Raw genomic sequence first — 72,089 nt, forward strand, 5'->3', positions numbered from 1 at the left:
CTCTCCTATTCACGCAATACACCAAGTCACTTGGCTCTGTCATAACCTCACATGGTCTCTCCTATCATTGCTATGCAGACGACACACAATTAATCTTCTCCTTTCCCCCTTCTGATGACCAGGTGGCGAATCGCATCTCTGCATGTCTGGCAGACATATCAGTGTGGATGACGGATCACCACCTCAAGCTGAACCTCAGCAAGACGGAGCTCCTCTTCCTCCCGGGGAAGGACTGCCCGTTCCATGATCTCGCCATCACGGTTGACATTGTGTCCTCCTCCCAGAGCGCTAAGAACCTTGGCGTGATCCTGGACAACACCCTGTCGTTCTCAACTAACATCAAGGCGGTGGCTCGTTCCTGTAGGTTCATGCTCTACAACATCCTCAGAGTACGACCCTGCCTCACACAGGAAGCGGCGCAGGTCCTAATCCAGGCACTTGTCATCTCCCGTCTGGATTACTGCAACTCGCTGTTGGCTGGGCTCCCTGCCTGTGCCATTAAACCCCTACAACTCATCCAGAACGCCGCAGCCCGTCTGGTGTTCAACCTTCCCAAGTTCTCTCACGTCACCCCGCTCCTCCGCTCTCTCCACTGGCTTCCAGTTGAAGCTTGCATCCGCTACAAGACCATGGTGCTTGCCTACGGAGCTGTGAGGGGAATGGCACCTCAGTACCTCCAGGCTCTGATCAGGCCCTACACCCAAACAAGGGCACTGCGTTCATCCACCTCTGGCCTGCTCGCCTCCCTACCACTGAGGAAGTACAGTTCCCGCTCAGCCCAGTCAAAACTGTTCGCTGCTCTGGCCCCCCAATGGTGGAACAAACTCCCTCACGACGTCAGGACAGCGGAGTCAATCACCACCTTCCGGAGACACCTGAAACCCCACCTCTTTAAGGAATACCTAGGATAGGATAAAGTAATCCTTCTCACCCCCCTTAAAAGATTTAGATGCACTATTGTAAAGTGGCTGTTCCACTGGATGTCATAAGGTGAATGCACCAATTTGTAAGTCGCTCTGGATAAGAGCGTCTGCTAAATGACTTAAATGTAAATGTAAATGAGTAATGTTTTGGACAATTGGGTACTTCCTCCACCACTGGTCAGACAGTTTTCCACAATGTACTGTCTATTTAGATTAAAATATTTTACTTCAAATTTTTAGTGCCTTTCCAATAGGTTCTATATTTTGGTTGGGCCGGATTTTCTGAGTGATGTCTTGAGGCTCTATCGGGTTGTTTTGGGTTAGTGAACTGAGCCTCAGAACCAGCTGGCTGAGGGGACTCTTCTCTTGTTTCATCTCTTGACGTTGTAGAGCTGTGTGATGGAATGTTCTGGGGTCGCTTGTTTTTAGATGGTTGTAAAATTTGATGGCTCTTTTTTTTCTATTCCAATAAGGAGATGGTATTGGACCAATTCTGCACAACATGCATTATTTATAGTTTTTCTTCGCACTTGCAATGCAGTATTGCTAAACTCTGCATGCAGTATTTTGATTAGATGTTTGTCCCATTTGGTAAATTCATTATTAGAGAGCGGCCCCATACTTCGCTGCTATAGAGAGAAATTGGTTCTATAACTGATTGGAATATTTTGAGCCAGATTCTAATTGGAATTTCCATTTTAATGTTTCTTTAAATGGCATAGAATTCTCTTCTTGCTTTGTCTCTCAGCTCATTTACAGCCATGGAAAGCTACCTGTGTTGCTGATATTTATTCCTAGATATGTGTAGTTTTTGGTGTGTTCTAATAGAACTGTGTCCAAATAGAATTTATATTTGTCATCCTGATTTCCGGACCTTTTTTGGAATATCATTATATACATTTTTTTAGAAGTTAACTGTCAGAGCCCAGGTCTGACAGAACCTGTGCAGATGATCTAGATGCTGCTGTAACCCCTCCTTAGTGGGAGACAGTAGCACCAGGTCATCTGCGTACAGCAGACACTTGATTTCAGTGTTGTGTAGGGTGAGACCAGGTGCTGCAAATTCTTCTAATGTTTTTGTCAATTCATTAAGGGAGGGAGAGGTTGTTGTCCTTGCACCACACGGCCAGGTCTCTGACCTCCTCCCTGTAGGCTATCTCATCATGGTCGGTGATCAGGCCTACCACTGTTGTGTCATCAGCAAACTCAATGATGGTGTTGGAGTCGTACCTGGCCGTGCAGTCATGAGTGAACAGGGAGTACAGGAGGGGACTGAACACGCACCCCTGAGGAGCCCCCGTGTTGTGGATTAGCGTGGCCGCCCCATCGTTGTTGGTGATCAGGCCTTGCCACTGTTGTGTCATCAGCAAACTCAATGATGGTGTTGGAGTCGTGCCTGGCCACGCAGTCATGGGTGAACAGGGAGTACAGGAGAGGGCTGAGAACGCACCCTTGTGGGGCCCCAGTGTTGCGGATCAGCGGGGTGGAGATGCTGTTTCCTACCCTCGCCACCTGGGGGCGGCCCGTCAGAAAGTCCAGGACCCAGTTGCATCACTGTTACATCCTCAGAAAGTATGAGCTCCTGAGTTGGAAGAATCTTGTGCAATACACTGACACATGTCTTGTATTCAAGATCCTAAATGGCCTGGCTCCCCCGCCACTAAGTTTTTTTGTTAAGGGAAAGCACCTTTAGTAATCTGCTTTCTCTGTGAGAGCTTCCCATGTTTGGAATATACTGTCATCAGACACACATAACTGCACCACCTATCACACTTTCACAAAAAACATGAAGACATGGCTAAAAGCCATTCAGATTTGTGAACATAATCTTTAGTTGTGTATTGCCGCTTTCCATGCTGTCTGTAGCTTGTGAGGTGTGGAAACACTTTGTTGCTTTTATGGATTATGTATTGTTGCTTTTTGTGCTATGTTGTTCTGTCTGCATGCTATGTCTTGCTTGTCCTATGTTGCTCTGCATGTACTCACTGCTCAATGATTGTCTGTATTGTTATTGTAATTGTTTTTAATAACCTGCCCAGGGACTGCGGTTGAAAATTAGCCGGCTGGCTAAAACCAGCACTTTTACTGAAACGTTGATTAATGTACACTGGCCCTGCAAAAATAAAAATAAACTCAAACTCAAACTCAAATTCCTCGGCAAACCTGTGCCCCCGCACATTGACTCTGTACCGGTACCCCATAGATATAGCCTCGCTACTGTTATTTTACTGCTGCTATTAATTATTTTTATTTTTTATTTTTTACTTATCTGTTTTTTACTTAACACTTATTTTTCTGAAAACTGCATAGATGGTTAAGGGCTTGTAAGGAAGCATTTCACTGGAAGGTCTACACCTTTTGCATTCGGCGCATGTGACAAATACAATTGGATTTGTTTTGGAATCATCCCAAAGGTGTTCGATGGGGTTGATATAGGGGCTCTGTGCAGGCAAGTCAAGTTCTTCCACACCAATCTCGACAAACCAAATCTCGACGTCGCTTTGTGCACGCATTGTCATACAGGAAATGGCCTTCCCCAAACTGTTGCCAGAAAGTTGGAAGCACAGATTCCTCCTCCACCAAACTTTCCAGTTGTCACTATGTATTGGGGCAGGTAGCATTGTCCTGGCATCCGCCAAACACAGATTCATCTGTTGGACTGCCAAATTGTGAATCGTGGTTCATCACTCCAGAGAACGTGTTTCCACTGAGTCCAATGGCAGCGACATTTACTCCACTCCAGCCAACACTTGCCATTGCACATGGTGATCTTAGGCTTGTGTGCCGTGCAGCTGCTCGGCCTTGGAAACCCACTTCATGAATCGCCCGATCTAACAGTTCTTGTGCTCACGTTGCTTCCAAAGGCCGTTTGGAACTCGGTAGTGAGTGTTGCAACTGAGGGCAGATGACACTCAGTTTGTCCAGTTCTGTGAGCTTGTGCGGCCTACCACTTCATTGCTGAGCCGTTGTTGCTCCCAGATGTTTCCACTTCACAACAGCACTTACAGTTGACTGGGGGAGCTCTAGCAGGGCATAAATTAGACTAATTGACTTGTTGGAAAGGTGACATCCTATGACATTGTCACAATGAAAGTCACAGAGCTATTCAGTAAGACCATTTTACTGACAATGTTTGTGTATAGAGATCGCATGACTGTGTGCTCAATTTTATACACCTGGCAGCATCATACCAGGTGTGGCTGAAATAGCCGAATCCACTAATTGGAAGAGGTGTCCACATACTTTTGTATTTATAGTGTAAGTCAAGGGGAACACGAGAACGAAGGCAGCTTTTGTGTCCCCAATGTAAGTGTCAATCAACCAGTGGCGATTTTAGCATTTAAATCGTGGTGGGGGGAAAAAAAAGAAAAGTGGAATGCATTCCAGCAAAGCCACTACACAACACAACACTAAACAATACATTAATTACACTATAATGGTGACAAACGGTGACAAAAAATTGTTTGGGCCTGCATAAAGCTGTCCCAACAGCAGAGTCCCAACACCTGACCACTGCTATACCTGGTTATCAGCGGAGCCTTGTCTGGCAGCAAAACAGTTCATTCAGCCCCATTTACTGCCTTTAAAAAAAACATAGCTGATATGGCTGACTTGCTTAAACAAATGTGGTATCTACTGACAACTGAGATGTACAAACTATGGCATAAGGGGACGACAAGCGGATAAGAGGCAATCCGTCATTTCGATTAAGCCATTAAAGAGCGAGCTAGGACGGACATAACATTAGTCAATATAACTAGTTGTTTAGCACTTTTGAAATGTACAGCGACAGAATTCAGAACATGGGCCGTTCTTACAGAGTTCTTCCTGTACACCAAGTCAAATCAAATCTAATTTTATTTGTCACATACACATGGCAGATGTTAATGTGAGTGTAGAGAAATGCTTGTGCTTCTAGTTCCGACCAGGCAGTAATATCTAATATCTAACCTAACAATTTCACAACAACTACCTTATACACACAAGTGTAAAGGAATTAATAAGAATATGTACATAAATATATATGAATGAGTGATGGCCGAACGGCATAGGCAAGATGCAGTGGATGGTATAGAGTACAGTATATGCATATGAGATGAGATGTGCAGATATGCATATGAGATGAGTAATGTAGGGTATGTTATATAACGTGCCATTGTTTAAAGTGGCTAGTGATACATGTATTACATCAAGATGGCAAGATGCAGTAGATCAAATGTATTTATATAGCCCTTCTTACATCAGCTGATATCTCAAAGTGCTGTACAGAAACCCAGCCTAAAACCCCAAACAGCAAGCAATGCAGGTGTAGAAGCACGGAGGGAAGGAAAAACTCCCTAGAAAGGCCAAAACCTAGGAAGAAACCTAGAGAGGAACCAGGCTATGAGGGGTGGCCAGTCCTCTTCTGGCTGTGTCGGGTGGAGATTATTAACAGAATATGGCCAAGATGTTCAAATGTTCATAAATGACCAGCATGGTCAAATAATAATAATCCCAGTGGTTGTCGAGGATGCAGCAAGTCAGCACCTCAGGAGTAAATGTCAGTTGGCTTTTCATAGGCGATCATTAAGGCTATCTCTACCACTCCTGCTGTCTCTGGAGAGTTGAAAACAGCAGGTCTGGGACAGGTAGCACGTCCGGTGAACAGGTCAGGGTTCCATAGCCACAGGCAGAACAGTTGAAACTGGAGCAGCAGCACGGCTAGGTGGACTGGGGACAGCAAGGAGTCATCATGCCAGGTAGTCCTGAGGCATGGTCCTAGGGCTCTGGTCCTCCGAGAGAGAGAAAGAAAGAGAGAAAGAGAGAGAGAATTAGAGAGAGCATACTTAAATTCACACAGGACTCCGGATAAGACAGGAGAAGTACTCCAGATATAACAGACTGACCCTAGCCCCCTGACACATAAACTACTGCAGCATAAATACTGGAGGCTGAGACAGGAGGGGTCAGAATAGAATACAGTATATACATATGAGATGAGTAATGTAGGGCATGTAAACGTTAGTGCATTGTTTAAAGTGACTAGTGATACATTTATTACATCAATTTTTCCATTATTAAAGTGGCTAGAGTTGAGTCAGTATGTTTGCAGCAGCCACTCAATGTTAGTGATGGCTGTTCAACAGTCTGAGATAGAAGCTGTTTTTCAGTCTCTCGGTCCCCGCTTTGATGCACCTGTACTGACCTCGCCTTCTGGACGATAGCGGGGTGAACAGGCAGTGGCTCGGATGGTTGTTGTCCTTGATGATCTTTTTGGCCTTCTTGTGACATCGGTTGGTGTAGGTGTCCTGGAGGGCAGGTAGTTTGCCCCCGGTGATGCGTTGTGCAGACCTCACTACCTTCTGGAGAGCCTTACGGTTGTGGGCGGAGCAGTTGCTGTACCAGGCGGTGATACACCCCGACAGGATGCGCTCGATTGTGCATCTGTAAAAGTTTGTGAGTGATTTTGGTGACAAGACAAATTTCTTCAGCCTCCTGAAGAAGAGGCCTTCTTCACCACGCTGTCTGTGTGGGTGGACCATTTCAGTTTGTCTGTGATGTGTACGCAGAGGAACTTAAAACTTTCCACCCTCTCCAGTACTGTCCCGTCGATGTGGATAGGGGGGTGCTCCCTCTTCTGTTTCCTGAAGTCCATGATCATCTCCTTTGTTTTTTGACATTGAGTATGAGGTTATTTTCCTGACACCACACTCAGAGGGCATTCACCTCCTCCCTGTAGGCCGTCTCGTCATTGTTGGTAATCAAGCCTACCACTGTAGTGTCGTCTGCAAACTTGATGAACCATAGGATAAATAAAGGGGGCGTATAAGCAGACAATGAAAGCTCTTACAATATTTGATGATTACATTTCTCTAAAACAGGTTATAGGCTACAGTAGAACAGCCAGAACAGTAGGGGAAATTTAGAGGGGTAAATAGACCAAATTATTAGGGTAAGGCACATGGGCTACTAACATCTTACTACACAACATACACTTAGTATTACTTTCTTAGCTACGGTATACATGTCTCCCTGGCATATTACATAATTTATGAAGCAGCATACAATACATTTTTGGACTCACATTGTTCATGCTGTGTTCACTTGAACAAGAAGGTGGCGCTGCGGGCCTCCGAATTAACAGTTTCGAGCGTGGCACAGATCATGCTTATTTGACAGCATGGCCAATGTTGAATGTTTATCATTTTCAATTTAGAAAAAAGCTCCTTAATCCCAGATTTAGGACCACACAGCCACTGTCACTGATTCCTTCCAAACCACTCGCTGAATTTGCGATTTCCAACTTGTTGTGTAATGTTTATGTCCAATGGCCTATGAGCACTGATACGTTTTATCTATAATTTCTCTTCATTATTTCTCTTCATATGACAAGGATTAAAAATGATTTGCCAGTAGATTGTCAATTTGATTCATGATGATGAATGCTAGCTAAAATTGTGAAAGTATGATGTTGACATGATCAGTCCAATCAAAGCTTCTGTATAACGTGGTTTTCTGTCATTTTCTCTGTGGCCAATGAGCTTGAGCCTTCTTGGACGGGCACTTCTATGGTAGCCGAAGAGCTAAAATGTTCAAGGTCTCCTCTTACACTTGGCAGTGATGTAAAGTCTCCATTAGTGACAGAACACTGAGCCAATCACGGCGTAACGCTCCATATGTTCTGCTGGCTTGCCCCACCACCACAGAAAGCACTGAGCTAGGCTGAAACACCTGCCTTACTCAAGAAAACAAAACAAAAAATACAATAGCTGTGTTTGAATACTCATACTAACCACACAATTTGTGACATGAATTGAATATATAGTATGCTTATTGGTCATAGTATGGATATAGTTATTATGGCAAAAGTTTCCGGATGCCGTACTAAATTCACCAAAATACTAACTATACACGCAGAGAACACTATTTCCGTACTTTTAGGGCTGCAATTCTTAAGCAAATGGGTGTGGCTTCACAACGTTTTCAGATTTGAAGAAAATGGCGGAAAATATGCAGCCAAAGAGCGACGAGAGCAAATACAAATTCATTGAACTAACTAATGGCAAATGTTACTAAAATATTTAGCAATGTAATAAAGTCATGACTTTTTAAATAAGTTACGTTACATGTTATGTTGGCTGACAATTTGTTAGCTACGCTACTCTTACGAAACGCATAGCATTACAGTAGTATGTGCCTGTATGTTAGCTAGTTACCTAATGTTTTGAATTTACAATCTGACAACGCTCTGGATTTAGGAACGCGCAGAGTACACTCTGTTGCTGCAGATTGAATTTACGAACACACCCGAAATCGTACATTTTTTTTACTAGTCATTTGTTGTGCTAACAAGCTAGCAAGAGGTTGCATAGCAACAGCATCAACTTCCGGTAGACAGGCAAAGCTCTAGTATGCTCAACTGAAATGATACAGTTCATTTACAGTATACTAAAATGAACTAATAGTATATTGTATGTAGTGTATACTCATTAAGTATGTAGTATACAGTATGTTAGTATGGTTATTCGAAACACAGTCCATGTTGGTATGCAGCTTTATTAATTCAATAATATATATACTTTTTTATATAAATGTTTTCATCCAAGGGATCCTACAATATGATATCTTTGGTCAAAAAAATCTAAATGTAATGCTATAATGCCAGCTAGCGAGAGTATGAACTGTGGAATTAATTAAAATCATCATATGCAACGTAGGTAATTTGACATGCCCTGGAGTCGTCCAAGTGACGAGTTCACGTACTAATTTTACGTAATACTGGAGCTCCGCTTTCCTGGCGGAGAAGATGGCGGCTCCTGGACCGGGGGAGTATTTTAGCGTCGGCAGCCATATCTCTTGTCTTACCTGCTTGGGCCAGCGTCTGCAGGGAGACGTGGTGGCCTTCGACTACCAGTCCAAGATGTTGACTTTGAGTATCCTTTCTCCATTTTAGGGTGCCATTGAATCATTGGCCTGTTTGCCTTCGGCGAGGGCCTGTCTGTAACCAACAAATGTCAAATAGTTATCCGCGCAGGCGTAATTGTAGCTAGCCGAATTGCTTAGCTAGCTTTGTCCCACTTGAAATATTTTGATACAATTCATTACTTTTATATTACATTTTGCAAATATTGCTGGAGTTTTGCTCTGATCGTGTAGTTATTGCTTTCATGTGTTGTGAGCCAACGTATAATTGCTGGTCCTAGGATCACTATTTGGCAGATCCCATTATGGCATCATGGCAGTTTCATTAACAGTATACAGTAATTGTTATTGGCTAGCGTGACCGTCTTGCTTACTGACTGACCAGCGCAAATGATTTTGACATGCGATATATTATCATTCTTATTGCCACCTAACTGATTGCAATGTTAGGCAAATTACAAATAATTTATTTTCCTCAACGCTAACTAGCGACGTTCATTTACTGTTAGTTAGCAGCTAACATTAGCTTGCGTTTAGATGGCATAAATTATAATTTGCTGGCTACCATTTGACGCTGTTAAGAATATCAAGCATAAAGACAGTCTTAGTTATCAATCCGATTAACTAGCACGGCATGATTGACTTGTCAAAGTCAGTGGATGACCCAAGGGTACCTAGTTATCGTTAGCTAGCCTAGCTTGTTAGCTAGCTACGGTAGTATGATGAAACATGCCGGTTCTGTCACTGTACAGTAACGCTAGTTAGCCAAAAGCGAATCTCAATGGTCAACTATATGGCTCTTCAATAAACCTTGGGCCAAGTAACTAGCTAAAAAAAATATGGATTTATCTCGTCAATCCACACGTTTGAGGGTGGGCATAGGACCACCATACATGTGCTCCAATGACTGGTTGTTAGTTGCCCTTGATCATGACTCAGTTCCATTACATTACACTTAAGTGGTTGGATGAAAGCGTCTCCTGTTGTCGTGGGTTGGGGTTGTTAAGATCCAACGGTCGGTCTGATCATTAAGATGCATAGCTTGCAGTGCCGTTTTGTATTTCTACCCCGCATTTTCTGTACTTGAGGCACATGTGCTTCTCTTTTCAACTAGCTAAAAGCTTGGTAGTTGGAGTGTGTATATTTATATTTGTATGCATGGTAAAACAACACGAGTAGAAAATACTGAGCTCATGCGGTGCTGACCTGTTGCACCCTCTACAACCACTGTGGTTATTATTTGACCCTGCTGGTCAAATATGAATGTTTGAACATCTTGAATAACAATCTTGCCTTAATGCCATGTACTCTTATCTCCACCAGGCACAGCCAGATGAGGACTGGCCACCCCTCAGAGACTGGTTACTCTCTAGGTTTCTTCCTATGTTCCTGCCTTGCTAGGGTGTTTTTCCTAGCCACCGTGGTTCTATATCTACATTGTTTGGGGTTTTATGCTGGTTTTCTGTATAAGCAATGCGTGACATCTGCTGATGTGAAAATGGCTTTATAAATACATTTGATTTGGTATACAGAACACACTACTGCCTAGTGCTGCACCCCCAACGCACTCCGCCATTGACAATGAATGACTTCCGCTGGAACAGTTTGATGCAGCCGGTGGACATAAAGACCGTAACTTTAATATCAGAGAGAAATCATTTGATTAATACAGGGTAAATTGATTACTCACCTTGATCGTGCCGAACCGTAACTGGGGAAGTGTAACGGAAGTGTAGTTTAGTCTGATGGAGGCTCCATAGCTGTAACTGCTACATGAAGGATTCTTTCACGCTGATGAAAGACGAGGGCCATATGTTTAGAAAGCCATTTTGCAAGCAATGATTATTGATGTTTCTTAACGTTAAAGATGCACTATGCAGAAATCGTTCCACCATTTCCTGGTTGCGCAAATCGTAGAAGTGCCTCTAATTTCCGTTGGTGACAAAACAAGCAAGTATAGCGTAGAGTTGTACCATCTAAACCGCTGTGAAAAATATTTTCCACAACCAACATTTTGTATTTTCAGCCATTTGAAGCTGGTGTTCCAAACCAAAAGTAATAGACGTAAGAACAAAACTTAACGGGCAGTATAGAAAAGGAACACAGAACAGATCTACCACTTCTTAGACTTGCTTTCAATGAGTGACAGATCTTTAACTTACATTTCTATGTGAATTTGTTCTGGCTGCCAAAAAAGTTACGTATTGCAGCTTGAAAACACATCTCTGGGATTGGAGTTCACATAAGTTGTGGCCGACGCTAATGGCTGAGAACTGTAGGGAGAAGGCAGAATGCTGCCTACAATTTCAGCGCTAGGTTGTCACATGCATGCTGCTATTGCCTTTCCACTGTATTTTTTTTATTGTTATACTAGTCCACTGAGACTGAAGATGTAGTTTAGCATTCACAGGGCTTCTCGATTAAATTGTCACTGAATGGCAGTGGCAGACAGAGACCCCACCAAAAACAAAGAATGCAAACATGTAACCACAGTTGCAATTCTTTCTGTGTTGTGGTTAAAGCCATAACTGTAGTTGGATGTTTTGTAGATGAATAAATCACAATTTATTAGTCACATGCGCTGAATACAACAGGTGTAGATATTACAGTGAAATGCTTACTTACGAGCCCCTAAACAACAGTGCAGTTTCAAAAAATACAGATAAGAATAAGAGAAAAGTAACTAACAAGTCATTAAAGAGGAGCAATCAAAATATCGATCTATACAGGGGGGGTGCCGGTACTGAGTCAATGTGCGTGGGCACTGGTTAGTTGAGGTAGAATGTACATGTAGGTGGAGTTATTAAAGTGACTATACATAGATGACAACAGAGAGTGGTGGTGGGGGGGGCGGCAATGTGAATAGTGTGGGTAGCCATATGGGTTGATGTTCAGGAGTCTTATGGCTTGGGGGTAGAAGCTGTTTAGAAGCCTCTTGGACCTAGACTTGACCCTCCGGTACCGCTTACCGTGTGTTAGCAGAGAGAACAGTCTATGACTAGGGTGGCTGGAGTCTTTGACACTTTTTGGGCCTTCCTCTGACACTGCCTGGTAAATCAATCAATCAAATGTATTTATATAGCCCTTCGTACATCAGCTGATATCTCAAAGTGCTGTACAGAAACCCAGCCTAAAACCCCAAACAGCAAGCAATGCAGGTGTAGAAGCACGGTATAGAGATCCCGGATGGCAGATGGCTTGGCCCCAATGATGTACTGGGCCGTTCTGTAGTGCCTTGCGGTCAGAGGCCGAGCAGTTGCCATCCCAGTCAGGATGCTCTCGATGGTGCAGCTGTAGAACCGTTTGAGGATCTGAGGACCCATGCCAAATCTTTTCAGTCTCCTGAGGGGGAGTAGGTTTTGTCGTGCCCGCTTCACAGTGTGCTTGGACAAAGTTATTTTGTTGGTGATGTGGACACCAAGGAACTTGAATTTCTCAACCTTCTCCACTGCCGCCGGTCGATGAGAATGGGGGTGTGCTCGGGCCTCCTGTTCCTGTAGTTCACAATCATGTCCTTTGTCTTGAACACAGGGAGCGGTTGTTGTCCTGGCACCACACTGCCAGGTCTCTGACCTCCTCCCTGTAGGCTGTCTCGTTGTTGTCGGTGATCAGTTGTGTCATCGGTAAATTTAATGATGTTGTTGGAGTCGTGCCTGGCCGTGCAGTCATGAGTGAACAGGGAGTACAGGGGGCTGAGCACGCACCCCTGAGGGGCCCCTGTGTTGAGGATCAGCGTGGCGGATGTGTTGTTACCTACCCTTACCACCTGGGGTTGGCCTGTCAGGAAGTCCAGGATCCAGTTGCAGAGGGAGGTGTTTAGTCCCAGGGTCCTTAGCTTATTGATGAGCTTTGAGGGTGCTATGGTGTTGAATGCTGAGCTGTAGTCTATGTATAGCATTCTCACATAGGTGTGTGTTCCTTTTGTCCAGGTGGGAAAGGGCAGTGTGGAGTGAAATAGAGACTGCATCATCTGGAGATCTGTTGGGGTGGTATGCAAATTGGAGTGGGTCTAGGGTTTCTGGGATGATGGTGTTGATGTGAGCCATGACCAGCCTTTCAAAGCACTTCATGGCTACAGACGTGAGTGCTTCGGGTCGGTAGACATTTAGGCAGGTTACCTTAGTGTTCTTGGGCACAGAGACTATAGTGGTCTGCTTAAAACATGTTGGTATTACACACTCGGACAGGGAGAGGTTGACAATATCAGTTTAGGCCCTTGTTAGGTGGTTAGCGCATGCTCGCAGTACACGTCCTGGTAATCCGTCTGGCCCTGCGGCCTTGTGACTGTTGACCTGTTTAAAGGTCTTACTCACATGGGCTGCGGAGAGCGTGATCACACAGTCTTCCGGTACAGCTGGTGCTCTCATGCATGTTTCTGTGTTATTTGCATAGAAGTAGTTTAGCTCATCTGCTTGGCTCGTGTCACTGTGCAGCCCTCGGCTGTGCTTCCCCTTTGTAGTCTGTAATGATTTGCAGGCCCTGCCACATTCGACTAACGTGAATAACATGCATGTTTTGTTCAGATGGCATGATTGAAGTGGGATGTCCACCTTACCAGTTTTCCTGGTAGTTTTTGACAAGCTATCCCAGAGGTGATAGATGTACCTCCAGGTGAATGTGTATTTTCAGTATATAGGCCTAGATGTTAAACACTGTTGTGGAGAGACACACCACCTCTACTGTTGCTGCTACTATGCATTGGGTGATACTGCTGCTGCTACTATGCATTGGGTGATACTGCTGCTGCTACTATGCATTGTGTGATGCTGCGGCTACTACTATGCATTGTGTGATACTGCTGCTACTACTATGCATTGTGTGATGCTGCGGCTACTACTATGCATTGTGTGATGCTGCTGCTACTACTATGCATTGTGTGATGCTGCGGCTACTACTATGCCTTGTGTGATACTGCTGTTGCTACTATGCATTGTGTGATACTGCTGCTGTTGCTACTATGCATTGTGTGATACTGCTGCTGCTACTAATATGCATTGTGTGATACAGCTGCTGCTACTAATATGCATTGTGTGATACTGCTGCTGTTGCTACTATGCATTGTGTGATACTGCTGCTGCTACTAATATGCATTGTGTGATACTGCTGCTGCTACTACTATGCATTGTGTGATACTGCTGCTGCTACTACTATGCATTGTGTGATACTGCTGCTGTTGCTAATATGCATTGTGTGATACTGCTGTTGCTGCTACTACTATGCATTGTGTGATACTGCTGCTGCTACTAATATGCATTGTGTGATGCTGCTGCTGCTACTAATATGCATTGTGTGATACTGCTGCTACTACTAATATGCATTGTGTGATACTGCTGCTGCTACTATGCATTGTGTGATACTGCTGCTGCTACTATGCATTGTGTGATACTGCTGCTGCTACTAATATGCATTGTGTGATACTGCTGCTGCTACTATGCATTGTGTGATACTGCTGCTGCTACTATGCATTGTGTGATACTGCTGCTGCTACTAATATGCATTGTGTGATACTGCTGCTACTATGCATTGTGTGATACTGCTGCTACTATGCATTGTGTGATACTGCTGCTGCTACTAATATGCATTGTGTGATACTGCTGCTGCTAATATGCATTGTGTGATACTGCTGCTGCTAATATGCATTGTGTGATACTGCTGCTGCTAATATGCATTGTGTGATGCTGCTGCTACTAATATGCATTGTGTGCTGCTGCTGCTACTATGCATTGTGTGATACTGCTGCTGTTGCTACTATGCATTGTGTGATACTGCTGCTGTTGCTACTATGCATTGTGTGATACTGCTGCTGCTGCTAATATGCATTGTGTGATACTGCTGCTGTTGCTACTATGCATTGTGTGATGCTGCTGCTGCTACTAATATGCATTGTGTGATGCTGCTGCTGCTGCTACTATGCATTGTGTGATGCTACTACTATGCATTGTGTGATGCTACTACTATGCATTGTGTGATACTGATACTGCTGCTGTTGCTACTATGCATTGTGTGATACTGCTGCTGCTGCTACTATGCATTGTGTGATGCTACTACTATGCATTGTGTGATACTGCTGCTGCTACTATGCATTGTGTGATACTGCTGCTGCTACTATGCATTGTGTGATACTGCTGCTACTACTATGCATTGTGTGATGCTGCTGCTACTAATATGCATTGTGTGATGCTGCTGCTACTAATATGCATTGTGTGATACTGCTGCTGCTACTATGCATTGTGTGATACTGCTGCTGCTACTATGCATTGTGTGATACTGCTGCTGCTACTATGCATTGTGTGATACTGCTGCTGCTACTATGCATTGTGTGATACTGCTGCTGCTACTAATATGCATTGTGTGATGCTGCTGCTGCTACTAATATGCATTGTGTGATGCTGCTGCTGCTACTAATATGCATTGTGTGATGCTGCTGCTGCTACTAATATGCATTGTGTGATACTGCTGCTGCTACTAATATGCATTGTGTGATACTGCTGCTGCTACTAATATGCATTGTGTGATACTGCTGCTGCTACTAATATGCATTGTGTGATACTGCTGCTGCTACTACTATGCATTGTGTGATACTGCTGCTGCTACTAATATGCATTGTGTGATACTGCTGCTACTATGCATTGTGTGATACTGCTGCTGCTACTAATATGCATTGTGTGATACTGCTGCTGTTGCTACTATGCATTGTGTGATGCTGCTGCTGCTACTAATATGCATTGTGTGATACTGCTGCTGCTGCTACTATGCATTGTGTGATGCTGCTGCTGCTACTAATATGCATTGTGTGATACTGCTGTTGCTACTATGCATTGTGTGATGCTGCTGCTGCTACTAATATGCATTGTGTGATACTGCTGCTGCTACTAATATGCATTGTGTGATACTGCTGCTGTTGCTACTATGCATTGTGTGATGCTGCTACTAATATGCATTGTGTGTTACTGCTGCTGTTGCTACTATGCATTGTGTGATGCTGCTGCTGCTACTATGCATTGTGTGATGCTGCTGCTGCTACTATGCATTGTGTGATACTGCTGCTGCTACTACTATGCATTGTGTGATACTGCTGCTGCTGCTACTATGCATTGTGTGATACTGCTGCTACTATGCATTGTGTGATACTGCTGCTGCTACTACTATGCATTGTGTGATACTGCTGCTGCTACTACTATGCATTGTGTGATACTGCTGCTGTTGCTACTATGCATTGTGTGATACTGCTGTTGCTAATATGCACTGTGTGATACTGCTGCTGCTACTACTATGCATTGTGTGATACTGCTGCTGTTGCTACTATGCATTGTGTGGTACTGCTGTTGCTACTACTATGCATTGTGTGATACTGCTGTTGCTACTAATATGCATTGTGTGATACTGCTGTTGTTGCTGCTGTTGCTACTACTATGCATTGTGTGATACTGCTGCTGCTGCTACTATGCATTGTGTGATACTGCTGTTGCTACTAATATGCATTGTGTGATACTGCTGTTGTTGCTACTATGCATTGTGTGATACTGCTGTTGCTACTATGCATTGTGTGATACTGCTGCTGCTACTACTATGCATTGTGTGATACTGCTGCTGCTACTACTATGCATTGTGTGATACTGCTGTTGCTACAATGCATTGTGTGATACTGCTGCTGCTGCTACTAATATGCATTGTGTGATACTGCTGTTGCTACTACTATGCATTGTGTGATACTGCTGTTGCTACTATGCATTGTGTGATACTGCTGTTGCTACTATGCATTGTGTGATACTGCTGTTGCTACTATGCATTGTGTGATACTGCTGCTGCTACTATGCATTGTGTGATACTGCTGCTGCTACTACTATGCATTGTGTGATACTGCTGTTGCTACTATGCATTGTGTGATACTGCTGCTGCTACTACTATGCATTGTGTGATACTGCTGTTGCTACTACTATGCATTGTGTGATACTGCTGTTGCTACTATGCATTGTGTGATACTGCTGCTGCTACTACTATGCATTGTGTGATACTGCTGCTGCTACTACTATGCATTGTGTGATACTGCTGCTGCTGCTACTATGCATTGTGTGATACTGCTGCTGCTACTACTATGCATTGTGTGATACTGCTGTTGCTACTATGCATTGTGTGATACTGCTGTTGCTACTATGCATTGTGTGATACTGCTGTTGCTACTACTATGCATTGTGTGATACTGCTGTTGCTACTACTATGCATTGTGTGATACTGCTGTTGCTACTATGCATTGTGTGATACTGCTGTTGCTACTATGCATTGTGTGATGCTGCTGCTGCTGCTGCTGCTGCTGCTACTACTACTATGCATTGTGTGATACTGCTGCTGCTGCTACTATGCATTGTGTGATACTGCTGCTGTTGCTACTATGCATTGTGTGATACTGCTGCTGCTACTACTATGCATTGTGTGATACTGCTGCTGCTGCTACTATGCATTGTGTGATACTGCTGCTGCTACTAATATGCATTGTGTGATACTGCTGCTGCTACTAATATGCATTGTGTGATACTGCTGCTGCTACTATGCATTGTGTGATGCTGCTGCTGCTACTACTATGCATTGTGTGATACTGCTGCTGCTGCTACTATGCATTGTGTGATACTGCTGCTGCTACTAATATGCATTGTGTGATACTGCTGCTGTTGCTACTATGCATTGTGTGATACTGCTGCTGCTACTAATATGCATTGTGTGATACTGCTGCTGCTACTAATATGCATTGTGTGATACTGCTGCTGCTACTAATATGCATTGTGTGATACTGCTGCTACTAATATGCATTGTGTGATACTGCTGCTGCTACTAATATGCATTGTGTGATACTGCTGCTGCTGCTACTACTATGCATTGTGTGATACTGCTGCTGCTACTACTACTATGCATTGTGTGATACTGCTGCTGCTACTAATATGCATTGTGTGAAACTGCTGCTGCTACTAATATGCATTGTGTGATACTGCTGCTGCTACTAATATGCATTGTGTGATACTGCTGCTACTATGCATTGTGTGCTGCTGCTACTAATATGCATTGTGTGATACTGCTGCTGCTACTAATATGCATTGTGTGATGCTGCTGCTACTAATATGCATTGTGTGATGCTGCTGCTACTAATATGCATTGTGTGATGCTGCTGCTACTAATATGCATTGTGTGATACTGCTGCTGCTACTACTACTATGCATTGTGTGATACTGCTGCTGCTACTAATATGCATTGTGTGATACTGCTGCTGTTGCTACTATGCATTGTGTGATGCTGCTACTAATATGCATTGTGTGATACTGCTGCTGCTACTAATATGCATTGTGTGATGCTGCTACTAATATGCATTGTGTGATACTGCTGCTGCTACTACTATGCATTGTGTGATACTGCTGCTGCTACTACTATGCATTGTGTGATACTGCTGCTGCTACTACTATGCATTGTGTGATACTGCTGCTGTTGCTACTATGCATTGTGTGATGCTGCTGCTGCTACTAATATGCATTGTGTGATACTGCTGCTGCTACTAATATGCATTGTGTGATACTGCTGCTGTTGCTACTATGCATTGTGTGATGCTGCTACTAATATGCATTGTGTGATACTGCTGCTGCTACTAATATGCATTGTGTGATGCTGCTGCTGCTGCTACTATGCATTGTGTGATACTGCTGCTGCTACTAATATGCATTGTGTGATACTGCTGCTGCTACTACTATGCATTGTGTGATACTGCTGCTAATATGCATTGTGTGATGCTGCTGCTACTACTATGCATTGTGTGATACTGCTGCTGCTACTACTATGCATTGGGTGATACTGCTGCTGCTACTACTATGCATTGGGTGATACTGCTGCTGCTACTATGCATTGTGTGATGCTGCTGCTGCTACTATGCATTGTGTGATACTGCTGCTGTTGCTACTATGCATTGTGTGATGCTGCTACTAATATGCATTGTGTGATACTGGTGCTGCTACTAATATGCATTGTGTGATGCTGCTGCTGCTACTAATAAGCATTGTGTGATACTGCTGCTGTTGCTACTATGCATTGTGTGATGCTGCTACTACTATGCATTGTGTGATACTGCTGCTTGCTAATATGCATTGTGTGATGCTGCTGCTAATATGCATTGTGTGCTGCTGCTGCTACTATGCATTGTGTGATGCTGCTGCTAATATGCTACTAATATGCATTGTGTGATACTGCTGCTGCTGCTAATATGCATTGTGTGATACTGCTGCTGCTACTAATATGCATTGTGTGATACTGCTGCTGCTACTAATATGCATTGTGTGATACTGCTGCTGCTACTACTATGCATTGTGTGATACTGCTGCTGCTGCTACTACTATGCATTGTGTGATACTGCTGCTGCTACTAATATGCATTGTGTGATACTGCTGTTGCTGCTACTAATATGCATTGTGTGATACTGCTGTTGCTGCTACTAATATGCATTGTGTGATACTGCTGTTGCTACTATGCATTGTGTGATACTGCTGCTGCTGCTACTATGCATTGTGTGATACTGCTGCTGCTACTACTATGCATTGTGTGATGCTGCTGCTGCTACTAATATGCATTGTGATACTGCTGTTGCTACTATGCATTGTGTGATACTGCTGTTGCTACTACTATGCATTGTGTGATGCTGCTGATGCTGCTGCTGCTGCTGCTACTACTACTATGCATTGTGTGATACTGCTGCTGCTACTAATATGCATTGTGTGATACTGCTGTTGCTGCTAGTACTATGCATTGTGTGATACTGCTGCTGCTGCTACTAATATGCATTGTGTGATACTGCTGCTGCTACTAATATGCATTGTGTGATACTGCTGCTGCTACTAATATGCATTGTGTGATACTGCTGCTGCTACTAATATGCATTGTGTGCTGCTGCTACTAATATGCATTGTGTGCTGCTGCTGCTACTATGCATTGTGTGATGCTGCTGCTGCTACTAATATGCATTGTGTGATACTGCTGCTGCTGCTACTAATATGCATTGTGTGATACTGCTGCTGCTACTAATATGCATTGTGTGATACTGCTGTTGCTGCTACTACTATGCATTGTGTGATACTGCTGCTGCTACTATGCATTGTGTGATACTGCTGTTGCTACTATGCATTGTGTGATACTGCTGCTGCTACTATGCATTGTGTGATACTGCTGTTGCTACTATGCATTGTGTGATACTGCTGTTGCTGCTACTAATATGCATTGTGTGATACTGCTGTTGCTACTATGCATTGTGTGATACTGCTGTTGCTGCTACTAATATGCATTGTGTGATACTGCTGCTACTAATATGCATTTTGTGCTGCTGCTACTAATATGCATTGTGTGATGCTGCTGCTACTAATATGCATTGTGTGCTGCTGCTACTAATATGCATTGTGTGCTGCTGCTACTAATATGCATTGTGTGCTGCTGCTGCTACTATGCATTGTGTGATACTGCTGCTGCTGCTACTACTATGCATTGTGTGATACTGCTGCTGCTACTACTACTATGCATTGTGTGATACTGCTGCTGCTACTAATATGCATTGTGTGATACTGCTGCTGCTGCTACTAATATGCATTGTGTGATACTGCTGCTGCTGCTACTAATATGCATTGTGTGATACTGCTGCTGCTACTAATATGCATTGTGTGATACTGCTGCTGCTACTAATATGCATTGTGTGATACTGCTGCTGCTGCTACTACTATGCATTGTGTGATACTGCTGCTGCTACTAATATGCATTGTGTGATACTGCTGTTGCTACTATGCATTGTGTGATACTGCTGTTGCTACTATGCATTGTGTGATACTGCTGTTGCTACTATGCATTGTGTGATACTGCTGCTGCTACTATGCATTGTGTGATACTGCTGCTGCTACTACTATGCATTGTGTGATACTGCTGCTGCTACTACTATGCATTGTGTGATACTGCTGTTGCTACTATGCATTGTGTGATACTGCTGCTGCTACTATGCATTGTGTGATACTGCTGCTGCTACTATGCATTGTGTGATACTGCTGTTGCTACTATGCATTGTGTGATACTGCTGTTGCTACTATGCATTGTGATACTGCTGCTGTTGCTACTATGCATTGTGATACTGCTGCTGCTGCTACTATGCATTGTGTGATACTGCTGCTGCTACTACTATGCATTGTGTGATACTGCTTCTGCTGCTACTAATATGCATTGTGTGATACTGCTGTTGCTACTATGCATTGTGTGATACTGCTGCTGCTACTACTATGCATTGTGTGATACTGCTGCTGCTACTATGCATTGTGTGATACTGCTGTTGCTACTATGCCTTGTGTGATACTGCTGCTGCTACTATGTATTGTGTGATACTGCTGCTGCTACTACTATGCATTGTGTGATACTGCTGCTGCTACTATGCATTGTGTGATACTGCTGTTGCTACTATGCATTGTGTGATACTGCTGTTGCTACTATGCATTGTGTGATACTGCTGCTGCTACTACTATGCATTGTGTGATACTGCTGCTGCTACTAATATGCATTGTGTGATACTGCTGTTGCTACTATGCATTGTGTGATACTGCTGTTGCTACTATGCATTGTGTGATACTGCTGTTGCTACTATGCATTGTGTGATACTGCTGCTGCTACTACTATGCATTGTGTGATACTGCTGCTGCTACTACTATGCATTGTGTGATACTGCTTCTGCTGCTACTAATATGCATTGTGTGATACTGCTGTTGCTACTATGCATTGTGTGATACTGCTGCTGCTACTACTATGCATTGTGTGATACTGCTGTTGCTACTATGCATTGTGATACTGCTGCTGCTACTACTATGCATTGTGTGATACTGCTGCTGCTACTATGCATTGTGTGATACTGCTTCTGCTGCTACTATGCATTGTGTGATACTGCTTCTGCTGCTACTAATATGCATTGTGTGATACTGCTGTTGCTACTATGCATTGTGTGATACTGCTGCTGCTACTATGCATTGTGTGATACTGCTGCTGCTACTATGCATTGTGTGATACTGCTGCTGCTACTATGCATTGTGTGATACTGCTGCTGCTACTATGCATTGTGTGATACTGCTGCTGCTACTATGCATTGTGTGATACTGCTGCTGCTACTATGCATTGTGTGATACTGCTGCTGCTACTATGCATTGTGTGATACTGCTGCTGCTACTACTATGCATTGTGTGATACTGCTGCTGCTACTACTATGCATTGTGTGATACTGCTTCTGCTACTACTATGCATTGTGTGATACTGCTGCTGCTGCTACTAATATGCATTGTGTGATACTGCTGCTGCTACTACTAATATGCATTGTGTGATACTGCTGCTGCTACTACTATGCATTGTGTGATACTGCTGCTGCTACTACTATGCATTGTGTGATACTGCTTCTGCTGCTACTAATATGCATTGTGTGATACTGCTGCTGCTACTATGCATTGTGTGATACTGCTTCTGCTGCTACTAATATGCATTGTGTGATACTGCTGCTGCTGCTACTAATATGCATTGTGTGATACTGCTGCTGCTGCTACTATGCATTGTGTGATACTGCTGCTGCTACTAATATGCATTGTGTGATACTGCTGCTGCTACTAATATGCATTGTGTGATACTGCTACTACTATGCATTGTGTGCTACTGCTACTACTATGTATTGTGTGCTGCTGCTACTACTATGCATTGTGTGCTACTGCTACTACTATGCATTGTGTGCTGCTGCTACTACTATGCATTGTGTGCTGCTGCTACTACTATGCATTGTGTGCTGCTGCTACTACTATGCATTGTGTGCTGCTGCTACTACTATGCATTGTGTGCTGCTGCTACTACTATGCATTGTGTGCTACTACTATGCATTGTGTGCTACTACTATGCATTGTGTGCTGCTGCTACTACTATGTATTGTGTGCTGCTGCTACTACTATGCATTGTGTGCTGCTGCTACTACTATGCATTGTGTGCTGCTGCTACTACTATGCATTGTGTGCTGCTGCTACTACTATGCATTGTGTGCTGCTGCTACTACTATGCATTGTGTGCTGCTGCTACTACTATGCATTGTGTGCTGCTGCTACTACTATGCATTGTGTGCTGCTGCTACTACTATGCATTGTGCTGCTGCTATGCATTGTGTGCTACTACTATGTATTGTGTGCTGCTGCTACTACTATGTATTGTGTGCTACTGCTGCTGCTACTACTATGCATTATGTGCTGCTGCTGCTACTACTATGCATTGTGTGCTGCTGCTACTACTATGCATTGTGTGCTGCTACTATGCATTGTGTGCTACTACTATGTATTGTGTGCTGCTGCTGCTACTATGTATTGTGTGCTACTGCTGCTGCTACTATGCATTGTGTGCTACTGCTGTGCTACTACTATGCTGCTGCTGCTATGCATTGTGTGCTGCTGCTGCTACTATGCATTGTGTGCTGCTGCTGCTACTATGCATTGTGTGCTGCTGCTATACTATGCATTGTGTGCTGCTGCTACTACTATGCATTGTGTGCTGCTGCTACTACTATGCATTGTGTGCTGCTGCTACTACTATGCATTGTGTGCTGCTGCTACTACTATGCATTGTGTGCTGCTGCTACTACTATGCATTGTGTGCTACTACTATGCATTGTGTGCTGCTGCTACTACTATGCATTGTGTGCTGCTGCTACTACTATGCATTGTGTGCTACTACTATGCATTGTGTGCTACTGCTACTACTATGCATTGTGTGCTGCTGCTACTACTATGCATTGTGTGCTGCTGCTACTACTGCCACTACTATTCATTGTGTGATACTGCTACTACTATGCATTGTGTGCTACTGCTATGCATTGTGTGCTGCTGCTACTACTATGTATTGTGTGATACTGCTGCTGCTACTACTATGTATTGTGTGATACTGCTGCTGCTACTACTATGCATTGTGTGATACTGCTGCTGCTACTACTATGCATTGTGTGCTACTGCTACTACTATGCATTGTGTGCTGCTGCTACTACTATGCATTGTGTGCTACTGCTACTACTATGCATTGTGTGCTGCTGCTACTACTATGCATTGTGTGCTGCTGCTACTACTGCCACTACTATTCATTGTGTGATACTGCTACTACTATGCATTGTGTGCTACTACTATGCATTGTGTGCTACTACTATGCATTGTGTGCTACTACTATGCATTGTGTGCTGCTGCTACTACTATGCATCTGCAACTACTGCCACTACTATGCGTTGTGTGCTGCTACTACTATAACGGACTGTAGTTGATCCGTGATCTGTACGGATCACCCGCCCCCCATGGTTCGGCACCCAAGTGAACCGCGGATCAATTGCAAAGTTTTCCCATAGTGTGAAATACAGTTTTTGTCTGCCGCTCTAACTTTTTTTAAAGTAATAATTCCCTAAATCTCGATGCAGAGTTGCTGTGAGAAGAGACAAGACCGATGCGTGTTTTGTTTTACTCTGAAGCCTGAAAGTTGATTTTATTTTTAAAGCCGTTGTGTGTACTGTTCACGTGAACGGGCCTGCAGGTAGCCTCGTGGTTAGAGCGTTGGACTTGTAACTGAAAGTTTGCCAGATTGAATCCCTGACAAGGTAAAATTCTGTCGTTCTGCCCCTGTACAAGGCAGTTAACCCGCTGTTTCTAGGCAGTCATTGAAAATAATAATTATTTCTTAACTGATTTGCCTAGTTAAATAAAGGTAAAATAAACAAATCAAAAAAAAAAAAAAAGAAACGAACGAATCAATCCTGGATGCTCGCGTTCCATAAAGCAAAGAAGAAAAGAGCAGTGACAGCCAAGGCTAGCAGAGGAGGTGAAGAACTGGAAAAGCCTCCCACTTCATTTAAGTCTCATGTATGGGAGCAGTTTGGCTTCCTTGTCAAATATGATGACAGAAGAAGGGTGGTGGACAACACCATTACGGTGTCTAGTTATTGTGCCACAAGAAAACTGTATGATCATGGAAATGCATGTTCAAAGCGTCATCACCCTGGTGTGTCAGTGACGGCAGCCAACTCAGCCAAGAGACAACTTCTCACCGCGGCATTTAAGCGCTTTGCTGCAAAATCATACCGGGCTGAAGCCATCACAATCTATTGGGATGTTTATCACTGTAGACATGAGGCCATACTCTGTTGTGGAAAACAAAGGGTTTAAAAATTTGGTGACAGTGCTTGAGTCGTGCTACAAAATCCCCTCGCGCACCCACTTCAGTATGAAGATTGTGCCAGATCTTTATGAAAAGGGAAATATCAAAATTGAGCACTGAAACTTCACCATCTGTGTCCATGATCCAACCTCTGAGAACAAAGATTCTACAATCCATGGCCCCAAGTGAGGAAGACTGCACCATCACTAGAGATGTCAAGGCTGCCCCCCCAAATGTACAGGACTACCGTCATAGATCTACTGCACTGGATCCAAGGTTCCAGTCCCGGTCTGTTCAAGTCTCGGTCTCACCTAGACCCTGCCCTATGCCGGAGGCCATGCAGTGATCTCACCACTAGGATTGTGGCCACTGAAGAGGTAAAAAAAAAAAAGTGTGATTGAATTAAATAATAAATATACTGCAGTCTAATCTTAGTCAATGCTATTGCTCTTAGCATCATCCATTTTTTTATTTGGAATAATGGATTTTATTAAATGTTATTTCTGGAATTTATAGTTATATGAAAATAAATAATTAGTTGGTTTAATAGATCATGTCCTTTCTGCAGGGTCAAGCCACCGAGCCGACAGGAGCAGACTCTGAGGCATTTCCTCCACAAAATAATTTGGCCATGAAGGAGCTTTTCGGGGAGACCTTTGTGAGCAAGAACCCAGGCAAGACTTTTGCAACACCATCAAAGAGGCATCCTACAAGGCAGCAAGTGGTATTCCACTGGATTGTGATCCACTGACATGGTGGAAAAGCAATGAGTGTAAATACCCTCACATTGTCATGATGGCAAGATGCTGCCTGACACTTCAGTTCCTAGCGAGATGGTGTTCTCCACGGCAGGGGACATAGTGACTGCAAAGAGGTCTATCCTCTCCCCAGACTATGTAGACATCCTCATCTTTTACAAAAATAATCTGAAGTTAAGCTCAGGTCTGCTTTGCTTTCTTTCTTGACTTTTTTTTGATGATGTGGACACAGGCTATTTTTTCATTCACTGTTCAAAGGAAGAAGGTATGATGCCTCATACTGCACTTTAATTTGACAATTGAGTATTGAATATTTTATTTGAATATTTTATTTATACCTTAAAGTTTGTTTCTTTAAGTGTTCTTTAAGTAATAAATGGAAAGCAAAGTTATATTTGTCTCAGCATTTTTTTCTGATCTGAAAAATGATCCGATCTGTGACTCAAAACCGTGATCCGAACCACAAGTTTTTTATTTTATTTGAGTAGTTCCACTACTACTACGCTTTGTGTACTACTACTCAGCTTGTTTACCTTAACTTGATTTCCTCCCAGAATGTGATCCCTCCAGCAGAAAGCCAAATCTCCACGACGTCATCCTGATCAATTTAGACTATGTTTCTGAAGTGGATATAATAAATGACCGCACTGAAACGCCTCCTCTAGCATCACTGAATGTTAGCAAGGTAAGCCCTCATCTGCTGTCATACTGTAGGTCCCTCAAATTCAGCTAGTTCCACTGCCTTTTTTCATTCTGCCCCTCTAATTAGGGACAGATTTAGACCTGGGTCACAGTGTGTGTGTGTGAAATTATCAGGTAGAACAGAACCAGGAGTATTCCTGACCTCGGCGGGTAAGATTTGAATACCCCTACTGTAGATGCTGCTTGACTTATTGTAGCCTAGGCTTTAGTCCGGATTCTTTGTTCTTATGATTAGCCTATTTGTATGGAAAACAAAATCTGGTACATTTTTTTGTTTTTGTACATCTTCTGAACAGGCCTGGCCCATTGTTAGGTTACTTGCGATGAGATGACTTGAGTTCCAGTTGTCACCTGTCTCAATCACCCATCTGAGCCTGTCATTGTTAAATCTTCCTTGTCAACTTTCTCATCCCATTTTTCTGATCAAGGCTATGAATTGTGTTTTCAATTGTAAGCGAAAGTTGCATCTTGCGCTTATTCCTTTCAAATGCATTTATATACTGAACAAAAATTTAAATGCAACAATTTCAAAGATTACGAGTGCGCAGGTGAGCTTCCCTGAGACAGTTTTTACAGAAATCCTTCGGTTGTCCACAGTTTCATCAGCTCTGGGTGGCTGGTCTCAGATGATCCTGCAGGTGAAGAAACCGGATGTGGAGGTCCTGGGCTGGCGTGGTTGGACGTGTACTGACAAATTCTCTAAAACAACATTGCAGATTGTGCACAAAATTTGAGAGACACCTTTTGTGAATATTGAACATTTATGGGATCTTTTATTTCACCTCATGAAACATGGGACCGACACTTTGCGGTTATATTTTTGTTCAGCGTAGGTTTTGATTGCACCTCGACTCAAGTTGGTTGACTGCCTTCAAATTCCCTCCTAACTTTCTCCTCCTTGCCATCTTTCTCCAAGCTTGCCAATCGAGCACGGTCAGAGAAGGAGGACAAGCTATCCCAAGCATATGCAATCAGTGCTGGGGTTTCTGTGGAGGGCCAGCATCTATTCCAGACTATTCACAAAACGTAAGTGCCTTTTTCAATTCAATAATATTAATTTCAGAGGGGCAGAGTGTCGTTGGGCAGCATTGTCTACTGGTTATGATATATCTGACACGGGCAGGTGATTCTTTATGGATCCCAGGCCGCCACTGGGACTCCCGGGCCGCCACTGGGACTCCCGGGCCGCCACTGGGACTCCCGGGCCGCCACTGGGACTCCCGGGCCGCCACTGGGACTCCCGGGCCGCCACTCGGCCTACTGAATATCCTTTCCAGTTGTAAGGGCTAGGTTTAGAGGCAGGTGATTTGAATACATCCCACGTTAGGTCAACACAAATTCAAATCTTTGTTTAAATTGGTATGATGCGGTAACGACAATCCCAGCTCTGACACCTCCGTTTTTCCACACACGGCCAACGCGGTGCGACTGATGATCAACTGCTGTGCACACAAACGAAGTGATGGCAAGATTCTCTGGGAGAATTGGATTAAAGGCATTCACCTTACAGTACTTAGCATCTCCCCAATGTCTGTATCCCTATCTACCTTTACAGATGATAGGCTTAGATAATCTAATTATACATACTCTTATAAATTTAAGTTTTAGCTTCATAAAAATGATTCAATTGAGATTTCATGCTTTATTTCAAAATATTAGATTAAAACGCATTTTAGTGGTTTAAATAGATCTGACTCCTCGGCTCAAGGACTGTTTGACCCATTAAATGATTTGATGTGTACTATGTTCTGCAGCATCAAAGACTGTAAATGGCAGGAGAAGAACATCATGGTAATGGACGACGTTGTAATCTCACCGCCATACCAGGCTGACAACTGCAAAGGCAAAGAGGGAAGTGCTTTAAGTCATGTACGCAAAATAGTGAGTATCGCTTCCCTACTACACATACATCTGTCTACCTACTACGTCTGTCTGCCTGCTACACCTACGTCTGTCTGCCTGCTACGCCTACGTCTGTCTGCCTGCTACGCCTACGTCTGTCTGCCTGCTACGCCTGCGTCTGTCTGTCTGCCTGCTACGCCTGCGTCTGTCTGTCTGCCTGCTACGCCCGCGTCTGTCTGTCTGCCTGCCTGCTACGCCCGCGTCTGTCTGTCTGCCTGCCTGCTACGCCCGCGTCTGTCTGTCTGCCTGCCTGCTACGCCCGCGTCTGCCTGTCTGCCTGCCTGCTACGCCCGCGTCTGTCTGCCTGCTACGTCCGCGTCTGCCTGCCTGCTACGCCCGCGTCTGTCTGTCTGCCTGCCTGCTACGCCCGCGTCTGTCTGTCTGCCTGCCTGCTACGCCCGCGTCTGTCTGCCTGCCTGCCTACCTACTACACCTTTTAGGTCTGTCCACCTACGTTTGAAGTTTACATACACCTTAGCCAAATACATTTAAACTCAGTTTTTCACAATTCCTGACATTTAATCCTAGTAAAAATTCCCTGTCTTAGGTCAGTTAGGATCACCACTTTTATTTTAAGAATGTGAAATGTCAGAATAATAGTAGAGAGAATGATTGATTTATTTCATCTTTTATTTCTTTCATCACATTCCCAGTGGGTCAGAAGTTTACATACACTCAATTAGTATTTGGTAGTGTTGCCTTTAAATTGTGTAACGTGGGTCAAATGTTTCGGTAAGCCTTTACAATCGTCCCAAGGATGAACCAGACTCGTGACGGTCTTGGCTGATTTCTTTTGATTTTCCCATGATGTCAAGCAAAGAGACACTGAGTTTGAAGGTAGGCCTTGAAATACATCCACAGGTACACCTACAATTGACTCAAATTTTGGTCAATTAGCTTATCAGAATGACATAATTTCCTGGAATTTTCCAATATGTTTAAAGGCACAGTCACCTTAGTGTATGTAAACTTCTGACCCACTGGAATTCTGACACAATGGATTATAAATGAAATAATCTGTCTGTAAACAATTGTTGGAAATATTACTTGTCATGAACAAAGTAGGTGTCCTAACTGACTTGCCAAAACTATAGTTTAACAAGAAATTTGTGGAGAGGTTGAAAAATGAGTTTTAATGACTCTAACCTAAGTGTATGTAAACTTCTAAATTCAACTGTACTTACTGCGCTTAAGTCTGTCCACCATTATTGCTACTGTTGTTAGGTCTGTCCACCATTATTGCTACTGTTGTTAGGTCTGTCCACCATTATTGCTACTGTTGTTAGGTCTGTCCACCATTACTGCTACTGTTGTTAGGTCTGTCCACCATTACTGCTACTGCTGTTAGGTCTGTCCACCATTATTGCTACTGTTGTTAGGTCTGTCCACCATTATTGCTACTGTTGTTAGGTCTGTCCACCATTATTGCTACTGTTGTTAGGTCTGTCCACCATTATTGCTACTGTTAGGTCTGTCCACCATTATTGCTACTGTTAGGTCTGTCCACCATTGCTGCTACTGCTGTTAGGTCTGTCCACCATTACTGCTGTTAGGTCTGTCCACCATTACTGCTGTTAGGTCTGTCCACCATTACTGCTGTTAGGTCTGTCCACCATTACTGCTACTGCTGTTAGGTCTGTCCACCATTACTGCTACTGCTGTTAGGTCTGTCCACCATTACTGCTACTGCTGTTAGGTCTGTCCACCATTACTGCTACTGCTGTTAGGTCTGTCCACCATTACTGCTACTGCTGTTAGGTCTGTCCACCATTACTGCTACTGCTGTTAGGTCTGTCCACCATTACTGCTACTGTTGTTAGGTCTGTCCACCATTATTGCTACTGTTGTTAGGTCTGTCCACCATTATTGCTACTGTTGTTAGGTCTGTCCACCATTACTGCTACTGCTGTTAGGTCTGTCCACCATTACTGCTACTGCTGTTAGGTCTGTCCACCATTACTGCTACTGCTGTTAGGTCTGTCCACCATTACTGCTACTGCTGTTAGGTCTGTCCACCATTACTGCTACTGCTGTTAGGTCTGTCCACCATTACTGCTACTGCTGTTAGGTCTGTCCACCATTACTGCTACTGCTGTTAGGTCTGTCCACCATTATTGCTACTGCTGTTAGGTCTGTCCACCATTATTGCTACTGCTGTTAGGTCTGTCCACCATTACTGCTACTGCTGTTAGGTCTGTCCACCATTACTGCTACTGCTGTTAGGTCTGTCCACCATTACTGCTACTGCTGTTAGGTCTGTCAATGCATTGCCTTTGTTGCGTAAAAATGATACAATTCACATGTAATTTGCACTTTTCCTTACTATTTGTTACCATAACAAAAGTTATTGATCATACATCTCAAGTTGTCTTCCCCTGTCCTTCCTCCGCAGGTTGAGAAACATTTTAGAGACTTGGAAAGTCAGAAGCAACGTTCACAAGCACAGCACACACAGAACTCCACTTTATCATCTTGAGTCAGCGCAGTGTGGGTCGGGCCAGCCAGGGAATGCAACACTGCGGCGGGCTGGTGGACGGCACGGCGGGCAGTCTGTCTTGACTGCCGGACGAGGTTGGCATTCCTAGCCCTCCTTGTCCTGGACCAGGAAGATCCAGCGCTGAACAGCACTGGGTCCAGAAGATCAAAAAAACATTCACCAAAAAGACACACAAAAAGAGGAAAAGACTTCATCTTAAATTAGACTTTATAAAGATAATTTAAAACATCAACCATATAGTTAAAGGAAACTAACTTCATCTCACTCATCCCTCCCGTCAATCCATCATCGTCCTCTTCTCCCCAATGGCTTTTCTCCTTTTCCATAAATTTCATTTATTCAAAAAGAGAAAAATAGACCAGTCAAAGGCTTGTTACCTTTATTTTCTGTCAGTTTCCTTTGTTGCTATATCCATGTTCTACAAGCGTCTGTTTTTCTGTATTTTAAACAAAACGTGACTTAAAATGCCACACTTTAAAAGACATTTTCTAAAATAAAAGTAACAAATTCTAACTGTAATACAGTAATTTCAATAGCTTTTTGCGCGTCAAAGAACACAAACCTTTTGAAAGAGTCAAGATGGCAAATTATTGATTTCCTGTTAGGTATTTGTACAATGAATTGTGTTATATGGAACATTGTCTCTGCAAAAGAATGGTCAGTCAATAGTGCTGTAGGCCTCATTAAACAACTGACCACTGCACTCATGTTTCCGTTCACATGAAGTGAAACCGAATGTGAGCTCTCGCGATATCAGTCTGGTTTTACAAGGCTCCAGTAGGCTACCGTTTAATCATGATTATTCAATGTGCAAGTTCAAAACTGGCACGCCACCCTTTATACACCTGGCCATTTACACGCTGTCCCATTAACTAAAACATACTGGTGCCATTTAAAGTACAGATATGTATCATGTAAGTTGTTCAATCGGTCCCATTTTCTAGACTTTGACTACACAGCCATTGTTATTTTCTCATTAGAAATAGATTTTATTACATAGTCCAGCCCTTCATTACCTGGACATTCAATGAATTCAAATGCGAAACGGATTCTTATTTCTCCAATGCTGGCCCCTGCTGTGCTTGCTGCTTCAAAGAACTCTGAACAGAGGATATAGAACAAGATGGGTGAAGGGAGGCTAAGTTGTCATTCCAATGGAATGTAAATTACAGGTAATTTCAGTGTCAGTGATGTTCCCTGTCAAAGTAGGAAGTGAGAATCTGCAGGTAATGTCAATATGTTCCACTGGATACCTGCTGGTCTAATCTGAAGTCTGATCATGGAGAAGACTAATTCATGGACTGCTGGAGACCTGATTGGACAGGGGCCGTGCTTCCCCAACTCCCGACCTCGAGTACCCCCCCCCCCCAAAACAGCACACATTTTTATTGTAACCCAAGAGAAACTCACCTGATTCAAGTCACTGAGGGCTCTGGTTAGTTGACTCAGGTGTGGGAACACTGGACTAGGGTGTGTATATTTGGTTGATTGAACCTTTATTTATCCTGGAAGTCCCATTGCGGTCAGAAGACCTCTTTTTCTATTGCATATTTAGATTGACTGCGTACTAGATAATGAAGCTGTATAAGTCAGAGGAATATGGTGGGAGGGGATATAGGAGGATGGGCCCATTGTAATGGCTGGAATGGAATGGTATCAAACATGTTTGCCTCCGTTCCATTGATTCCATTCCAGCCATTACAGTGGGCCTGTCCCATAGCCCCTCTCACCAGATTCCTCTGGAGTCTTTGTGTTGCTGAATGACATCTCATCAATATTGTGGCAAACACAAATCCCTATTATGGGAGTCCACCCAAAATGGACCCATCATACTTGATCTATTTAATTGCTAACTTTCAACATTAACCAACAGCATCAACTATGAACTGCATCACATGACCAAATCTGTCCCCATAACAGCTACAATGTTTTAAAAAATAAAAACAAACAGACCAACAAAATCTAAGGGGATCCAATTTGGGAATTGGATGGCGATAACCATATGCAAACAGTGACAGTCTGGTACAACGGTGGTAGGTCTGATTAGCAACAATGAGACGGCCTACAGGGAGGAGGTGAGAGCCCTGGTGGAGTGGTGCCAGGTAAATAGCGTCAACATAGGAACTGATCGCGAATGACAGGAGACAGCAGAGAGTACGCGCCCCCATCCACATCAACGGGGCCGCAGGGGAGAGGGTCAAAAACATCACTGACAACCTGAAATAGTCCCTTCACAAAGACAGCGTGGTGAAGGCACAACAGTGCCTATTCAACCTTGGAAGGCTGAAATAATTTGTCTTGGCCCCCTAAGACCCTCACAAACTTCTACAGATGCACCATTGAGAGCATCCTGTGTAGCTGTATCACCGGAGGGTGGTGCAGTCAGCCCAACTTGTCACCGGGGGCACACTGCCTAAACTCCAGGACATCTACAGTACCCAGTGTCACAGAAAGGTCAAGAAGATCATCCTCGAGGACCTCAGTCACGCGTGCCACGGCCTGTACACCTCGCTACCATTGAGAAAGCAGAGACCGTACAGGTATATCAAAGCTGGGACCGAGAGCCTTAGAAATCACTTCTATCTCCAGGCCATCAGACTGTTAAGTCACCAACAGCCTTAGTCACTGTTCTAGCCAGCTACCACCTGGTACTCTACCCTGCTGCTCTATGTAAATAGTCATTAAACACTGGTCACTTTAATAATGTTTACATAATGTTTTACCCACTTTATATGTACACTACAAAATATGCTCTTTCCATGACAGACTGACCGGGTGAATGCTATGATCACTTATTGATGTCACTTAAGTCCACTTCTATCAGTGTAGATAAAAGGGAAGAGATGGGTTAAATAAGGATTTTTAAGCCTTAAGACAATTGAGACATGGATTGTGTGACATTGAGGCTGTTGTGGTATATACTGTTTCAAGTAATGGCGCAACCTATATAACTACTGTTGTACACACCTTTTCAGTTCATATACTGTCTATATACCAATATATATGTATATATTCCTGTCTCTGACCTTGCTCGTTCATATATTTCCTCATTTCTTTATGGATTATGTGTGTATAGTTTATTTTTATTGCCAGGTATTACTGCACTGTTGGAGCTAGAAACAAGCATTTTATCTCATCTGCGTACGCTATCAATAAACTTAGATTTTATACATCCTCCAGATTCAGAAATGAGACCTACATGTACAGCACAGTTTCTGAATAATGCTAGGTCTGAGTGTGTTGCTTGTTTTGAGTCACTACATGTTAAAATCACCTGTGGCAGCGATTACAGCTGTGAGTCTTTCTGGGTAAGTCTTTGCACACCTGGACTACAATATATGCACATTATTCTTTAAAAAAAAATATTCAAGTTGGTTGTTGATCATTGCAAGACATCACTTTTCAAGTCTTGCCATAGATTTTCAAGCACATTTAATTAAAAAATGTAACTAGGCCACTCTGGAACATTCAACGTCATCGTGGTAAGCAACTCCAGTGTGTATTTGGCCTTATGTTATAGGTTATTGTCCTGCTGAAAGTTGAATTTGTCTCCCAGGGTCTGGTGGAAAGCAGCCTGAACAAGGTTTTCCTATAGGATTTTTTTTGGTGTTGCTTATTTTATTACATTTATTTTTATTCTAAATAAACTCAGTCCTTGTCGATTACAAGCATACCCATAACATGATGCAGCCATTCCTGGAAGCTGATAATGTCCCAGTTTTACCATGGCATGCATACTCACCAGACATGTCACCCATTGAGCATGTTTGGGATGCTCTGGATCAACGTGTACGACATCAGATTCCAGTTCCCGCCAATATCCAACTTTGCACAGCCATTGAAGAGGGGTGGGACAACATTCCACAGGCCACAATCAACAGCCTGATTAACTATGCAAAGGAGATGTCGCGCTGTTTGAGGCAAATGGTGGTCACACCAGATACGGACTGGTTTTCTGATCCACACCCATACTTTAAAAAAAGTTTCCTGTGACCAACATATGGATATCTGTATTCCTAGTCATGTGAAATCCATAGAGTAGGGCCTAATGAATTTATTTCAATTGACTGATTTTCTTATATGAACTGTAACTCTGAAATTGTTGCATGTTGCCTTTATATTTATGTTCAGTGTAATTACCTGTAATTAAATGTGTGCTTTTGGCTAATGAACGATTGACAAACAACCTTGAAAAAGCATTAAAGTACAGTGTATCATTTAGATTAGAAAATAATTCCTTTCCAGGCCCTATCCTCCTTCTCTTTCCTGGAGAGAATGGACCTCAGCTACAACTGGCTGCGTTGGCTCCCGCCTGACTCCAATGGTCTATCCTCTTTCCTGGAGACGACAGAGATGGGAGACTCACCTGAAGAAGCAGTTGATGTTGCTACCATCAAAATGAACAAACTTTATTTCAGTGGGGGGTTTGGTGGTCATGAGAACATTGATGTGATCAACTGAGCATCAACAGTATTGTAGTCACCTCAAGCCATTACCTAGTGACCTCATCAAGACATGGGATCTCTTGGGGTAACAGCTGAGGTGTTAGGTTGACAGTCCTGTGGTTCAAGCCCTGATTGGAACTATCCTATGACTTCACTGAGGTGTTTGGTTGACAGTCCCAAGGTTCAAGCCCTGGTTGGGACTACCGTCTGACTTCACTGAGGTGTTTGGTTGACAGTCCCAAGGTTGAAGACAAAGTTCAAGACCTGGTTGTGGTTGGGACTACCCTCTGACTTCGCTACAGTATATTAACTGATATTTTTACGTAAAATGTCCATCTGTATCATGCCAGGTGTCAGCCAAGAAGACCCACAACCTGGCCTCTGAAGCTGATCCCCCACTACCTAGCCTCTCTGAAGCTGGTCCCCCACTACCTGGCCTCTCTGAAGCTGATCCCCCACTACCTGGCCTCTCAAGATGATCCCCCACTACCTGGCCTCTCTGAAGCTGATCCCCCACTACCTGGCCTCTCTGAAGCTGATCCCCCACTACCTGGCCTCTAAATATGATCTCCCACTACCTGGCCTCTCTGAAGCTGATCCCCCACTACCTGGCCTCTGAAGCTGATCCCCCACTACCTGGCCTCTCTGAAGCTGATCCCCCACTACCTGGCCTCTAAATATGATCTCCCACTACCTGGCCTTTAAATATGATCTCCCACTACCTGGCCTCTCTGAAGCTGATCCCCCACTACCTGGCCTCTCTGAAGCTGATCCCCCACTACCTGGCTTCTCTGAAGCTGATCCCCCACTACCTGGCCTCTCTGAAGCTGATCCCCCACTACCTGGCCTCTAAATATGATCTCCCACTACCTGGCCTCTAAATATGATCTCCCACTACCTGGCCTCTCTGAAGCTGATCCCCCACTACCTGGCCTCTCTGAAGCTGATCCCCCACTACCTAGCCTCTCTGAAGCTGATCCCCCCACTACCTAGCCTCTCTGAAGCTGATCCCCCCCCCACTACCTAGCCTCGCTGAAGCTGATCCCCCCCCCACTACCTAGCCTCTCTGAAGCTGATCCCCCCACTACCTAGCCTCTCTGAAGCTGATCCCCCCACTACCTAGCCTCTCTGAAGCTGATCCCCCACTACCTAGCCTCTCTGAAGCTGATCCCCCACTACCTAGCCTCTCTGAAGCTGGTCCCCCACTACCTGGCCTCTCTGAAGATGATCTCCCACTACCTGGCCTCTCTGAAGCTGATCCCCCACTACCTAGCCTCTCTGAAGCTGGTCCCCCACTACCTGGCCTCTCTGAAGCTGATCCCCCACTACCTGGCCTCTAAATATGATCTCCCACTACCTGGCCTCTCTGAAGCTGATCCCCCACTACCTGGCCTCTGAAGCTGATCCCCCACTACCTGGCCTCTGAAGCTGATCCCCCACTACCTGGCCTCTCTGAAGCTGATCCCCCACTACCTGGCCTCTAAATATGATCTCCCACTACCTGGCCTTTAAATATGATCTCCCACTACCTGGCCTCTCTGAAGCTGATCCCCCACTACCTGGCCTCTCTGAAGCTGATCCCCCCCACTACCTAGCCTCTCTGAAGCTGATCCTCCCACTACCTAGCCTCTCTGAAGCTGAACCTCCCCACTACCTGGCCTCTCTGAAGCTGATCCCCCACTACCTGGCCTCTCTGAAGCTGATCCCCCACTACCTGGCCTCTCTGAAGCTGATCCCCCACTACCTAGCCTCTCTGAAGCTGAACCTCCCCACTACCTAGCCTCTCTGAATCTGATCCCCCCACTACCTGGCCTCTCTGAATCTGATCCCCCCACTACCTAGCCTCTCTGAAGCTGATCCCCACTACCTGGCCTCTCTAAAGCTGATCCCCCCCCACTACCTAGCCTCTCTGAAGCTGATCCCCCCACTACCTAGCCTCTCTGAAGCTGAACCTCCCCACTACCTAGCCTCTCTGAAGCTGAACCTCCCCACTACCTGGCCTCTCTGAAGCTGAACCTCCCCACTACCTAGCCTCTCTGAAGCTGAACCTCCCCACTACCTGGCCTCTCTGAATCTGATCCCCCCCACTACCTGGCCTCTCTGAATCTGATCCCCCCACTACCTGGCCTCTCTGAAGCTGAACCTCCCCACTACCTGGCCTCTCTGAATCTGATCCCCCACTACCTGGCCTCTCTGAAGCTGAACCTCCCCACTACCTGGCCTCTCTGAAGCTGAACCTCCCCACTACCTGGCCTCTCTGAAGCTGATCCCCCACTACCTAGCCTCTCTGAAGCTGATCCCCCCACTACCTGGCCTCTCTGAAGCTGAACCTCCCCACTACCTGGCCTCTCTGAATCTGATCCCCCCCACTACCTGGCCTCTCTGAAGCTGAACCTCCCCACTACCTGGCCTCTCTGAAGCTGAACCTCCCCACTACCTGGCCTCTCTGAAGCTGAACCTCCCCACTACCTGGCCTCTCTGAAGCTGAACCTCCCCACTACCTGGCCTCTCTGAAGCTGAACCTCCCCACTACCTAGCCTCTCTGAAGCTGAACCTCCCCACTACCTGGCCTCTCAACACTTTATCTGTTGTTTTCTATTGATAGTTCTTTGTCCATAAAAATTATGCTGATTCATGATTTCGACTGGCTGAGAAAAGCTGTCTGCCTGTCTCTCATCCCGACTCCTGACACGTTCATTACTATGCAACAGCTGGAGATCATATTTGAATATTGAAACAATGTTGCAAAAGTCGGAGAGACAGACCGCAAGGTTTATACAAACCTCCGCTGTCAAACTAAATGTTCGTCTGAAAGAAATGTGAGATAATGTCTGGATTATTTTTATAGTGTTGATAAAGTTTATAAATTGACTGGCTGGGCTGATGAGACAGTGGATTGTGCAGTCAGATGGAATAGTAAATAGGCCTTCATAGATTTAGATGGTGGTAACGTGTGGAATAGACACCGGCAATAGACACTGGATTAGACCCACCCGTTGTATAAACTATACTATTCTATTATTTTCTATATTATTCTATTCTAGGCTCTGAACAAGGGGTTAAGACCAACTGAGCCATGTCTACAGGGGAATATCTGCCATAATTCATGAAATAGGACTGAGGTAGCTAATTGTTTATTTTCTGTGCCCCCTGGTGTTCCCCCAAGGACTCCAGTGTTGTGATCAAGGCTATTCTGTTGCACCACTAGAAAAGAGATGCTACCATAATACTGTTCTGTTGCACCACTACAAGAGAGATAATATCCTAATGCTGTTCTTTTGCACCAATACAAGAGAGATACTACCCTAATGCTGTTCTTTTGCACTAATACAAGAGAGATACTACCCTAATGCTGTTCTTTTGCACCAATACAAGAGAGATACTACCCTAATGCTGTTCTTTTGCACTAATACAAGAGAGATACTACCCTAATGCTGTTCTGTTGCACCAATACAAGAGATACTACCCTAATGCTGTTCTGTTGCACCAATACAAGAGATAATATCCTAATGCTGTTCTGTTGCACCACTACAAGAGAGATAATATCCTAATGCTGTTCTTTTGCACCAATACAAGAGATATTACCCTAATGCTGTTCTTTTGCACTAATACAAGAGATAATATCCTAATGCTGTTCTTTTGCACCAATACAAGAGAGATACTACCCTAATGCTGTTCTTTTGCACTAATACAAGAGAGATACTACCCTAATGCTGTTCTGTTGCACCACTACAAGAGATAATATCCTAATGCTGTTCTTTTGCACCAATACAAGAGAGCTACTACCCTAATTCTGTTCTGTTGCACCAATACAAGAGAGCTACTACCCTAATGCTGTTCTTTTGCACCAATACAAGAGATACTATCCTAATGCTGTTCTTTTGCACCAATACAAGATAGATACTACCCTAATGCTGTTCTGTTTGCACCAATACAAGAGATACTATCCTAATGCTGTTCTTTTGCACCAATACAAGAGATACTACCCTAATGCTGTTCTTTTGCACCAATACAAGAGAGATACTATCCTAATGCTGTTCTTTTGCACCAATACAAGATAGATACTACCCTAATGCTGTTCTGTTGCACCAATACAAGAGATACTATCCTAATGCTGTTCTTTTGCACCAATACAAGATAGATACTATCCTAATGCTGTTCTTTTGCACCAATACAAGATAGATACTACCTAATGCTGTTCTTTTGCACCAATACAAGAGATACTATCCTAATGCTGTTCTTTTGCACCAATACAAGATAGATACTACCCTAATGCTGTTCTGTTGCACCAATACAAGAGATACTACCTAATGCTGTTCTTTTGCACCAATACAAGAGAGATACTACCCTAATGCAGTTCTGTTGCACCAATACAAGAGATACTATCCTAATGCTGTTCTGTTGCACCAATACAAGAGATACTACCCTAATGCTGTTCTGTTGCACCAATACAAGAGAGATACTACCCTAATGCTGTTCTGTTGCACCAATACAAGAGATACTACCCTAATGCTGTTATGTTGCACCAATACAAGAGAGATACTACCCTAATGCTGTTATGTTGCACCAATACAAGAGATACTACCCTAATGCTGTTCTGTTGCACCAATACAAGAGATACTATCCTAATGCTGTTCTGTTGCACCAATACAAGAGATACTATCCTAATGCTGTTCTGTTGCACCACTACAAGAGATACTACCCTAATGCTGTTATGTTGCACCAATACAAGAGAGATACTACCCTAATGCTGTTCTGTTGCACCAATACAAGAGAGATACTACCCTAATGCTGTTCTGTTGCACCAATACAAGAGAGATACTATCCTAATGCTGTTCTGTTGCACCAATACAAGAGAGATACTATCCTAATGCTGTTCTGTTGCACCAATACAAGATAGATACTATCCTAATGCTGTTCTGTTGCACCAATACAAGAGAGATACTACCCTAATGCTGTTATGTTGCACCAATACAAGAGAGATACTACCCTAATGCTGTTATGTTGCACCAATACAAGAGAGATACTACCTAATGCTGTTCTGTTGCACCAATACAAGATAGATACTACCCTAATGCTGTTCTGTTGCAATACAAGCCCTAATGCTGTTATGTTGCACCAATACAAGAGATGCTATCCTACTGCTGTTCTTTTGCACCAATACAAGAGATACTACCCTAATGCTGTTCGTTTGCACCAATACAAGAGAGATACTATCCTAATGCTGTTCTTTTGCACCAATACAAGATAGATACTACCCTAATGCTGTTCTGTTGCACCAATACAAGAGAGATACTATCCTAATGCTGTTCTGTTGCACCAATACAAGATAGATACTACCCTAATGCTGTTCTGTTGCACCAATACAAGATAGATACTACCCTAATGCTGTTCTTTTGCACCAATACAAGAGATACTATCCTAATGCTGTTCTTTTGCACCAATACAAGATAGATACTATCCTAATGCTGTTCTTTTGCACCAATACAAGATAGATACTACCCTAATGCTGTTCTTTTGCACCAATACAAGAGAGATACTATCCTAATGCTGTTCTTTTGCACCAATACAAGATAGATACTACCCTAATGCTGTTCTGTTGCACCAATACAAGAGATACTAATGCTGTTCTTTTGCACTAATGCTGTTCTGTTGCACCAATACAAGATAGATACTACCCTAATGCTGTTCTGTTGCACCAATACAAGATAGATACTACCCTAATGCTGTTCTGTTGCACCAATACAAGAGATACTACCCTAATGCTGTTCTGTTGCACCAATACAAGAGATACTACCCTAATGCTGTTCTGTTGCACCAATACAAGAGATACTACCCTAATGCTGTTCTGTTGCACCAATACAAGAGAGATACTACCTAATGCTGTTATGTTGCACCAATACAAGAGAGATACTACCCTAATGCTGTTCTGTTGCACCAATACAAGAGATACTATCCTAATGCTGTTCTGTTGCACCAATACAAGAGATACTATCCTAATGCTGTTCTGTTGCACCACTACAAGAGAGATACTACCCTAATGCTGTTATGTTGCACCAATACAAGAGAGATACTACCCTAATGCTGTTCTGTTGCACCAATACAAGAGATACTACCCTAATGCTGTTCTGTTGCACCAATACAAGAGAGATACTACCCTAATGCTGTTCTGTTGCACCAATACAAGAGATACTACCTAATGCTGTTCTGTTGCACCAATACAAGAGAGATACTACCCTAATGCTGTTCTGTTGCACCAATACAAGAGATACTACCTAATGCTGTTCTGTTGCACCAATACAAGAGATACTATCCTAATGCTGTTCTGTTGCACCAATACAAGATAGATACTATCCTAATGCTGTTCTGTTGCACCAATACAAGAGAGATACTACCCTAATGCTGTTATGTTGCACCAATACAAGAGATACTACCCTAATGCTGTTATGTTGCACCAATACAAGAGAGATACTACCCTAATGCTGTTCTGTTGCACCAATACAAGATAGATACTACCCTAATGCTGTTCTGTTGCACCAATACAAGAGAGATACTACCCTAATGCTGTTATGTTGCACCAATACAAGAGATACTATCCTACTGCTGTTCTTTTGCACCAATACAAGAGAGATACTACCTAATGCTGTTCTTTTGCACCAATACAAGAGAGATACTATCCTAATGCTGTTCTTTTGCACCAATACAAGATAGATACTACCCTAATGCTGTTCTGTTGCACCAATACAAGAGATACTATCCTAATGCTGTTCTGTTGCACCAATACAAGATAGATACTATCCTAATGCTGTTCTGTTGCACCAATACAAGAGAGATACTACCCTAATGCTGTTCTGTTGCACCAATACAAGATAGATACTACCCTAATGCTGTTCTTTTGCACCAATACAAGAGAGATACTATCCTAATGCTGTTCTTTTGCACCAATACAAGATAGATACTATCCTAATGCTGTTCTTTTGCACCAATACAAGATAGATACTACCCTAATGCTGTTCTTTTTGCACCAATACAAGAGAGATACTATCCTAATGCTGTTCTTTTGCACCAATACAAGATAGATACTACCCTAATGCTGTTCTGTTGCACCAATACAAGAGATACTACCTAATGCTGTTCTTTTGCACCAATACAAGAGAGATACTAAATGCTGTTCTGTTGCACCAATACAAGATAGATACTACCCTAATGCTGTTCTGTTGCACCAATACAAGAGATACTATCCTAATGCTGTTCTGTTGCACCAATACAAGAGATACTACCCTAATGCTGTTCTGTTGCACCAATACAAGATAGATACTACCCTAATGCTGTTCTGTTGCACCAATACAAGATAATACTACCCTAATGCTGTTATGTTGCACCAATACAAGAGAGATACTACCTAATGCTGTTCTGTTGCACCAATACAAGAGATACTATCCTAATGCTGTTCTGTTGCACCAATACAAGAGATACTATCCTAATGCTGTTCTGTTGCACCAATACAAGAGAGATACTACCCTAATGCTGTTCTGTTGCACCAATACAAGATAGATACTACCCTAATGCTGTTCTGTTGCACAATACAGAGAGATACTACCCTAATGCTGTTCTGTTGCACCAATACAAGAGAGATACTACCCTAATGCTGTTCTGTTGCACCAATACAAGAGAGATACTACCCTAATGCTGTTCTGTTGCACCAATACAAGAGAGATACTACCCTAATGCTGTTCTGTTGCACCAATACAAGAGAGATACTGTGCTGTTCTGTTGCACCAATACAAGAGATAATATCCTAATGCTGTTCTGTTGCACCACTACAAGAGAGATAATATCCTAATGCTGTTCTTTTGCACCAATACAAGAGAGATACTACCCTAATGCTGTTCTTTTGCACTAATACAAGAGAGATAATATCCTAATGCTGTTCTTTTGCACCAATACAAGAGAGATACTACCCTAATGCTGTTCTGTTGCAATGCTGCTGTTCTTTTGCACCAATACAAGAGAGATACTACCCTAATGCTGTTCTTTTGCACTAATACAAGAGAGATACTACCCTAATGCTGTTCTGTTGCACCACTACAAGAGAGATAATATCTAATGCTGTTCTTTTGCACCAATACAAGAGATATTACCCTAATGCTGTTCTTTTGCACTAATACAAGAGATAATATCTAATGCTGTTCTTTTGCACCAATACAAGAGAGATACTACCCTAATGCTGTTCTTTTGCACTAATACAAGAGAGATACTACCCTAATGCTGTTCTGTTGCACCACTACAAGAGAGATAATATCCTAATGCTGTTCTTTTGCACCAATACAAGAGAGATACCTAATTCTGTTCTGTTGCACCAATACAAGAGAGCTACTACCCTAATGCTGTTCTTTTGCACCAATACAAGAGAGATACTATCCTAATGCTGTTCTTTTGCACCAATACAAGATAGATACTACCCTAATGCTGTTCTGTTGCACCAATACAAGAGATACTATCCTAATGCTGTTCTTTTGCACCAATACAAGAGAGCTACTACCCTAATGCTGTTCTTTTGCACCAATACAAGAGAGATACTATCCTAATGCTGTTCTTTTGCACCAATACAAGATAGATACTACCCTAATGCTGTTCTGTTGCACCAATACAAGAGATACTATCCTAATGCTGTTCTTTTGCACCAATACAAGATAGATACTATCCTAATGCTGTTCTTTTGCACCAATACAAGATAGATACTACCCTAATGCTGTTCTTTGCACCAATACAAGAGAGATACTATCCTAATGCTGTTCTTTTGCACCAATACAAGATAGATACTACCCTAATGCTGTTCTGTTGCAATGAGATACTACCCTAATGCTGTTATTTTGCACCAATACAAGAGAGATACTACCTAATGCAGTTCTGTTGCACCAATACAAGAGATACTATCCTAATGCTGTTCTGTTGCACCAATACAAGAGATACTACCCTAATGCTGTTCTGTTGCACCAATACAAGAGAGATACTACCTAATGCTGTTCTGTTGCACCAATACAAGAGATACTACCCTAATGCTGTTATGTTGCACCAATACAAGAGAGATACTACCCTAATGCTGTTATGTTGCACCAATACAAGAGAGATACTACCTAATGCTGTTCTGTTGCACCAATACAAGAGATACTATCCTAATGCTGTTCTGTTGCACCAATACAAGAGATACTATCCTAATGCTGTTCTGTTGCACCACTACAAGAGAGATACTACCCTAATGCTGTTATGTTGCACCAATACAAGAGATACTACCTAATGCTGTTCTGTTGCACCAATACAAGAGATACTACCCTAATGCTGTTCTGTTGCACCAATACAAGAGAGATACTATCCTAATGCTGTTCTGTTGCACCAATACAAGAGAGATACTATCCTAATGCTGTTCTGTTGCACCAATACAAGATAGATACTATCCTAATGCTGTTCTGTTGCACCAATACAAGAGAGATACTACCTAATGCTGTTATGTTGCACCAATACAAGAGATACTACCCTAATGCTGTTATGTTGCACCAATACAAGAGAGATACTACCCTAATGCTGTTCTGTTGCACCAATACAAGATAGATACTACCTAATGCTGTTCTGTTGCACCAATACAAGAGAGATACTACCTAATGCTGTTATGTTGCACCAATACAAGAGATGCTATCCTACTGCTGTTCTTTTGCACCAATACAAGAGATACTACCTAATGCTGTTCTTTGCACCAATACAAGAGAGATACTATCCTAATGCTGTTCTTTTGCACCAATACAAGATAGATACTACCCTAATGCTGTTCTGTTGCACCAATACAAGAGATACTATCCTAATGCTGTTCTGTTGCACCAATACAAGATAGATACTACCCTAATGCTGTTCTGTTGCACCAATACAAGATAGATACTACCCTAATGCCTAAATACAAGCTGTTTCTTTTGCACCAATACAAGATAGATACTATCCTAATGCTGTTCTTTTGCACCAATACAAGATAGATACTACCCTAATGCTGTTCTTTTGCACCAATACAAGAGAGATACTATCCTAATGCTGTTCTTTTGCACCAATACAAGATAGATACTACCCTAATGCTGTTCTGTTGCACCAATACAAGAGATACTACCCTAATGCTGTTCTTTGCACCAATACAAGAGAGATACTACCCTAATGCTGTTCTGTTGCACCAATACAAGATAGATACTACCCTAATGCTGTTCTGTTGCACCAATACAAGATAGATACTACCCTAATGCTGTTCTGTTGCACCAATACAAGAGATACTACCCTAATGCTGTTCTGTTGCACCAATACAAGAGATACTACCCTAATGCTGTTCTGTTGCACCAATACAAGAGATACTACCCTAATGCTGTTATGTTGCACCAATACAAGAGAGATACTACCCTAATGCTGTTATGTTGCACCAATACAAGAGATACTACCCTAATGCTGTTCTGTTGCACCAATACAAGAGATACTATCCTAATGCTGTTCTGTTGCACCAATACAAGAGAGATACTATCCTAATGCTGTTCTGTTGCACCACTACAAGAGAGATACTACCCTAATGCTGTTATGTTGCACCAATACAAGAGAGATACTACCCTAATGCTGTTCTGTTGCACCAATACAAGAGAGATACTACCCTAATGCTGTTCTGTTGCACCAATACAAGAGAGATACTACCCTAATGCTGTTCTGTTGCACCAATACAAGAGAGATACTACCCTAATGCTGTTCTGTTGCACCAATACAAGAGAGATACTACCCTAATGCTGTTCTGTTGCACCAATACAAGAGATACTATCCTAATGCTGTTCTGTTGCACCAATACAAGAGATACTATCCTAATGCTGTTCTGTTGCACCAATACAAGATAGATACTATCCTAATGCTGTTCTGTTGCACCAATACAAGAGAGATACTACCTAATGCTGATGTTGACCAATACAAGAGATACCCTAATGCTGTTATGTTGCACCAATACAAGAGAGATACTACCCTAATGCTGTTCTGTTGCACCAATACAAGATAGATACTACCCTAATGCTGTTCTGTTGCACCAATACAAGAGAGATACTACCCTAATGCTGTTATGTTGCACCAATACAAGAGATACTATCCTACTGCTGTTCTTTTGCACCAATACAAGAGAGATACTACCCTAATGCTGTTCTTTTGCACTAATACAAGAGAGATACTACCCTAATGCTGTTCTGTTGCACCAATACAAGATAGATACTACCCTAATGCTGTTCTGTTGCACCAATACAAGAGATACTACCCTAATGCTGTTCTGTTGCACCAATACAAGAGAGATACTATCCTAATGCTGTTCTGTTGCACCAATACAAGAGAGATACTACCCTAATGCTGTTATGTTGCACCAATACAAGATAGATACTACCCTAATGCTGTTCTTTTGCACCAATACAAGAGAGATACTATCCTAATGCTGTTCTTTTGCACCAATACAAGATAGATACTATCCTAATGCTGTTCTTTTGCACAATACAAGATAGATACTACCCTAATGCTGTTCTTTTGCACCAATACAAGAGATACTATCCTAATGCTGTTCTTTTGCACCAATACAAGATAGATACTATCCTAATGCTGTTCTGTTGCACCAATACAAGAGATACTACCCTAATGCTGTTCTTTTGCACCAATACAAGAGAGATACTATCCTAATGCTGTTCTGTTGCACCAATACAAGAGAGATACTACCCTAATGCTGTTATGTTGCACCAATACAAGAGATACTATCCTAATGCTGTTCTGTTGCACCAATACAAGAGATACTACCCTAATGCTGTTCTGTTGCACCAATACAAGAGAGATACTACCCTAATGCTGTTCTGTTGCACCAATACAAGAGAAATACTACCCTAATGCTGTTATGTTGCACCAATACAAGAGAGATACTACCCTAATGCTGTTCTGTTGCACCAATACAAGAGATACTATCCTAATGCTGTTCTGTTGCACCAATACAAGAGATACTATCCTAATGCTGTTCTGTTGCACCAATACAAGAGAGATACTACCCTAATGCTGTTCTGTTGCACCAATACAAGATAGATACTACCCTAATGCTGTTCTGTTGCACCAATACAAGAGAGATACTACCCTAATGCTGTTCTGTTGCACCAATACAAGATAGATAATATCCTAATGCTGTTCTTTTGCACCAATACAAGAGAGATACTACCCTAATGCTGTTCTGTTGCACCAATACAAGATAGATACTACCCTAATGCTGTTCTTTTGCACTAATACAAGAGATACTACCCTAATGCTGTTCTGTTGCACCAATACAAGAGAGATAATATCCTAATGCTGTTCTTTTGCACCAATACAAGAGAGATAATATCCTAATGCTGTTCTTTTGCACCAATACAAGAGAGATACTACCCTAATGCTGTTCTTTTGCACTAATACAAGAGAGATACTACCCTAATGCTGTTCTTTTGCACCAATACAAGAGAGATACTACCCTAATGCTGTTCTTTTGCACCAATACAAGAGAGATACTACCCTAATGCTGTTCTTTTGCACTAATACAAGAGAGATACTACCCTAATGCTGTTCTTTTGCACTAATACAAGAGAGATACTACCCTAATGCTGTTCTTTTGCACTAATACAAGAGATACTACCCTAATGCTGTTCTTTTGCACTAATACAAGAGAGATAATATCCTAATGCTGTTCTTTTGCACCAATACAAGAGAGATACTACCCTAATGCTGTTCTTTTGCACTAATACAAGAGATACTACCCTAATGCTGTTCTGTTGCACCACTACAAGAGAGATAATATCCTAATGCTGTTCTTTTGCACCAATACAAGAGATACTACCCTAATTCTGTTCTGTTGCACCAATACAAGAGAGCTACTACCCTAATGCTGTTCTTTTGCACCAATACAAGAGATACTATCCTAATGCTGTTCTTTTGCACCAATACAAGATAGATACTACCCTAATGCTGTTCTGTTGCACCAATACAAGAGATACTATCCTAATGCTGTTCTGTTGCACCAATACAAGATAGATACTACCCTAATGCTGTTCTGTTGCACCAATACAAGATAGATACTACCCTAATGCTGTTCTTTTGCACCAATACAAGAGAAATACTATCCTAATGCTGTTCTTTTGCACCAATACAAGATAGATACTATCCTAATGCTGTTCTTTTGCACCAATACAAGATAGATACTACCCTAATGCTGTTCTTTTGCACCAATACAAGAGATACTATCCTAATGCTGTTCTTTTGCACCAATACAAGAGATACTATCCTAATGCTGTTCTGTTGCACCAATACAAGAGATACTACCCTAATGCTGTTCTGTTGCACCAATACAAGAGAGATACTACCCTAATGCTGTTCTGTTGCACCAATACAAGAGAGATACTACCCTAATGCTGTTATGTTGCACCAATACAAGAGAGATACTACCCTAATGCTGTTATGTTGCACCAATACAAGAGAGATACTACCCTAATGCTGTTCTGTTGCACCAATACAAGAGATACTATCCTAATGCTGTTCTGTTGCACCACTACAAGAGAGATACTATCCTAATGCTGTTCTGTTGCACCACTACAAGAGAGATACTACCCTAATGCTGTTATGTTGCACCAATACAAGAGAGATACTACCCTAATGCTGTTCTGTTGCACCAATACAAGAGATACTATCCTAATGCTGTTCTGTTGCACCAATACAAGAGAGATACTATCCTAATGCTGTTCTGTTGCACCAATACAAGATAGATACTATCCTAATGCTGTTCTGTTGCACCAATACAAGAGAGATACTATCCTAATGCTGTTATGTTGCACCAATACAAGAGAGATACTACCCTAATGCTGTTATGTTGCACCAATACAAGAGAGATACTACCCTAATGCTGTTATGTTGCACCAATACAAGATAGATACTACCCTAATGCTGTTCTGTTGCACCAATACAAGAGAGATACTACCCTAATGCTGTTCTGTTGCACCAATACAAGAGAGATACTACCCTAATGCTGTTATGTTGCACCAATACAAGAGATGCTATCCTACTGCTGTTCTTTTGCACCAATACAAGAGAGATACTACCCTAATGCTGTTCTTTTGCACCAATACAAGAGAGATACTATCCTAATGCTGTTCTTTTGCACCAATACAAGAGATACTACCCTAATACTCCACTGTTGCACCACTACAAGAGAGATAATATCCTAATGCTGTTCTTGTGCACCAATACAAGAGATACTACCCTAATACTCTACTGTTGCACCAATACAAGAGATACTACCCTAATGCTGTTCTGTTGCACCAATACAAGAGATACTACCCTAATGCTGTTCTGTTGCACCAATACAAGAGAGATACTACCCTAATGCTGTTATGTTGCACCAATACAAGAGAGATACTACCCTAATGCTGTTATGTTGCACCAATACAAGAGAGATACTACCCTAATGCTGTTATGTTGCACCAATACAAGAGAGATACTATCCTAATGCTGTTCTGTTGCACCACTACAAGAGAGATACTACCCTAATGCTGTTATGTTGCACCAATACAAGAGAGATACTACCCTAATGCTGTTCTGTTGCACCAATACAAGAGATACTACCCTAATGCTGTTCTGTTGCACCAATACAAGAGATACTACCCTAATGCTGTTCTGTTGCACCAATACAAGAGAGATACTACCCTAATGCTGTTCTGTTGCACCAATACAAGAGAGATACTACCCTAATGCTGTTCTGTTGCACCAATACAAGAGAGATACTATCCTAATGCTGTTCTGTTGCACCAATACAAGAGAGATACTATCCTAATGCTGTTCTGTTGAACCAATACAAGATAGATACTATCCTAATGCTGTTCTGTTGCACCAATACAAGAGATACTACCCTAATGCTGTTATGTTGCACCAATACAAGAGAGATACTACCCTAATGCTGTTCTGTTGCACCAATACAAGATAGATACTACCCTAATGCTGTTCTGTTGCACCAATACAAGAGAGATACTACCCTAATGCTGTTATGTTGCACCAATACAAGAGATACTATCCTACTGCTGTTCTTTTGCACCAATACAAGAGAGATACTACCCTAATGCTGTTCTTTTGCACTAATACAAGAGAGATACTATCCTAATGCTGTTCTTTTGCACCAATACAAGATAGATACTACCCTAATGCTGTTCTGTTGCACCAATACAAGAGATACTATCCTAATGCTGTTCTGTTGCACCAATACAAGATAGATACTACCCTAATGCTGTTCTGTTGCACCAATACAAGATAGATACTACCCTAATGCTGTTCTTTTGCACCAATACAAGAGAGATACTATCCTAATGCTGTTCTTTTGCACCAATACAAGATAGATACTATCCTAATGCTGTTCTTTTGCACCAATACAAGATAGATACTACCCTAATGCTGTTCTTTTGCACCAATACAAGAGATACTATCCTAATGCTGTTCTTTTGCACCAATACAAGATAGATACTACCCTAATGCTGTTCTGTTGCACCAATACAAGAGATACTACCCTAATGCTGTTCTTTTGCACCAATACAAGAGAGATACTATCCTAATGCTGTTCTGTTGCACCAATACAAGAGAGATACTACCCTAATGCTGTTCTGTTGCACCAATACAAGAGATACTATCCTAATGCTGTTCTGTTGCACCAATACAAGAGATACTACCCTAATGCTGTTCTGTTGCACCAATACAAGAGAGATACTACCCTAATGCTGTTCTGTTGCACCAATACAAGAGAAATACTACCCTAATGCTGTTATGTTGCACCAATACAAGAGAGATACTACCCTAATGCTGTTCTGTTGCACCAATACAAGAGATACTATCCTAATGCTGTTCTGTTGCACCAATACAAGAGATACTATCCTAATGCTGTTCTGTTGCACCACTACAAGAGAGATACTACCCTAATGCTGTTCTGTTGCACCAATACAAGATAGATACTACCCTAATGCTGTTCTGTTGCACCAATACAAGAGAGATACTACCCTAATGCTGTTCTGTTGCACCAATACAAGAGAGATACTACCCTAATGCTGTTCTGTTGCACCAATACAAGAGAGATACTACCCTAATGCTGTTCTGTTGCACCAATACAAGATACTATCCTAATGCTGTTCTGTTGCACCAATACAAGAGATACTATCCTAATGCTGTTCTGTTGCACCAATACAAGAGATACTATCCTAATGCTGTTCTGTTGCACCAATACAAGAGAGATACTACCCTAATGCTGTTCTTTTGCACCAATACAAGAGATACTATCCTAATGCTGTTCTTTTGCACCAATACAAGAGAGATACTACCCTAATGCTGTTCTGTTGCACCAATACAAGAGAGATACTACCCTAATGCTGTTCTGTTGCACCAATACAAGATAGATACTACCCTAATGCTGTTCTGTTGCACCAATACAAGAGATACTACCCTAATGCTGTTCTGTTGCACCAATACAAGAGAGATACTACCCTAATGCTGTTATGTTGCACCAATACAAGAGATACTACCCTAATGCTGTTCTGTTGCACCAATACAAGAGAGATACTACCCTAATGCTGTTCTGTTGCACCAATACAAGAGAGATACTACCCTAATGCTGTTCTTTTGCACCAATACAAGAGAGATACTATCCTAATGCTGTTCTGTTGCACCAATACAAGAGAGATACTACCCTAATGCTGTTATGTTGCACCAATACAAGAGATACTATCCTACTGCTGTTCTTTTGCACCAATACAAGAGACATACTACCCTAATACTCCACTGTTGCACCACTACAGGAGAGATAATATCCTAATGCTGTTCTTTTGCACCAATACAAGAGAGATACTACCCTAATGCTGTTATTTTGCACCAATACAAGAGATACTACCCTAATACTCCACTGTTGCACCACTACAAGAGATACTATCCTAATGCTGTTCTTTTGCACCAATACAAGAGAGATACTACCCTAATACTCCACTGTTGCACCACTACAAGAGAGATAATATCCTAATGCTGTTCTTGTGCACCAATACAAGAGATACTACCCTAATACTCTACTGTTGCACCAATACAAGAGATACTACCCTAATGCTGTTCTTTTGCACCAATACAAGAGAGATACTACCCTAATGCTGTTCTGTTGCACCAATACAAGAGATACTATCCCAATGCTGTTCTGTTGCACCACTACAAGAGAGATACTACCCCAATGCTGTTCTGTTGCACCAATACAAGAGAGATACTACCCTAATGCTGTTCTGTTGCACTAATACAAGAGAGATACTACACTAATGCTGTTCTGTTGCACCAATACAAGAGAGATAATATCCTAATGCTGTTCTTTTGCACCAATACAAGAGAGATACTACCCTAATGCTGTTATTTTGCACCAATACAAGAGATACTACCCTAATACTCCACTGTTGCACCACTACAAGAGATACTATCCTAATGCTGTTCTTTTGCACCAATACAAGAGATACTACCCTAATACTCCACTGTTGCACCACTACAAGAGATAATATCCTAATGCTGTTCTTGTGCACCAATACAAGAGATACTACCCTAATACTCTACTGTTGCACCAATACAAGAGATACTACCCTAATGCTGTTCTGTTGCACCAATACAAGAGATACTACCCTAATGCTGTTCTGTTGCACCAATACAAGAGAGATACTACCCCAATGCTGTTCTGTTGCACCAATACAAGAGAGATACTACCCCAATGCTGTTCTGTTGCACCAATACAAGAGAGATACTACCCTAATGCTGTTCTGTTGCACTAATACAAGAGAGATACTACCCTAATGCTGTTCTGTTGCACTAATACAAGAGAGATACTACCCTAATGCTGTTCTGTTGCACCAATACAAGAGAGATACTATCCTAATGCTGTTCTGTTGCACCAATACAAGAGATACTATCCTAATGCTGTTATGTTGCACCAATACAAGAGAGATACTACCCTAATGCTGTTATGTTGCACCAATACAAGAGAGATACTACCCTAATGCTGTTCTGTTGCACCAATACAAGAGAGATACTATCCTAATGCTGTTCTGTTGCACCACTACAAGAGATACTACCCTAATGCTGTTATGTTGCACCAATACTAGAGAGATACTACCCTAATGCTGTTCTGTTGCACCAATACAAGAGAGATACTACCCTAATGCTGTTCTGTTGCACCAGTACAAGAGAGATACTACCCTAATGCTGTTCTGTTGCACCAATACAAGATAGATACTACCCTAATGCTGTTCTGTTGCACCAATACAAGAGAGATACTACCTAATGCTGTTCTGTTGCACCAATACAAGAGAGATACTATCCTAATGCTGTTCTGTTGCACCACTACAAGAGATACTACCCTAATGCTGTTATGTTGCACCAATACAAGAGAGATACTACCCTAATGCTGTTCTGTTGCACCAATACAAGAGAGATACTACCCTAATGCTGTTCTGTTGCACCAATACAAGAGAGATACTACCCTAATGCTGTTCTGTTGCACCAATACAAGATAGATACTACCCTAATGCTGTTCTGTTGCACCAATACAAGAGAGAGACTACCCTAATGCTGTTCTGTTGCACCAATACAAGAGATACTACCCTAATGCTGTTATGTTGCACCAATACAAGAGATACTATCCTACTGCTGTTCTTTTGCACCAATACAAGAGAGATACTACCCGAATACTCCACTGTTGCACCACTACAAGAGAGATAATATCCTAATGCTGTTCTTTTGCACCAATACAAGAGAGATACTATCCCAATGCTGTTCTGTTGCACCAATACAAGAGAGATACTACCCTAATACTCCACTGTTGCACCACTACAAGAGAGATAATATCCTAATGCTGTTCTTGTGCACCAATACAAGAGATACTACCCTAATACTCTACTGTTGCACCAATACAAGAGATACTACCCTAATGCTGTTCTGTTGCACCAATACAAGAGAGACTACCCTAATGCTGTTCTGTTGCACCAATACAAGAGAGATACTACCCTAATGCTGTTCTGTTGCACCAATACAAGAGAGATACTACCCTAATGCTGTTCTGTTGCACCAATACAAGAGAGATACTATCCCAATGCTGTTCTGTTGCACCACTACAAGAGATACTACCCTAATGCTGTTCTGTTGCACCAATACAAGATAGATACTACCCTAATGCTGTTCTGTTGCACCAATACAAGAGAGATACTACCCTAATGCTGTTCTGTTGCACCACTACAAGAGAGATACTACCCTAATGCTGTTCTGTTGCACCAATACAAGAGAGATACTACCCTAATGCTGTTCTGTTGCACCAATACAAGAGAGATACTACCCTAATGCTGTTCTGTTGCACCAATACAAGAGAGATACTACCCTAATGCTGTTCTGTTGCACCAATACAAGATAGATACTACCCTAATGCTGTTCTGTTGCACCAATACAAGAGAGATACTACCCTAATGCTGTTCTGTTGCACCACTACAAGAGATACTACCCTAATGCTGTTCTGTTGCACCAATACAAGAGAGATACTACCCTAATGCTGTTCTGTTGCACCAATACAAGAGAGATACTACCCTAATGCTGTTCTTTTGCACCAATACAAGAGAGATACTACCCTAATGCTGTTCTTTTGCACTAATACAAGAGAGATACTACCCTAATGCTGTTCTGTTGCACCAATACAAGAGAGATACTACCCTAATGCTGTTCTGTTGCACCAATACAAGAGAGATACTACCCTAATGCTGTTCTGTTGCACCAATACAAGAGAGATACTACCCTAATGCTGTTCTTTTGCACCAATACAAGAGAGATACTACCCTAATGCTGTTCTGTTGCACCAATACAAGAGAGATACTACCCTAATGCTGTTCTTTTGCACCAATACAAGAGAGATACTATCCTAATGCTGTTCTGTTGCACCAATACAAGAGAGATACTACCCTAATGCTGTTATGTTGCACCAATACAAGAGATACTATCCTACTGCTGTTCTTTTGCACCAATACAAGAGATACTACCCTAATGCTGTTCTGTTGCACCAATACAATAGAGATACTATCCTACTGCTGTTCTTTTGCACCAATACAAGAGAGATACTACCCTAATACTCCATCCACTGTTGCACCACTACAAGAGAGATAATATCCTAATGCTGTTATTTTGCACCAATACAAGAGATACTACCCTAATGCTGTTCTTTTGCACCAATACAAGAGAGATACTACCCTAATGCTGTTCTGTTGCACCACTACAAGAGAGATACTACCCTAATACTCCACTGTTGCACCAATACAAGAGAGATACTACCCTAATGCTGTTCTGTTGCACCAATACAAGAGATACTACCCTAATACTCCACTGTTGCACCACTACAAGAGAGATACTACCCTAATGATGTTCTTTTGCACCAATACAAGAGATACTACCCTAATACTCCACTGTTGCACCACTACAAGAGAGATAATATCCTAATGCTGTTCTTTTGCACCAATACAAGAGATACTACCCTAATACTCTACTGTTGCACCAATACAAGAGAGATACTATCCCAATGCTGTTCTGTTGCACCAATACAAGATAGATACTACCCTAATGCTGTTCTGTTGCACCAATACAAGATAGATACTACCCTAATGCTGTTCTGTTGCACCAATACAAGAGAGATACTACCCTAATGCTGTTCTGTTGCACCAATACAAGAGAGATACTATCCTAATGCTGTTCTGTTGCACCACTACAAGAGATACTACCCTAATGCTGTTATGTTGCACCAATACAAGAGAGATACTACCCTAATGCTGTTCTGTTGCACCAATACAAGAGAGATACTACCCTAATGCTGTTCTGTTGCACCAATACAAGAGAGATACTACCCTAATGCTGTTCTGTTGCACCAATACAAGATAGATACTACCCTAATGCTGTTCTGTTGCACCAATACAAGAGAGACTACCCTAATGCTGTTCTGTTGCACCAATACAAGAGAGATACTACCCTAATGCTGTTATGTTGCACCAATACAAGAGATACTATCCTACTGCTGTTCTTTTGCACCAATACAAGAGATACTACCCGAATACTCCACTGTTGCACCACTACAAGAGAGATAATATCCTAATGCTGTTCTTTTGCACCAATACAAGAGAGATACTACCCTAATGCTGTTATTTTGCACCAATACAAGAGATACTACCCTAATACTCCACTGTTGCACCACTACAAGAGAGATAATATCCTAATGCTGTTCTTGTGCACCAATACAAGAGATACTACCCTAATACTCTACTGTTGCACCAATACAAGAGATACTACCCTAATGCTGTTCTGTTGCACCAATACAAGAGAGATACTACCCTAATGCTGTTCTGTTGCACCAATACAAGAGGGATACTACCCTAATGCTGTTCTGTTGCACCAATACAAGAGAGATACTATCCCAATGCTGTTCTGTTGCACCACTACAAGAGAGATACTACCCTAATGCTGTTCTGTTGCACCAATACAAGATAGATACTACCCTAATGCTGTTCTGTTGCACCAATACAAGAGATACTACCCTAATGCTGTTCTGTTGCACCACTACAAGAGAGATACTACCCTAATGCTGTTCTGTTGCACCACTACAAGAGAGATACTACCCTAATGCTGTTCTGTTGCACCAATACAAGAGAGATACTACCCTAATGCTGTTCTGTTGCACCAATACAAGAGAGATACTACCCTAATGCTGTTCTGTTGCACCAATACAAGAGAGATACTACCCTAATGCTGTTCTGTTGCACTAATACAAGAGAGATACTACCCTAATGCTGTTCTGTTGCACCAATACAAGAGATACTATAATGCTGTTCTGTTGCACCAATACAAGATAGATACCCTAATGCTGTTCTGTTGCACCAATACAAGATAGATACTACCCTAATGCTGTTCTGTTGCACCACCAATACTACCCTAATGCTGTTCTGTTGCACCAATACAAGAGATACTACCCTAATGCTGTTCTGTTGCACCACTACAAGAGATACTACCCTAATGCTGTTCTGTTGCACCAATACAAGAGATACTACCCTAATGCTGTTCTTTTGCACCAATACAAGAGAGATACTACCCTAATGCTGTTCTTTTGCACCAATACAAGAGAGATACTACCCTAATGCTGTTCTTTTGCACCAATACAAGAGAGATACTATCCTAATGCTGTTCTGTTGCACCAATACAAGAGAGATACTACCCTAATGCTGTTCTTTTGCACCAATACAAGAGAGATACTATCCTAATGCTGTTCTGTTGCACCAATACAAGAGAGATACTACCCTAATGCTGTTATGTTGCACCAATACAAGAGATACTATCCTACTGCTGTTCTTTTGCACCAATACAAGAGAGATACTACCCTAATACTCCACTGTTGCACCACTACAGGAGAGATAATATCCTAATGCTGTTCTTTTGCACCAATACAAGAGAGATACTACCCTAATGCTGTTATTTTGCACCAATACAAGAGATACTACCCTAATACTCCACTGTTGCACCACTACAAGAGAGATAATATCCTAATGCTGTTCTTGTGCACCAATACAAGAGATACTACCCTAATACTCTACTGTTGCACCAATACAAGAGATACTACCCTAATGCTGTTCTGTTGCACCAATACAAGAGAGATACTACCCTAATGCTGTTCTGTTGCACCAATACAAGAGAGATACTACCCTAATGCTGTTCTGTTGCACCAATACAAGAGAGATACTATCCCAATGCTGTTCTGTTGCACCACTACAAGATAGATACTACCCTAATGCTGTTCTGTTGCACCAATACAAGATAGATAATATCCTAATGCTGTTCTTTTGCACCAATACAAGAGAGATACTACCCTAATGCTGTTCTGTTGCACCAATACAAGAGAGATACTACCCTAATGCTGTTCTTTTGCACTAATACAAGAGATACTACCCTAATGCTGTTCTGTTGCACCAATACAAGAGAGATAATATCCTAATGCTGTTCTTTTGCACCAATACAAGAGAGATACTACCCTAATGCTGTTCTTTTGCACTAATACAAGAGAGATACTACCCTAATGCTGTTCTGTTGCACCAATACAAGAGAGATACTACCCTAATGCTGTTCTGTTGCACCAATACAAGATAGATACTACCCTAATGCTGTTCTGTTGCACCAATACAAGAGAGATACTACCCTAATGCTGTTCTGTTGCACCAATACAAGAGAGATACTACCCTAATGCTGTTCTGTTGCACCAATACAAGAGAGATACTACCCTAATGCTGTTCTTTTGCACCAATACAAGAGAGATACTATCCTAATGCTGTTCTGTTGCACCAATACAAGAGAGATACTACCCTAATGCTGTTCTTTTGCACCAATACAAGAGAGATACTACCCTAATGCTGTTCTTTTGCACTAATACAAGAGAGATACTACCCTAATGCTGTTCTTTTGCACCAATACAAGATAGATACTATCCTAATGCTGTTCTGTTGCACCAATACAAGAGATACTACCCTAATGCTGTTCTTTTGCACCAATACAAGAGAGATACTATCCTAATGCTGTTCTGTTGCACCAATACAAGAGAGATACTACCCTAATGCTGTTCTTTTGCACCAATACAAGAGAGATACTACCCTAATGCTGTTCTGTTGCACCAATACAAGAGATACTACCCTAATGCTGTTCTGTTGCACCAATACAAGAGATACTATCCTACTGCTGTTCTTTTGCACCAATACAAGAGATACTACCCTAATGCTGTTCTGTTGCACCAATACAATAGAGATACTATCCTACTGCTGTTCTTTTGCACCAATACAAGAGAGATACTACCCTAATACTCCATCCACTGTTGCACCACTACAAGAGAGATAATATCCTAATGCTGTTATTTTGCACCAATACAAGAGATACTACCCTAATGCTGTTCTTTTGCACCAATACAAGAGAGATACTACCCTAATGCTGTTCTGTTTCACCAATACAAGAGAGATACTACCCTAATACTCCACTGTTGCACCACTACAAGAGAGATACTACCCTAATGCTGTTCTGTTGCACCAATACAAGAGATACTACCCTAATACTCCACTGTTGCACCACTACAAGAGAGATACTATCCTAATGCTGTTCTTTTGCACCAATACAAGAGAGATACTACCCTAATACTCCACTGTTGCACCACTACAAGAGAGATAATATCCTAATGCTGTTCTTTTGCACCAATACAAGAGATACTACCCTAATACTCTACTGTTGCACCAATACAAGAGAGATACTATCCCAATGCTGTTCTGTTGCACCAATACAAGATAGATACTACCCTAATGCTGTTCTGTTGCACCAATACAAGATAGATACTACCCTAATGCTGTTCTGTTGCACCAATACAAGAGAGATACTACCCTAATGCTGTTCTGTTGCACCAATACAAGAGAGATACTATCCTAATGCTGTTCTGTTGCACCACTACAAGAGATACTACCCTAATGCTGTTATGTTGCACCAATACAAGAGAGATACTACCCTAATGCTGTTCTGTTGCACCAATACAAGAGAGATACTACCCTAATGCTGTTCTGTTGCACCAATACAAGAGAGATACTACCCTAATGCTGTTCTGTTGCACCAATACAAGAGAGATACTACCCTAATGCTGTTCTTTTGCACCAATACAAGAGAGATACTACCCTAATGCTGTTCTGTTGCACCAATACAAGAGAGATACTACCCTAATGCTGTTATGTTGCACCAATACAAGAGATACTATCCTACTGCTGTTCTTTTGCACCAATACAAGAGACATACTACCCTAATACTCCACTGTTGCACCACTACAGGAGAGATAATATCCTAATGCTGTTCTTTTGCACCAATACAAGAGAGATACTACCCTAATGCTGTTATTTTGCACCAATACAAGAGATACTACCCTAATACTCCACTGTTGCACCACTACAAGAGAGATAATATCCTAATGCTGTTCTTGTGCACCAATACAAGAGATACTACCCTAATACTCTACTGTTGCACCAATACAAGAGATACTACCCTAATGCTGTTCTGTTGCACCAATACAAGAGAGATACTACCCTAATGCTGTTCTGTTGCACCAATACAAGAGAGATACTATCCCAATGCTGTTCTGTTGCACCACTACAAGAGAGATACTACCCTAATGCTGTTCTGTTGCACCAATACAAGATAGATACTACCCTAATGCTGTTCTGTTGCACCAATACAAGAGATACTACCCTAATGCTGTTCTGTTGCACCACTACAAGAGAGATACTACCCTAATGCTGTTCTGTTGCACCACTACAAGAGAGATACTACCCTAATGCTCTTCTGTTGCACTAATACAAGAGAGATACTACCCTAATGCTGTTCTGTTGCACCAATACAAGAGATACTATCCCAATGCTGTTCTGTTGCACCACTACAAGAGAGATACTACCCTAATACTCTACTGTTGCACTAATACAAGAGAGATACTACCCTAATGCTGTTCTGTTGCACCAATACAAGAGAGATAATATCCTAATGCTGTTCTTTTGCACCAATACAAGATAGATACTATCCTAATGCTGTTCTTTTGCACCAATACAAGAGAGATACTACCCTAATGCTGTTCTGTTGCACCAATACAAGAGATACTACCCTAATGCTGTTCTGTTGCACCAATACAAGAGAGATACTACCCTAATGCTGTTCTGTTGCACCAATACAAGAGAGATACTACCCTAATGCTGTTCTGTTGCACCAATACAAGAGAGATACTACCCTAATGCTGTTCTGTTGCACTAATACAAGAGAGATACTACCTAATGCTGTTCTGTTGCACCAATACAAGAGAGATACTACCTAATGCTGTTCTGTTGCACCAATACAAGATAGATACTACCCTAATGCTGTTCTGTTGCACCAATACAAGAGATACTACCCTAATGCTGTTCTGTTGCACCAATACAAGAGAGATACTACCCTAATGCTGTTCTGTTGCACCAATACAAGAGAGATACTACCCTAATGCTGTTCTTTTGCACCAATACAAGAGAGATACTACCCTAATGCTGTTCTGTTGCACCAATACAAGAGATACTACCCTAATGCTGTTCTGTTGCACCAATACAAGAGATACTATCCTACTGCTGTTCTTTTGCACCAATACAAGAGATACTACCCTAATGCTGTTCTGTTGCACCAATACAATAGAGATACTATCCTACTGCTGTTCTTTTGCACCAATACAAGAGAGATACTACCCTAATACTCCATCCACTGTTGCACCACTACAAGAGAGATAATATCCTAATGCTGTTATTTTGCACCAATACAAGAGATACTACCCTAATGCTGTTCTTTTGCACCAATACAAGAGAGATACTACCCTAATGCTGTTCTGTTTCACCAATACAAGAGAGATACTACCCTAATACTCCACTGTTGCACCACTACAAGAGATACTACCCTAATGCTGTTCTGTTGCACCAATACAAGAGATACTACCCTAATACTCCACTGTTGCACCACTACAAGAGAGATACTATCCTAATGCTGTTATTTTGCACCAATACAAGAGATACTACCCTAATACTCCACTGTTGCACCACTACAAGAGAGATAATATCCTAATGCTGTTCTTTTGCACCAATACAAGAGATACTACCCTAATACTCTACTGTTGCACCAATACAAGAGAGATACTATCCTAATGCTGTTCTGTTGCACCAATACAAGATAGATACTACCCTAATGCTGTTCTGTTGCACCAATACAAGATAGATACTACCCTAATGCTGTTCTGTTGCACCAATACAAGAGAGATACTACCCTAATGCTGTTCTGTTGCACCAATACAAGAGAGATACTATCCTAATGCTGTTCTGTTGCACCACTACAAGAGATACTACCTAATGCTGTTATGTTGCACCAATACAAGAGAGATACTACCCTAATGCTGTTCTGTTGCACCAATACAAGAGAGATACTACCCTAATGCTGTTCTGTTGCACCAATACAAGAGAGATACTACCCTAATGCTGTTCTGTTGCACCAATACAAGATAGATACTACCCTAATGCTGTTCTGTTGCACCAATACAAGAGAGACTACCCTAATGCTGTTCTGTTGCACCAATACAAGAGAGATACTACCCTAATGCTGTTATGTTGCACCAATACAAGAGATACTATCCTACTGCTGTTCTTTTGCACCAATACAAGAGATACTACCCGAATACTCCACTGTTGCACCACTACTGTTCTTTTGCACCAATACAAGAGAGATACTACCCTAATGCTGTTATTTTGCACCAATACAAGAGATACTACCCTAATACTCCACTGTTGCACCACTACAAGAGAGATAATATCCTAATGCTGTTCTTGTGCACCAATACAAGAGATACTACCCTAATACTCTACTGTTGCACCAATACAAGAGATACTACCCTAATGCTGTTCTAATGCTACAAAAGTTCTGTGCTGTTCTGTTGCACCAATACAAGAGGGATACTACCCTAATGCTGTTCTGTTGCACCAATACAAGAGATACTATCCCAATGCTGTTCTGTTGCACCACTACAAGAGAGATACTACCCTAATGCTGTTCTGTTGCACCAATACAAGATAGATACTACCCTAATGCTGTTCTGTTGCACCAATACAAGAGATACTACCCTAATGCTGTTCTGTTGCACCACTACAAGAGAGATACTACCCTAATGCTGTTCTGTTGCACCAATACAAGAGAGATACTACCCTAATGCTGTTCTGTTGCACCAATACAAGAGAGATACTACCCTAATGCTGTTCTGTTGCACCAATACAAGAGAGATACTACCCTAATGCTGTTCTGTTGCACTAATACAAGAGAGATACTACCCTAATGCTGTTCTGTTGCACCAATACAAGAGATACTACCCTAATGCTGTTCTGTTGCACCAATACAAGAGAGATACTACCCTAATGCTGTTCTGTTGCACCAATACAAGAGATACTACCCTAATGCTGTTCTGTTGCACCACTACAAGAGAGATACTACCCTAATGCTGTTCTGTTGCACCAATACAAGAGAGATACTACCCTAATGCTGTTCTGTTGCACCAATACAAGAGAGATACTACCCTAATGCTGTTCTGTTGCACCAATACAAGAGAGATACTACCCTAATGCTGTTCTGTTGCACTAATACAAGAGAGATACTACCCTAATGCTGTTCTGTTGCACCAATACAAGAGAGATACTACCCTAATGCTGTTCTGTTGCACCAATACAAGATAGATACTACCCTAATGCTGTTCTGTTGCACCAATACAAGAGATACTACCCTAATGCTGTTCTGTTGCACCAATACAAGAGAGATACTACCCTAATGCTGTTCTGTTGCACCAATACAAGAGATACTACCCTAATGCTGTTCTTTTGCACCAATACAAGAGAGATACTACCCTAATGCTGTTCTGTTGCACCAATACAAGAGATACTACCCTAATGCTGTTCTGTTGCACCAATACAAGAGATACTATCCTACTGCTGTTCTTTTGCACCAATACAAGAGATACTACCCTAATGCTGTTCTGTTGCACCAATACAATAGAGATACTATCCTACTGCTGTTCTTTTGCACCAATACAAGAGATACTACCCTAATACTCCATCCACTGTTGCACCACTACAAGAGAGATAATATCCTAATGCTGTTATTTTGCACCAATACAAGAGATACTACCCTAATGCTGTTCTTTTGCACCAATACAAGAGAGATACTACCCTAATGCTGTTCTGTTGCACCAATACAAGAGGGATACTACCCTAATGCTGTTCTGTTGCACCAATACAAGAGAGATACTATCCCAATGCTGTTCTGTTGCACCACTACAAGAGAGATACTACCCTAATGCTGTTCTGTTGCACCAATACAAGATAGATACTACCCTAATGCTGTTCTGTTGCACCAATACAAGAGATACTACCCTAATGCTGTTCTGTTGCACCACTACAAGAGAGATACTACCCTAATGCTGTTCTGTTGCACCAATACAAGAGAGATACTACCCTAATGCTGTTCTGTTGCACCAATACAAGAGAGATACTACCCTAATGCTGTTCTGTTGCACCAATACAAGAGAGATACTACCCTAATGCTGTTCTGTTGCACTAATACAAGAGAGATACTACCCTAATGCTGTTCTGTTGCACCAATACAAGAGATACTACCCTAATGCTGTTCTGTTGCACCAATACAAGAGAGATACTACCCTAATGCTGTTCTGTTGCACCAATACAAGAGATACTACCCTAATGCTGTTCTGTTGCACCACTACAAGAGAGATACTACCCTAATGCTGTTCTGTTGCACCAATACAAGAGAGATACTACCCTAATGCTGTTCTGTTGCACCAATACAAGAGAGATACTACCCTAATGCTGTTCTGTTGCACCAATACAAGAGAGATACTACCCTAATGCTGTTCTGTTGCACTAATACAAGAGAGATACTACCCTAATGCTGTTCTGTTGCACCAATACAAGAGAGATACTACCCTAATGCTGTTCTGTTGCACCAATACAAGATAGATACTACCCTAATGCTGTTCTGTTGCACCAATACAAGAGATACTACCCTAATGCTGTTCTGTTGCACCAATACAAGAGAGATACTACCCTAATGCTGTTCTGTTGCACCAATACAAGAGATACTACCCTAATGCTGTTCTTTTGCACCAATACAAGAGAGATACTACCCTAATGCTGTTCTGTTGCACCAATACAAGAGATACTACCCTAATGCTGTTCTGTTGCACCAATACAAGAGATACTATCCTACTGCTGTTCTTTTGCACCAATACAAGAGATACTACCCTAATGCTGTTCTGTTGCACCAATACAATAGAGATACTATCCTACTGCTGTTCTTTTGCACCAATACAAGAGATACTACCTAATACTCCATCCACTGTTGCACCACTACAAGAGAGATAATATCCTAATGCTGTTATTTTGCACCAATACAAGAGATACTACCCTAATGCTGTTCTTTTGCACCAATACAAGAGAGATACTACCCTAATGCTGTTCTTTTGCACCAATACAAGAGATACTACCCTAATACTCCACTGTTGCACCACTACAAGAGAGATAATATCCTAATGCTGTTCTTTTGCACCAATACAAGAGATACTACCCTAATACTCTACTGTTGCACCAATACAAGAGAGATACTATCCTAATGCTGTTCTTTTGCACCAATACAAGAGAGATACTACCCTAATACTCCACTGTTGCACCACTACAAGAGAGATAATATCCTAATGCTGTTCTTTTGCACCAATACAAGAGATACTACCCTAATACTCTACTGTTGCACCAATACAAGAGAGATACTATCCCAATGCTGTTCTGTTGCACCACTACAAGAGAGATACTACCCTAATACTCTACTGTTGCACTAATACAAGAGAGATACTACCCTAATGCTGTTCTGTTGCACCAATACAAGAGATACTATCCCAATGCTGTTCTGTTGCACCACTACAAGAGAGATAATATCCTAATGCTGTTCTGTTGCACCACTACAAGAGAGATACTACCCTAATACTCCACGGTTGCACCAATACAAGAGATACTATCCCAATGCTGTTCTGTTGCACCACTACAAGAGAGATACTACCCTAATACTCCACTGTTGCACTAATACAAGAGAGATACTACCCTAATACTCCACTGTTGCACCACTACAAGAGAGATACTACCCTAATACTCCACTGTTGCACCAATACAAGAGAGATACTATCCCAATGCTGTTCTGTTGCACCACTACAAGAGAGATACTACCCTAATACTCCACTGTTGCACCACTACAAGAGAGATAATATCCTAATGCTGTTCTTTTGCACCAATACAAGAGATACTACCCTAATGCTGTTCTGTTGCACCACTACAAGAGAGATACTACCCTAATGCTGTTCTGTTGCACCACTACAAGAGATACTACCCTAAAGGAGGAGATATCCTACCAGATCATCCCTGTCATCCAGAAGTCTGGAGGCAATGTCCTGGTCAGATTGTTGGGTGGTCCTTTGCATGGGGTGATGTACGTTTCCCTTTAACAATCAGTCTTCCAGATAGATAACACAGACACAGGAACCTTGGTATAGAACTCTTTAGTAATACAATTAAATTGCAGACAGAGGACCTCAGTAGTCTATAGTAAAGATCTGTGTGGCGAAACAGGAGACCACACTCTTTATACAACCTACCGTCAATCATATCTTAAGATTGATGCATTGGATTAGATACAAAGTGTCTAAGATGAGAAAAACATGTCTAGACTGTGGTTTCTCACTCTACTATCTCAGCCTTGAGGCTGTGTGACTATCAGCAGGTGCAGACAGTTCTCAGCCCAAGAACTAAAGCATTATATCTCCATTATCCAGTACTTTTCCATCATTGCGCATTGCAAGCATACAAAGGTTATCACAGATATACAGTAATCATATGTTGGGGTTTGTTACCTTGTTCCTTGTCAATCATTGGTGAAATTAGCATTATGACAATATCTTTAATTAAATCATTAAAAAACCTTTATTAATGCAATTGCAGACAGAAGTTGACAACAGGAATATAACGCATGTTTCCGAGTAAGTTCTGCATCAAAGAAAAGGTCCCAAATTATTTTATTAAACCCGAAGTCCAGCCCTAGTGATGTCACTGCCTACGTCAAAAACCATGCCTACTCAACACTAAAACTCTTGTTTATATAGCTGTCTAAAAGCTTAGCAGTAAATGTCCAAGTTGATTTATAGTGGAATGTCTGACTAATCTCTTCTCTTACACTCCTCTGCAGAGTTCTGTCTTCACAGTCACACATTTCTCAGACAGTTTCTTCATAAGAGGCAGAGAGCCTAGAAAAGTACTGTGAAACAATATTAAACCTCATAGTAATAGTAACCCTTTCCTTTCTCCCATTTTACAGGCAGTAGTTATTGCCAAAGGTTCAGCCTGTTGAGCTGAGAAAGTATCTGGTAATGGTTGTTGTATCTGAGTGGTTCTATCAATTGTTACAAAACTAAACCCTGAATGTTTCTTCCCTGTAGTTTGATCTATATATGCAGAACCATCAACGAAAATCTCCAAGTCAGAATCAGTCAGGGCAGTGTCAGAGAGGTCAGGCCTAGCCTTAGAGTCAATATTTTTTTCACATTCGTGTGGCGTATCCCCTGTTCTGTCTGTTCTGCCAGGAAGGCAGCAGGATTAACACTATTGGGTTGTGTCAGTAGGGTCTCATAGCCACAAAGCCTTGCAGGAGTTATTTTGGTTCAGGACTGCCATCACACTGTGAGACACATAGAGGGTGGTTTTATGCATTAACAAAAGAGTAGTACTCTTTTCAATCGCATATGCTGTCGCAGCAAGGCTTCTATCACATGGATGCATACCCCTCACTACATTATCCAATCTGGTAGAGTAGTAAGCACAGAGTTTATGCTCTCCACTTGATTTTTGTGTAACAACAACTGAGGCAAACCCCCTTTTTTCAGCTACAAAGATGAATTTATTTGTGTTATAGTCAGGCAACCCAAGGCTGGAGCACTAGCCAGTGCTTTCTTCAAATCTTCAAATGCCTTTATTTAATCTGTCCCAGGTCAGGAATGCAGATGGCCGTCCACTCCACATCTCCCTCAGTGGTACAATCAATGAGTAGTCACAGATCTAGTTTCTACAATAACCACAGCATCCCAAGAATGACAGCAATCCTTTGATGTTTTTAGGTCCTGGGGTGGTGAGTATTGTTTGAATCCTTTCCTTTGATCAACCCTTCTGGTGTTGAGAGATCTGAAGTCCAATGAACAGGACTGTTTATTTCCATAGTTGTAGTTTGTCTTTTGAGACCTTGTGGCCCATCAGAGCAAGCTGAGTAAGAAGATACAGGGTATCAGTCTGACAGGTTTCCATCGAGGGGTAGCATATCAGAAGATCATCCACATATTGTACCAGAGTGCTGCCTCTGGGAAAAGCCAGATGCTTTAGGTCTTCCTTCAATATACGGTTGAAGATGGAGGGGCTGTCACAAAATCCCTGGGGGAGACAATTGTAAGAAAATTGTATCCCCATGGAAGAAAAGGAGAATAAGTTCTTAGTCAACAGAGAACACAGTCGCTTTAGGTGGAACGTTAGAGCGAATCACTGAGGGGTCTGCCACAAGTGGGTGTTCAGAATCCATTACCTGGCTGAGTTGTCTGAAGTCTTGCACCATACGGTACTTCCCAGAAGTTTTCTTAACTTTTATGGTATAGGGGATGCTTGCGTCCCACTTGGCTAAAAGCCAGGGAAAATGCAGCGCTGCAAATTCAAATAAAATGATATAAAAAATCAAACTTTCATGAAATCACATATGTAAGACACTAAATTAAAGCTACACACGTTGTGAATCCAGCCAACATGTCATATTTTAAAAAGGCTTTTTGGGGAAAGCATAAGAAGTTATTATCTGAGGATAGCACAACAGTAAACAAAGAGGGTAGCATATTTCAACCCTGCAGGCGCTACACAAAACACAGAAATAAAATATAAAACATGCCTTACCTTTGACGAGCTTCTTTTGTTGGCACTCCAATATGTTCCATAAACATCACAATTGGTCATTTTGTTCGAATAATTCCGTCCATATATATCCAAAATGTCCAATAATTTGGCAAGTTTGATCCAGAAAAAAACAGCTTCCAAATTGTGCAACGTCACTACAAAATATCTCAAAAGTTCCCTGTAAACTTTGCCAAAACACTTTAAACTACTTTAGTAATACAACTTTAGGTAATTTTAAACGTTAATAATCAATCAAATTGAAGACGCGTCTATCTGTTTTCAATAGAGGATGAGAGGAAACTAACGCTACTTTTCAAGTCTTGCGCAAATCTCAACAGTGTTACCCATGTCCTAGATGGCCGTACTTCTTCATTGCACAAGGGAATAACCTCAACCAAATTCCAAAGACTGGGGACATCCAGTGGAAGCGGTAGGAACTGAACACAAGTGCCTAAGAAATATCGTTTCCCAATGAGAACTCACTGAACAGACAGAGACCTCAAAATAAAAATCTGAACGGTTAGACCTCGGGGTTTTGCCTGGTACATAAGTTTTGTTATACTCACAGACATGATTCAAACAGTTTTAGAAACTTCAGAGTGTCCTCCATCCAAATCAACTAATAATATGCATATCTTATATTCTTGAGTAGCAGGAAGTTGAAATTGGGCACGCTATTTATCCAAAAGTGAAAATGCTGCCCCCTATACCTTAAGAAGTTAACTGGTAAGATTGGCGTGTTAAATAGGCTGAAAGTAGGGAAAATTACAGTTCCATTCTCCAATTCAGAGATTGTTTCTCCAATTCCTTATTCTCCCTCAGGTGACATTGGATACTGTTTCTGTCTTGGACCGTCACAGCCAGGTTTAAGTTTCACCTTTATTGGGCTTGCTGATTTAATCAGACCAATATCATACCTCCGTTTGACCACGGGTAGTCTGGAACTACTGACAGGACATCTTCATCCCTCAGGGTGAGGGGCAGGAGGAGTCGATTCTCTTTGCTGTACTCAACAACCTCTGGGGTGGTGTGTATACACGTATAGTCATTCTCATTATCAATCTTCAGATCACCAGTCTGATTTTTATATAGGTAGCAACTTCCTAAAGCAGGTTGGTTCTCTGATTTTCTCCAGCACTGATCCTTGTGCATTCTCTTTACCATCACTCCCAGATCTTTTGCCTCGTATCCTGGATTCACCTGTAGAGTCACGTGAGGGGCAGAGTTCTTTCCCAAGCGGTACCATTGCCACAGGTCTCTACCGAACTCTTAATAATAATAATAATAATATATGCCACTCTTCTGCTACAGCAACTCCTTCTGGTCCAATGTAGCAGCACTGGAGGATGATGTAAGGTAAGTACTACTCACAAATTCAGTCCAATCCATTTCATCCCCTACCTTGTCATAGTTCATGGTGCAGTGCACAACTGGTAGAAAATTATTCATATCCAACAGATGGTGGATGGACTCAACCAGTCAGCAATGGTATAAAAGTTGAGGAGACTCAACTGGTAACACTTATCCATCTGAGTTTGTACCTCGAAGCTGTCTTGAAGATGTGTCACTAGCAGGTAGTGGTCTTCAGGGTGATGGATGCCAGGTAGTTCAGCAGTTAATTCACCATCTTTAAAAAACAGCTTGGTGTTCAAAAGTGGAAAGGAAATCTCTTCCCAATAGGTTAACATGCGTTGATGGGGAGTTTAGAAAAGGAGCCTTGCTTATTTCTCCTTCCTCCATGTCAATTATCAATGGTTCAGTCCAGTACAATTCTTGTGGAGTTCTCGAGACACCTACAGTTTTTACAGACTGTTTGGTTATAGGTGGAGCCAGGATTTGTCCTGGTGCACCTAAGCAGGAACAGTGGGCTCCAGTGTCAATTAAGAATGGGATAGTTCTTCCATGTATCCGAAGTTTGATTATTGGGTCCTTTTTCCCATTTTCGAACATGTACTGGGGACACTGGAGGAAAGGGGTTGGGCCTCTATATTGCTGATTGTCCGGAAAGTAGGAACTGTTGGTGTTCTGATTTCTTTTGGCTAGACATCTCCTCTTCCCCCTCTCTGTGGTTGATTTCCTCCGAGTCCTCCTTGGTGGCCAGGACCAGGCTGGTAACCTCATTGTGCCTGCTGGAGAGGTCCTCCATAGGTTTGGGGTTACTGTTGATACCCACCTTGTTGTTGGTATCCTCCTCTGTTTCCTCCTCTGAAATGTCCTGTCCCTCTTCGGTTCACTCCAGGTGTTGTAGCCCTTGATATTGAGGCTTTTGTGGAAATTGGTTCCTCATGTGTCCAAATTGTCCACACCCCCAGCATTGCATAGGTGGCATTCTGGGTGATGGTACACCCCATGGTTGTGGGTTCCCATAGGTCTGAGGGGGACATTGTACAAAAGCACTATGGGCTGTGGTTGCGGCGCAGGGCCACTTGGGAGCGCTGTAGGAGCAGGAGTGTTCATCATCACCATGTCAGGTTCACCTCTCTTAGTTTATCATATGGTCTCCTGTTTTCCTCAGAATCGTCATCCTGTAGTTCCCTCAGTTGTTTTCGGTGTTCGCAGATTCATGCCTTAAGTCTTTCCATTGTTCTTCGAGAACATAGTATTATTTTACTTTGTTCTTCCATCATGTCTGGCAGTTCTCACTGGTTTGTATGAGATCTTCTAACTGCCTGTTTCCCAGTCCTCCTGATCCCAGGGTCCAATACTGCCCTTATATGAACTACTGGCCATATGCATAATCTTCCTGTCTTTGTCTTTGCCTGGGTTTCCTAGAGCAGTTGATGAGGACCCGGGGGACCCCAATACCGCAATTTGACAATTACTGAAACTTTTTTCTCCATCTCGTTCTATTCTTTTTTTTCAGTATGTAGACTCTCACCCTCTTCTCCTTCTTCATCTTCTTTCATTAGTTCCCCCTTAATAATTACATTTGTCCAGTAGCTATTAAAGGGTATAAACCTTCTCTCACTTCCACACCTCCTTCTTTATCTTCATAAGGTGGGGGAGATGTAGGGTGAAGGGGCCCACATCCTGGGTCTCTCTTTTTCCCTTGT

At 42.2% G+C, this 72,089-nt stretch overlaps 1 protein-coding gene and 3 long non-coding RNA genes across 4 annotated transcripts; 2 read left to right on the forward strand and 2 right to left on the reverse strand.

The window, feature by feature from the left end:
• Nucleotides 1-4,410: 4,410 nt before the first annotated feature.
• Nucleotides 4,411-8,535, reverse strand: LOC127909486 (uncharacterized). Its single transcript, XR_008071423.1, has 3 exons — nt 6,988-8,535; nt 6,109-6,695; nt 4,411-5,689 (listed from the first exon to the last, which is right to left on the reverse strand). It is a non-coding gene; the product is annotated as an uncharacterized LOC127909486 (long non-coding RNA).
• A 131-nt stretch (nt 8,536-8,666) lies between these two features.
• Nucleotides 8,667-34,063, forward strand: LOC118377909 (protein LSM12 homolog A-like). The gene is made up of 5 exons (XM_035764842.2): nt 8,667-8,836; nt 26,338-26,468; nt 27,402-27,511; nt 28,240-28,366; nt 30,780-34,063. The coding sequence occupies exons 1-5, from the start codon at nt 8,710-8,712 to the stop codon at nt 30,861-30,863; spliced, it is 579 nt and encodes a 192-aa protein (XP_035620735.1). The 5' UTR covers nt 8,667-8,709; the 3' UTR covers nt 30,864-34,063.
• LOC118377910 (uncharacterized) lies at nt 25,256-26,175 on the forward strand. The gene is made up of 2 exons (XR_004824352.2): nt 25,256-25,402; nt 25,594-26,175. It is a non-coding gene; the product is annotated as an uncharacterized LOC118377910 (long non-coding RNA).
• A 32,666-nt stretch (nt 34,064-66,729) lies between the features above and the next one.
• Nucleotides 66,730-69,482, reverse strand: LOC118377908 (uncharacterized). Its single transcript, XR_004824351.2, has 3 exons — nt 69,037-69,482; nt 68,678-68,793; nt 66,730-68,529 (listed from the first exon to the last, which is right to left on the reverse strand). It is a non-coding gene; the product is annotated as an uncharacterized LOC118377908 (long non-coding RNA).
• Nucleotides 69,483-72,089: the final 2,607 nt, after the last annotated feature.

The sequence above is a fragment of the Oncorhynchus keta genome, chromosome 2 (assembly GCF_023373465.1).
Source record: "Oncorhynchus keta strain PuntledgeMale-10-30-2019 chromosome 2, Oket_V2, whole genome shotgun sequence".
NCBI classification, from domain to species: domain Eukaryota; kingdom Metazoa; phylum Chordata; class Actinopteri; order Salmoniformes; family Salmonidae; genus Oncorhynchus; species Oncorhynchus keta.

Coding starts and splice junctions, on each gene's coding strand:
- LOC118377909 (XM_035764842.2), top strand. CDS start 8,710: ATGGCGGCTCCTGGACCGGGGGAGTATTTTAGCGTCGGCAGCCATATC. Junction 8,837..26,337: donor GTCCAAGATGTTGACTTTGA/GTATCCTTTCTC, acceptor ATTTCCTCCCAG/AATGTGATCCCTCCAGCAGA. Junction 28,367..30,779: donor TAAGTCATGTACGCAAAATA/GTGAGTATCGCT, acceptor CTTCCTCCGCAG/GTTGAGAAACATTTTAGAGA.